This window comes from Cololabis saira, chromosome 15, assembly GCF_033807715.1.
Source record: "Cololabis saira isolate AMF1-May2022 chromosome 15, fColSai1.1, whole genome shotgun sequence".
NCBI classification, from domain to species: Eukaryota; Metazoa; Chordata; class Actinopteri; order Beloniformes; family Belonidae; genus Cololabis; species Cololabis saira.
Genome location: NC_084601.1, coordinates 23,575,325 through 23,631,600, shown reverse-complemented (window position 1 = coordinate 23,631,600; position 56,276 = coordinate 23,575,325). Strand labels below are relative to the sequence as shown.

The 56,276-nt window shown below is 42.8% G+C and overlaps 3 protein-coding genes across 7 annotated transcripts in view; 1 reads left to right on the top strand and 2 right to left on the bottom strand.

The window, feature by feature from the left end:
• The window catches only part of msto1 (misato mitochondrial distribution and morphology regulator 1), a 22,751-nt gene extending 6,905 nt beyond the window's left edge, over positions 1 to 15,846 (bottom strand). For both annotated transcript variants that reach the window (XM_061742015.1, XM_061742016.1), the window contains exons 1-9: positions 15,681 to 15,846; positions 10,708 to 10,837; positions 10,554 to 10,623; positions 10,402 to 10,477; positions 3,013 to 3,070; positions 2,748 to 2,919; positions 1,827 to 1,941; positions 936 to 1,070; positions 699 to 851 (exon numbers count right to left, since the gene is read on the bottom strand). In XM_061742015.1, the coding sequence (XP_061597999.1) occupies positions 699 to 851; positions 936 to 1,070; positions 1,827 to 1,941; positions 2,748 to 2,919; positions 3,013 to 3,070; positions 10,402 to 10,477; positions 10,554 to 10,623; positions 10,708 to 10,837; positions 15,681 to 15,764 (993 nt within the window). In that variant the 5' untranslated portion in view covers positions 15,765 to 15,846. The remainder of the gene's footprint in view (positions 1 to 698; positions 852 to 935; positions 1,071 to 1,826; positions 1,942 to 2,747; positions 2,920 to 3,012; positions 3,071 to 10,401; positions 10,478 to 10,553; positions 10,624 to 10,707; positions 10,838 to 15,680) is intronic.
• A 3,741-nt stretch (positions 15,847 to 19,587) lies between these two features.
• Positions 19,588 to 24,277, bottom strand: smim13 (small integral membrane protein 13). The gene is made up of 2 exons (XM_061742013.1): positions 23,868 to 24,277; positions 19,588 to 21,197 (listed from the first exon to the last, which is right to left on the bottom strand). Exons 1-2 carry the CDS (start codon positions 23,941 to 23,943, stop codon positions 21,007 to 21,009), a joined length of 267 nt encoding a protein of 88 aa, XP_061597997.1. The 5' UTR covers positions 23,944 to 24,277; the 3' UTR covers positions 19,588 to 21,006.
• A 6,621-nt stretch (positions 24,278 to 30,898) lies between these two features.
• Positions 30,899 to 50,146, top strand: LOC133461198 (endoribonuclease ZC3H12A-like). Of its 4 annotated transcripts, none has more exons than XM_061742012.1 (6): positions 30,899 to 30,937; positions 32,959 to 33,385; positions 38,384 to 38,523; positions 45,487 to 45,721; positions 47,120 to 47,220; positions 48,765 to 50,146. In XM_061742012.1, the coding sequence occupies exons 2-6, from the start codon at positions 33,042 to 33,044 to the stop codon at positions 49,661 to 49,663; spliced, it is 1,719 nt and encodes a 572-aa protein (XP_061597996.1). In that variant the 5' UTR covers positions 30,899 to 30,937; positions 32,959 to 33,041; the 3' UTR covers positions 49,664 to 50,146. The 4 variants fall into 4 exon arrangements, with proteins under 4 accessions (XP_061597996.1, XP_061597993.1, XP_061597995.1 ...); XM_061742009.1 differs by having other exon boundaries at positions 30,900 to 30,937; positions 32,910 to 33,385; XM_061742011.1 differs by lacking the exon at positions 30,899 to 30,937 and adding an exon at positions 30,964 to 31,126.
• The last annotated feature ends 6,130 nt before the right edge of the window (positions 50,147 to 56,276 follow it).

Genomic DNA, 56,276 nt, shown 5'->3' with positions numbered 1-56,276 from the left:
GTGTGGGTTTACATGACCCAGGAATTCCTGCTAACGTTAGCTTTTATTAGCTGTGACGGTCGTCTCCATCAATGATCCGTCAGCCGGGACAGCTATGTGCTGTTCTCCAACACCTGCAGCTCCGTTAGGACTCCAGACACACATGGATTATGTGGCTTCACTTAATCTGTCTGGAAAAATGTTATTCTTTAACTAATTCTTTAACTTTTTGAATTAAAGTTCTGAAACGACAATAAAGCAAAACAACAATCCAGACGAGCTTCTGCAGGGACGAGTTTTACCAGACGAGTTTTACTCATCCTTTTTTTTTTTTTTTTTTTTTTTTTTTAATCTGTATTTGGGTGATTTTCCAGACGTTTCTGAGAAACACGTAATCTACATCAGTATCTCCGCTGTATTTACAGTAAATCCATTTTTAAGAGGAAACTTAAATTCTATTTAAGACAGTAATTTCATCTGTTTGGTGTGTTTGTTTTAGATGACGGGTTTGTCTACTATCTTTTGTATGTATTGTTTTGGCTTTTATGTTTTGATTTTTGTTTTGTGTGCTTTTTAATTGTGATTGTACTGTATGTGCAGCGGACCCCAGGAGGACTAGCTGGCTGCTATGGTACCAGCTAACGGGGATCCTTAATTAATAAATCAATCCCAAGAAGCTGAAGTCAGAAACACCACGACGGTGCGACAGCAGGACTCACATCGTAGGAGAGGTGGGGGAACAGCGGGGGGGAGGTGGGCCGCCGGCCCAGCCCGCCGCGCAGGGTCAGCGGGCAGAACAGAGAGCTGTGATTGGCCATGTGGATGGTTCCCAGGGTGCAGTTCAGCAGGCGGTACAGGTCCTTCACCGGCGTCTGGGGGGGACGGAGAGAAGCCCTCGTAAAGAAACGCTGCCGTCATCGCCGTGACGATGCGGGGAAACCGGCAGGGCCACTCACCGAGTGCGGGTGACTGACGGGCGCCGCCCCCCACGTCAGGATGCCCCGCCCCCCGTACGAGTCCTGCAGCAGCTCGGTGAGCCGGGAGCCCAGGCCGGAGAAGCCGTCCGCCAGGTCACACAGCACCTGGAAACCCTGAGACGGAGAAGATGCTAGTTACTTAGTTTCAATTTATTGTCCTTTCGGAAATTCTTTTTGCATCTGTGGCAGTCAGAATACATGGTCAAAAACCAAAACAGAACAATATACAAGTAATTCAACATAGAACGATTAAGTGCAGTATAGTCCAACACTATACAATAACATAACACAATGATCCCAAAGTGCTTCACACCAAACCTACTGGATTATGAAATGAATAATGCATCTATAATTTATTTAGCAGAGCTATACTAGAGGGTATAAAAGATCTTTGTTTCTTCAAGTAAATCTGCAGCCCGTTGTTTGGTATTTTTGGAATTCCTGATGCCTCACTTGCACTAATTTCTTTACAAAAAGGATATTATATCTGAAACATCCTTACTAGCGAGATGTAATTTACTGTTGCATTGGAAATCTGCTAAATATCCTTCCATGTCCCGGTGGCTTAAAGACACCATGTTTTTCTTAAAACTGGAGAAAATTAAGTCTACGTTGAGAGGATGTACGGAGACGTTTTTTCACAAATGGCAACCCTTTATTTCTTGTTTTCCAAATGATGCCCCATGAGTGTGTGTCTGTTGTTGTTGTTGTTGTTGTTGGGGGGGGGGTTAGTTTGTTCATTCATTGTTCATTTTTCACAATTTACAAACAAAACATCAGATAACTGTCTTTCAGCAGATAAAATGTCCCAATGTAGGTGATGTAAGTGCCGGAGGTCTGGGAGAGAGAGACGGAGGAGGGAACACTCACCTGGAGATAATCACACTCCTCCACAAAGAAGTGCAGCCGGTCCTCCAGCTCCTCCAGCAGCGCCCCCTGCAGGAGGGTTTCCCCCTGGCCGAAGGCCTCCAGGCGGTGGGCCTCCCTGGAGACAAGCAGACCATTGACCCCAGCCCTCCTCTGCTCACTCACACTTTAAAGCAACATTAAAGCTCACACCAGCCGTCTGGACGGAAACTAGGCCTGTGTTGAAAATATCGATTTTCTGATTCTAAATCGATTCTCATATTAATTCCTAAAAATCGATTCATATGTCTAAAGATCGATTTTTTTTTTTCATCATTACAACTTTTGGTATTTATTTGTTTATGCCCAAAAAAGGAATGTTTTGCTGGACATGAGCATAACTAGTGCCATGTTTTTGCCTTTAAATATGTTTAAAGGTATGAAAACATATTTTCAGTTATAATTGCATACATTGTCTATATTTCTTTGCTTTATATACTGTCTTGGGGTTACATTTGCATAAAATGCTAAAAACAAATTTTCATAAATGGGACAAAATAAAACCGATTTCATCCGTCTCTGTTTCCTCCCTGGATCTGTTTGATAATTCTGATCCACACAATGTTTCTGAAAGCAGTTCTATCAGCATTCTGGGAGCTGATTTGTCCTTACAGCATCATTAGCTGCCAATACTTGCTGTTGAATCTCAATATAATACTAGTGTTAATATGTTGCAGAACTATACAGTCATATACTGTAATTCATGCAACAGCTGAAAAAACAGTTTTAATAACACTAACCCAAATCAATATCAGAATCGGATCGAATCAAAGCGTGATATCGATTCTGAATCTTAAGAAGTGGAATGGGATTGGTTCTTGACATTTGAATCGATCCCCAGCCCTAAGGGGACCGGGTCACGTTCAGGCGGTGTGGCGTCTTTACCCGTCGTGGTTGTACTGGTGGATGACGGAGATGGTCCGAGGGTGCAGGTGGATCCTCAGGAAGTCGGACCAGACCTTCACGCTGCCCTCCAGCCGGTAGCCCTTCTGGAGCCGCTGCAGACGGCTGTTCACCGTGTCCACCGCGTCCACCGCGTCCACGCTCAGCTGGCCCGCTGCGGGAGCAAAGCCCAGCTGCTTTCAGAGCTCTTACACGTAACCTCAGATCTCACGTGCACATCAGAGCAGTCTGATCAGCGCTTTCTTACCTGGTTCATGAGGACGGGAGCTGCAGGAGAAATCTGCCTCCGCGAGGATCCCCCCTTTCTGGAGACAAAGAGACATCAGAACTGAAAAGGAGCCATTTTCTGAATTTTTCCAAAAGCTGGTAGCTTTTTCTACTGGTCATGTGACGATACCGATAATTAAATATATAATGCAATATCGTAGACAAATAAAAACCAGACTAAAATGTAGATTACAAAATAAAGACTTTGCTAAAATGAGACAAAATGTTCTAACAAAGATCCTTAATCTCCATGTTTTCAGTAGTTTCCTCTGGTTTAGTTCTGCTGCTGGTGACCTCACATCCTCAATCCCAGTCGCTGCAGCGGGGAATCAGATCCAGAAGATGCAGCTGCAGGTTAGAGGCTGAATTATGGTTTTGCGTTAAATCAACGCAGAGCCTACGCTGTAGGGTACGCGGCTACACGGGAGTCTCTCCGTAGCCTACGCCGTAGCCTGACGTGCACCTCCCAAAAAATGTAACTTGGCTACAGCGTAGGCTACGGAGGGCCTCCCGCGTAGCCTCGTACCCTACAGCGTAGGTTTAACGCAGAACCATAATTCAGCCTTTAGAGGCTGATGCCATTAACGCAGAGCTCTAGGTCCACGACAATTAAAAACAAAGTTACACAGAGAAACGCGGGGATCTGCTCTGGGGCTGGAGAAGAAGAAGAAACAATCTTTGGATACACTTTCCTACAAAGACGTGGAAAAGAAACCGAATGTCTCGTCGAAAAAGAAAAAGATGGGGAGAAACACGGAAAAATAAATATGTTGTAAACTCAAATTAAAGCGTCTTCTGTATCTGGAATGAATGTATTCTTGAATCTATAAGGTAACAATAATATAATAATAAGATAACCTTGTTGGAATTGTGAAATGGGTTTGGCTAAATACGATCATTGACTAAAAACTAGACTAAAATGGTCCTGGACAATTCTGACTAAAATAAGACTAAAATGCTCAGACTTTTAGTCGACTGAAATTTTTTTTTTTTTTTTTTTTTTTTTTTAAACTTTGTTTATTAAGATTTTCAGGTTTTTATAAAGACAAGTACAAAAAACAAAGACAAAAAAACAAGATTGTGGTCAACCACTAGGTGGAGGCAGAACATGCATGAACTGTAATATAAAACATGGTATGTACGATAAATAAAATGATACCCTCAGCAAAATGTAAAGTCAAAAATAACAACAAAACAAACAACAAAGAAAGAGACAAGAAAAGGAAAATAAAAACAAAAACAAAACAGGTAGGCACTGACACACATGACGCATGGAGATCAGAAGAAATGAAGCATGGCGGTTTTGAAATTGGTAGACAGGATTAAACGATTATGGGACTGCAGACAACTGAATATTTTCTTTAATGTGCTTCTGGAAAGGGTTCCACAATCTGGAAAAGGTTTGAGCAGAGCCTCTCAAGGAATACTTTATTTTCTCTAGCTTCAAAAAATAGAGTAAATCCCTTATCCAGTGATTAAAGGTGGGTGGGTGTGCCTCCTTCCATTTAAATAAAATTAATCGTCTAGCGAGCAGAGTAGCGAAAGCAACGCAGTCAGCCTCTGCCTTTGAAAGAACGATTGTGTCAGGGGGAACGCCGAAGATGGCTATGGATGGGCACGGAGAAATTAATTTCTTAAGGCAATCAGAAATTGTTCTAAAAATGAGAGACCAAAATTCTTCAAGTTCAACACATGACCAGAACATGTGCGCATGAGTGGCAGGCATTAACTCGCAGCGATTGCAAGTTGAACTCACATCTGGAAAGAATTTTGACATCTCTAGTCTAGTCCAATGGGTCCGATGTACAATTTTGCATTGCATTAAGCCATGCCTGGCGCAGATAGATGACGTATGGACTCTCTGTAAGACGGACTGCCAGAGCTCCTCTGTAAAAACCTCACCAATGTCAGATTCCCAGTCTCCTTTTAAGGAGAGATAGGAGGAGTACTGCACCTGAGAAAGCCTGCTGTATAGAGTAGACATGAGACCTCTAAGAGTCGGTGGGCGCTCTAATAGGGCATCACACGGGTTGCATGGAGGCAAAGAAGGAAACTGCGGAAGCGTTTTGCGTAGAAAGTCTCGTACTTGCAAAAAACGAAAGAAATTTGTTTTGGGCAGACTGAATTTAGAGCAGAGTTGTTCAAAAGATGAAAAAACGTCATCTAAGTAAAGATCTTGAAAGGTCTTGATACCCAAATTCTGCCACACTGTGAAAGTATTATCGGATAAGGACGGTTTAAAAGCATGGTTGGAGTGAATAGGGGATTTGAGCGAAAATGATATCCAGCCAAAGTGTCGTCGTATCTGTGTCCAGATCCTCATAGTTGATTTCACTATTTTATTCTTAGTGACTCCTATGAGGGATGTAGTGACAGAGGAGTAAACCAAGGCCGGCAAAGATGAAGGCTGACATGACAGAGATTCGAGAGTGTACCATGAAGGAGCATCAGCACCAGGGTCTTCATACAACCAATGCACAATCGGACGGATATTAGATGCCCAGTAATATGCTAAAAAGTTTGGCGCAGCCATGCCTCCTTTACATTTTGGATGCTGCAAAACAGTTTTCCTAATTCGGGGGGCTCCGCCATTCCAAATGAAAGAGGAAATAATAGCATCGAGCCTGCGGAAAAATGATTTGGGGATGAATATAGGAACACATTGAAAGAGATACGTGAATTTAGGGAGAATATTCATCCGTACTGAGTTGATACGACCTGCAGCAGAGAGAGGTAAAGACCTCCAGCATTTAAGAGTAAGTTCCGTCTGAGCTATTAGGGGAAGGAAATTAGCAGAGAGGAGCTTAGAAAACTTTTCTGTAACACAAACACCTAGATACACAAACTTATCCGTGACCCTACAGGGTAGAGAAGTGAATGGGAACTGACGCGCAGCCTCGTTAATTGGAAATAACTCGCTCTTCTGCAAATTCAGTTTATGGCCCGAAAGAGCATGAAATTGTTCTAGGATGCTAAAAACATGAGGTAGAGAGTTGGCAGGGTCTGAGATGTACAGGAGCATATCATCAGCATAAAGTGAAACTTTCTGCTCCACACCCTCCCTACGGATACCCGCAATTAGTGCGTTATGACGAAGTGCTAGAGACAGGGGTTCGATGGCAAGAGCAAAAAGCAATGGCGAAAGGGGGCATCCCTGTCTCGTGCCGCGACCTACGCAAAAGTAACTAGAAGAAGTGTTGTTGGTGCGAACTGATGCGGCTGGAGATGTGTATAATAGCCGAATCCAAGACACAAACTTTTCGCCAAAGCCAAATCTTTCAAGGGTATAAAATAAGAACCTCCATCCTACCCTATCAAAAGCCTTTTCGGCATCTAAGGAAACTAACAATTCAGGGGTAGAGGAGGTTGAAGTGTTATAAATAATGTTGAACAGCCGTCTCACATTGTAAAAAGAAAATCTACCTTTAATGAAGCCGGACTGATCTGCGGATATGATGTTCGGTAGAACTCTCTCTAAGCGGTGGGCAAGAATCTTTGCAAGGATCTTCACATCAACATTTAATAAAGAAATTGGACGATAAGAACCGCAGCAGTGAGGGTCCTTGTTCTTCTTAAGGAGTAGGGAGATTTGGGCTTCACGTAGCGTCCTGGGTAAAATGTCAGCATCAAGGGATTCATTATACATGTTAAGAAGGAGAGGCGACAGCTTTATAGAAATTTTTTTTTAAAATTCGACGGGAAAACCATCAGGCCCGGGACTTTTGCCACTTTGCATAGCTGTGATCGCATCAATCACCTCTCTCAAAGTGATTGGACTGTCAAGAGCTGCAACAGTATCAGCTGCCACTACTGGTATAGGAATTTTTTCAAAAAACTTGTGCAAATCTTCGAGACTGGGGTTTTGCTCCGAAGTGTATAGTGAAACATAAAAGTTCCGGAAGGCGTTGTTTATTTCAAGAGGATCACGGGTTATGCCAGTGCTTGTGCTAATTTCTGGGATAAGACGTGAGGCAGACGATTGTCTGAGCTGGTGAGCTAGCAGTCTGCTCGGCTTTTCACCATATTCGTAAAAGTTGTGCCTGGACCTAATAAGCATGTCTTCTGCCTCTGTAGTAGAAAGGTTATCAAACTCTGACTTAAGAAGAAGTATCTCCTTATAGAGATCAGGCGATGGAGAGCGAACATGGTCAGTCTCCAGTTCCAGAATGCGGTCAGTGAGACTAGAAAGAGTGGAAGAGCGCTTACGCTTTTCAAATGCTACACGTGAGATCAATTGCCCTCTCATGTAAGCCTTGAATGTTTCCCATAAATTGCTATGATTAGTGTCAGAGGTTGCATTCGTTTTAATGAAAAAATCTATCTGCTCAAAAATAAATTCAACATGGTCAGCATCAGAAAGAAGGCGGGAGTTTAGTCTCCAAGGTGGGCGAGAGGCAGAATTGTTCATAAACTTGATGGTCAGTAAGAGGGGTGAGTGATCCGAGATTACCCTTGCTTGATAACTGCAGTCCTGAATGATTGGTAGTAGTTTATTGTCGACCAGAAAATAGTCTATGCGGGAAAACGAATGATGAACTGGGGAGAAGAATGAATATCCGCGGGTGTTTGGGTTGAGGCGTCGCCACACATCAGACATGCCATACTCGCTCAGAAACCTGTTAATTACATTCACAACTTTAGAGTTAGTGGTCATCCTATTGGAGGAGGAGTCCAGGCTATGAAGACAGCAATTAAAATCTCCGCCTACTATGAGATGATGTGTATCGATATTAGGAAAAGAGGAGAAAAACTTGACAAAAAATTCCTCGTCATTATAGTTGGGGCCATATACGTTTTCCAGAATCAGCGGAGTATTAAATAGTGTACCCGACACAATAACATAGCGCCCATTACGATCTGCTATTATATTTGATGAAATGAAAGGAATGGAACGGTGGATGAGAATGGCAACACCACGCGCCTTACTATTAAACAGTGAATGGAAGGATTGAGAGACCCAGCGTCTGCGTATTCTATTGTGACCCGACAAGTTCAAATGAGTTTCTTGGATGAATGCAATATGTACATTCAGGCTGTCGAGATGAGAGAGAACTCTGTTGAGCTTCGTGGGTTTACCCAAACCTCTAACATTCCAGCTAGCGAACGTAATAGATTTGCCTGCAGTCCCAAAAGTCAATCCGCCACTACTCGAGGCCATGCAATTGTGGAAATGAATTAGACAGTGACAACAGTTGCGTCTGGCACTCCATGCAATCTCTCTCCAAAGGCCTACACAAAAAGACGAAAAAGATACAAAAAACACACACCCCCACCCACCAACTGCACAACTCCCAGAACATGTGCAGCTATACCCCCTAGATAACCTAGACTATGTAGACTAACCTACTACTGTCCAAAAAGGTGAAAATATATAAAACATAAAAGCAAGCTGAGGTGGATGCCAGAACATCCATTAATTAAACAGACATTTGTCGAGATTAAGTGAAACCAAAAAGAAACAGCTTGCATGTCAAGGCTCTATTTGTTTGCAGAAAATTGAGGCAAACTTTTACAGTATAAAATAAACCAATCAAGACTGATAGCCTTGCCAATATACAAGAATCAAAATTAATCGAGGGAGGGAAAAGGAGAAAAAAAAAAAAAAAAAAAAAAAAATCTGCCGAATGACAACTAAATGACCAGTGTACACACATGGATGAAAGACAAACTACTGTATAACAGCGTGTAGCAAAACTAGAAATGAAAGCCTTAATGGTACATTAACAGAGTGAATAAAAGGAGGAGAAAAAAAAAAAGAGAGAAAAAAAAAAAAAAGTTTCCTCCGTCCTCCTCACCCCCCACCCTCCCGTTCCAGAGACCTCGACAAAAAGCGTGTGGAACAGTGCAACACACACCACTCCTGCATAAAGCTGACAGCTTAAACAATATGGTATCAAAGCAGTGTAGTATTAAATAAATGAAGAAATTGCTCATTGAAAAATTAGATGAACTCTGTGCTCGGATAGACGTGGGAAAACCCTCGCAAAATCAGTTCAATATGAGTCCAAATGAGCTACATCGGCTTTACCTTCAAAGTCATTATGCGCCAGTCAGCTGTATCAGCTAAATCCCTCCATCGCCAGCCTCAGCTCCGCCAGCCGCAGCTCCGCCAGCCGCAGCTCCGCCAGCCGCAGCGCCGGGCGCGCTGGAAATCACGAAGTTGAGGGCCAGCTGAGGATCAGTGAACGGCCGCTCGGACATCCCCGGTAAAGTGATGCGGAACCGCGCGGGGTAACGGAAGCCAAAGCGGGCGCCCTGGATGTCACGGAGCCGCCTCCTCACGTCTGCGAAAGCCGCCCGTCGTTTGGCCTCACTGGCAGTGAGATCGGGGAAGATGTGAACCGGCCGCCCGTTGTGGGAGAGAGATTTCACCTGTCGGGCTTGGCGGAGGATGAGCTCACGGATGTGGAAGTAGTGAACTCTGATGACAAACGGCCTGGGCGGCTGATCGGACCTCGGTTTAGCTTGCAGTGTCCTGTGGGCTCTGTCAAGTAAAGGCTTCTCCTCCAAGTGGAGCACTTTTTGCAGGAGGCTGGAGATAAATTCAGTGGGCGATGCGCCCTCAAGCTCCTCCGGGATGCCCACCAGCCTGATGTTGTTCCTCCGAGATCTGCTCTCAAGATCCTCACCTTTAGATTGGAGGTCTCTGACATCCGACTGGAGCTTAGTCACAAATGTTTCCAGAGTTGTCACCGAGTCGCTCGTTGTCGTCGCGGATCTTTCCACCTCCTTTAAGCGGTCATCTTGTGCGTCCACGGACCTCTGCAGGGCCGCCACCGAAGAACGTAAGTCCTTTCTGACAGCAGCAATATCTGTCTGTATACCATTAACAGCCACTTCTATTTTGGAGCAAATATCGCTTTTCAGAGAAGCCAGGGCACTGGTGAACGCGCTGGCTGTCAGCATGTCTTCTCCTGGCTCCGTCTCATCACCTGAAGTGGTAGCAGCGGCCGCAGCGGTAGCATTAGCAGCAGCACTGCGAGACGACTTTGAGATAGTGGATTTGCTGGACGGAGGCTTCATGTTTTGTTCTCAAAATCCGCCAGATAAAAGTTCGGTCGTTTAAGAACACACAGGTAGCACTTAGTGTGTGTTTGAGTCTGAAGTGGTCTGTTTAAATCGAAATTAAGAAATCACCTCACGGAGCTCGCTCAAAACGCGTCTACATCCTCTCACCGCAACAGCGCCCCCTAGTCGACTGAAACTTGACAGAACTAAAAGGAGTATGAACATGACTAAAACTAATAAAAACTAAAACAATAGCTCGACCCAAAGACTAGACTAAAACTGAAACTGAAACTGAAACAGGCTGACAGAAACAACACTAGTGTGGAGTTCCCATCTCTGCTGACACGCCCTCTGTACTCACGTCCAGTTTGTCCAGATCTTCCAGGAAGGGGTTTTTGGCTGCAGGACTTTCTTTGTGCGTCACGAGGCTTCCCTCCCTGAAGAAAATCAAGACATTTCCATTTTAATATCAAATACAGCTGGAAAGCAGCCACGTTTCATGCTGTTGTTTACCAGTTGACAGCAGGGGTGTCGTTTCCAGAGTCATACAGACTTCCTTCCTGCCTCAGAGTACAAAGACTTCCTGTTGGGACAGACCACACCCTTGTTTAGGAAACATGTCAGCCAACCGGTGGACAGATTACCCGCCCGCCCGGGCCACACAGACCTTTGAGATCCATGGCGATGAGGCGCGGCGTGTACGTGACGTGTCCGCCTGGAGTCTGTCCTTCACGAAACACCACATCACTCTGGATCTCCCCTGGCGGCGACTCGGGGTCGTACGATAAAGATGCATCCTGCAAACAAAGAGAAGGCAGTGGTTCAGAAGCACAAACGGTCAAAATGCTCCAGAAGCTGCAGACAGTTTCAGTGAGTTTGGCATCATGAGGCTGTGAACGTGCTCCACGTATCTGCTAACCAGAAGCTCCCCTGAAGGTTTCATTATAAAGAGTTTCACTGCAGAAAAACAATCTTCGGATTTTTTACAGAGTGCAATTGGATTTCAGACCAGAGGGCTTCTCGGTCCCTAGTGAGATCATGGAAACCTGATTCCTGAGGTTCACCTCTGGGAGAATGGTGATCACAGCCGGCCTGACTCCTCCTGCTGTCGCCACCAGAGGTGTTCTGGCTAGGCCTGTGTTGAGAAGATCGATTTTCCAATTCTAAATCAATTCTCAATTCCTAAAAATCGATTTGTATGTCTAAAGATCGTTTTTTTTTTCCATCATTACATTACAACTTTTGGTGTTTTTTTGTTTATGTCCAAAAAAGGAATGTTTTGTTGGACACGAGCATAACTGGTGCCATGTTTTTGCCTCTAAATATGTTTAAAAGGTATGAAAACATTAGTTTTCAGTTATAATTGCATAAATTGTCTATATTTCATTACTTTATATACTGTCTTGGGGTTACATTTGCATAAAATGCTAAAAACCTAATTCTCAAAAATCAAAAAACCGAAAAAGACAGAAAATGGAAAAATAAAACCGATTTCATACGTCTCTGTTTGCTGTCCTGGATCTGTTTGATAATTCTCACCCACACGATGTTTCTGAAAGCAGTTCTATCAGCATTCTGGGAGGTGATTGGTCCTTACAGCATCATTAGCTGCCAATACTTGCTGTTGAATCTCAATATAATACTAGTAGTAATATGTTGCATAACTACACAGTCATATAATGTAATTCATGCAACAGCTGAAAAAACTGCTTTAATAACACTAACCCAAATCAATATTGGAATCGAATCGAACCAAATCTTGATAATCGATTCTGAATCAAATCGATTCTTGACATTTGAATCGATCCCTAGCCCTGCCTTATATGACAGAGTTGAATGGCCGTCTTTGACGACGCGCCGTCTCATCCACTGGTACAGTTTTATCTATAAAGCTAATCCCACATTTATGCTACTACATTTCCAGAACCCACAGCAATTACTGCTTACATTCCAATGATTTATATCTGCTAAACTTGCCAAAGGTGCATTCAGAACCAGGTATACACTGTTTTAAGTTTCTGCACCTGCTGCCTGGAACTCCCTACAGAAGACACTAAATCTGAAGGATTTCATCACTGTTGGAAACTTTAAAAGCCGTGTGAAGGATCTTGCAGCAGCTACTTTTGACACTTGTTGTTTTAATGTAAATTCTTAACCTTGTGTTTTAACCTAGCACACATTTTTATTTATCTTGTTGAGTGTTGAGTATTTTATTAATTTATTTTATTGAGTGAGTTGGTGGTGTCTGTTTTTAATTGCTGCGCTTTTAATGTTTCTCTGGCTGCTGTCTTGGCCAAGCTTCCCTTGAAAAAGAGGTCATTGTATCTCAATGGGACCGACCTGGTTAATTAAAGGTTAAATAAAAATAAAGAAAAAAATATTTCCAAATGGGAAGTCCATGCTCTGATCGGAAGCTGCGACTCGGACGTCAGGGCTGGGGCAGAGCTGACACGAGGAGAGGCATCAAACAGGCCAAGGACCCTTTCAAGAGGAAAATGGAGGGATACCTGATGGACAATAATAATAATAATAATAATAGATGTGGAGGGCATCCAGGCCCTAACCAGCTACAAGACCACCCCGTCCAACGTCCTCCAGCAGCAACAGCACACTGGCAGAGGAGCTAAATAGCTGCTGGTCCTGGCAGCGTCCCGGGGGTGAAGCATGTGAAGACCAACTGGCAGGGATCATCACCAAGCTCTTCAACCTCCCCCTGACACATGCCACCACACCCACATGTCTGAAGGCCTCCATCATCGTTCTTATTCCCAAGACACATGCGCAGCCCATACCACTGTTCTCCAACCCACCGCGAATGCAAATGCTACTAAAAAAAGATTTAAATAAACTCCAGCTGGTTCTCCAGTGTCCAGATAACACCAGTATCAACAGCATGCACTTCTGTCTACATGGTTAAAAGTTGATGACAGAATGAATGCTGCACTTCTGTTTTCAATATGGATGGTTTTACAATCCAAAACTCCATTATATCAGTACAATCAGTTAAGACACAATCTAGAGTCATTAACATACGCTACTACACAGGAAACAAAGGGCCGGTTTTCACTTCCTAAGCCAAACACTAATTTATTGAAGCATACAGTAGAATATAGATCAATGAAATCATGGAATTCTTTACCACTATATGACTAAATTAACACAGAAATCAATATTCAAAAAGCAAAATAAGAAACACCTTGAAATATCATATGTATAGGATACCATACATACACTTATACAGATACATATACATACTGGACAGGGTGAGGTGTATTTTTGATCTGATTTTCATGGCCTAGATTATGTTTTACTGTATATTGGAATGTTTCATGTATTTTTTTTTTTTTTATTTAAGATAATGATTTACATGTACGGTAAAGTTTAATGTAGGTTTGTCATGTCATTTCATTTTTAACTGTATGTTTTAAATGTATTGTTTTTTTAATGTGGACCCCAGTAGGACTAGCTGTGTTTAAGGGCATAGCTAATGGGGATCCTTACAAATAAACAAATAAACCACATCCTAAAATATGCAGATGACGCCACCATAGTTGGACTCATCTGTAAAGAGGACCAGACAGCATACAAGGAAAAAGGTAGAGAAACTGTGTATAATCCAGGTGCCATAAAGTAAAAATCCTGTCCAGCAGTTGTTCCAACCGAATATGTCTGAAGGCAATGCTACAGCAATTTCTGCTGTTTGCAACAAGGGAATTGGTTGTTTTTTGCAGAGGTGTTTAATCCAGATTCCATAAAGTAAAAACCCTGCTGTGTTTCTGGATACGCCTGTAGATTTAGAACAGGTGTTTTCACTAAGGACCTACCATTTACCTGCAGAGGAGCTGGTTTAGTGATGGTTGGAACAACTGCTGGACAGGATTTTTACTTTATGGCACCTGGATTATACACCTCTGCAAAAAACCACCTGTCACTCAACATCTAAAAGACCAAAGGACTGGTCCTGGACTCCAGGAGACGGACAGGACAGGTTCTCCCACATGGAGAACAGGTCTGGGTGTTTGGACCCAGGCTCCACGGCTGAGGACAGGGGGTCATAAACACCCCATAAACACCCCCCCCCCCCCGGCATACACATCCTGCTCCCTCACAAACCTGAGCTCCAACAGCATCTCACTCAATCCAGCTCATTTTTGATTTACAAAAAAAAGATTTGTAGAACCATCTTTGAAAGCTACAAATGTTAATGTTTATTTGTTGCTGTTCTTCTCTGATATCTATTTTAAAAAATGTATTTACAACTATATATGTAAACCTTATTGGTCCTCCTTTTCTGGTTTAGTTTTGCTATTGTTTGTTTGCTTTTTTAATTGTATCAATGTTGGGTAACTTTATTTTTTGTTTTTTTGCTATTTGAAAATGTATTTATTACAATATATTTAAATACTGGTAACCTTATTGGTTTATTTTTTCTGTTTCTTTTTCTGGTTTTGTTTGACTTAATTTAGTTTTGTTTGTCAGTGGTTGTTGTAGGTTTGCTTGTTTTTTTTTCAGCAGGGAGGAAGAGACTGGACAAGGTGGTGAGGAAAGCCGGCTCTGTCCAGGGCTGCAGTCTGGACCGGGTGGAGGTGGTGGGGGAGAGGAGGATGGTGGCTAAGCTGTCCTCCATCATGGACAATGTCTCCCACCCCCTTCATGAGACTGTCAGAGCCCTGGAGAGCTCCATCAGTGACCGGCTTCGTCACCCACGATGCATCACTGAGAGGCATCGCAGGTCCTTCCTCCCCGCTGCCATCAGACTGTACAACCAGGCCTGCTCTCAGTAGCCAGTGGACAATAATATGACAATAAGATGTGCAATAATATAAGATGTGCAATATCTGCCAATCTGCCAGTCTACCTCACAACACTCCACCTGCTTTTTCTGCACCGTTTCTTCTTTCAACCAACTGTATATACTGTTCATATTCTGTGATTATACATATTTTGTATTTTTTTATTTCTGACTTTTCAGTCTTCTTACCCCTCCCCTGCATGTGTGTGCCAAGTGTACTGCTGACAACAAAATAAGTTTCCCCACTGAGGGAGAAAATAACAGATATCTTATCTTATATTGAAAGAGTTCTGGATAGCTTATTTTGGTATGTAGGACAGGCATTAATATAAGCACTATGCTTCTGCCTGTGCCTTTTCAGTCACTATTTTGTCGATAATGCTTGTAATGTTATGTGACTGAATAAAGAATTTCAAACAAAAAAAAAAAAAAAACAAATGTGGCAAGTTTGTGCACGTTGACACGAGAATGTCCAGAATTGTAGTGTTTACACCGGTTCGTGTGTAAACACATGTTGGCATGGACCCGTGGCTCGTGTGTGGATCCAGGTGACCCTACAGTCCCGTCTCTCAGCCTGCAGGTGTAACTTTAGCAGCTGAACCCTCAGAGATGTTCCATGTTATTGTTAAAGCCTGAATTATGGTTCCGCGTTAAATCGACGCAGAGAGTACGCCGTAGGGTACGGCGTATTTATACGCGGCGATGCGCAACGTAAGGTGTGCGTCTCCGCGTACGCTACGGCGTAGGCTCTGCGTTGGTGTAACGCGGAACCATAAATCAGCCTTACTAGTCATCAGGCTGCAGCACGCAGAGCTAGTCGCAGCTAGCGGGATCTGTGTCTCTCTCACCTGCAAATTCCACCAGTGGGTTCCGATGAAGTTGGAATAATGTCCGAGCTGCAGAGTGATGACTTCCCTGCACAGGTTACTCATCTTGTCGGCGTTCAAAGTGCAGAATATGCTTTAGAAATAAAAACTTGGGACATGATGAACGGACATGATGATGATAATACCGAAAACACAACGGGAGGAGGGGCGTTTTCTTTCTATTGGCTGCGAGACGCAGTGAGGCGGAACGTGATTGGAGGAGAGCGCTGCCACTCACCGTGGTAGTTTGGTTGCACCGTGCCGTTGATTCACGTGTGGATCAGCAACTAATTTAAAAAAAAAAATACTGAAACTTGCTGTGATACAAAAATGCTTACAAACAGAATCAAACTAAGAAAAGATTAAATAAAAGTTTGAAATAATTAACAAAATGAAGATAAAATGAAGAAAAACAAATAAGTACGCCACACCCGAAACTTGAATAAAACAAACTTGATGACTTTCAAATTTTAATACATAGTTTATTCACAATAGAGTTCTGAAAACATGATATGCTTAATGTGGGATATTTAAACATGTCAGTCGAAAATACTGAATTTAGTGATAACCAATTTCCATAAAATTTGGGACATGGGTTAAAAAAAGGTCTTACCAACAAATACCAAAAGGAACAACTGGAATTATTACTGGTGAACAGGTCAGTGCCGTGAACGGTTTAAAAATATCGTCTTAGAGATATCAAACCTCTGAAAAGTAAAGAAAATGTTCTTCAGTGTAAAATTCAAAGATTCTGATTCAGAAGTAGATTTCTGAATCCATTTGATGTCTCAACATGAGCAGAAACCAACACTCCCCAATCCCAGTTAATCCAAAAATGGGCAAATGAGTTGAACAGACAGTCCTGGAAACAAGTTAGTTGTTTTATTTCTTTGCTGGCTCACTGATACTCATTCTGTCCATTCTACCCTCATTTCTGATGTCACTACAAGCGCATTTGAAACAAAAGTCAGTCAGCCTAAAAAGGTCCTGGCCACCCTGGACAGTGGTGTGGAGCATAAACAACTGTACCATGTTACTGTAGATGCGATAAAAGCTCTCCAACAACCCAATTTCAGCACAGCTGGGACGCTGGGTCAAATGTAAATAAAAACAAAAAGCAATCATCTACAAAACTAGACCCAAATTTTATTCAAAACAGAAGAGAGGAAACATCAAATGTTTCTAATGAACCATCTTTAGAATAAAAAAAGGTAATTTTGAACCTGATGGCAGCACTTTGTCTAAAACAAGTCTTCATACTTTTTACATTCATGGATCTGATGTTGTCTCACACATTGTAAACCTAGTTTTCCTGAACTTTTATCTCCCTTAAGAGGATCTTTTTTTATGCCCAGTAACATGACTGACCTGCTGGTAATGAACTTGGTTAACTGTAAACGTCCCTTCAGAAGTTCACTTTTAGTACCTCCTTGTAACGACTAAATGTTCTTTGATCTGAAGATGTGTTGCTGCCTTCAAACTCAAAATGAGCTAAAGTCTTTGATGAAATGGTAAACTGACGTGAAACATTTGGCATGTTCTCTCTGTTGTGCTGTAAATTAAATCCCCGTGCCAGCTTTTATGGAGTGGAGATGGGACCCTCTGCAGGAACACTATGATTGATGTGGACTAACGAGTACAGACAGGTGGAGCCGTCATCTCTGATGTGACAACAAATCACTTTTGTGGTTTCTCTGCTCTTTCTCACATTTTTAAAATATCTACCATGATGAAAATACTCTGGGTTGTACTGGTTTATGCCACCTGCAACACACATTGAGCCCGTCACATTTAAATAAAACAGTATTTTTGTCTAACACGAAATTATATTATATATTTATCTGAAGCCATCACTTCCCTTGAAAATACTTGCGTATTAATACCACTCATGACCACACGCGGGCAGCATATCACAACAAAGCTCTTGTGTCTGTTCCTGGCGTAAGACTCAGGATAAAGAAGTGAATAAATGCTGTGGTTTGTGAAGAAAGCTTTCAAAGCCTTTTCTCCATCTCTCTGAATGGTGCTATGATGTTAGAAACTGACTCAGCCCACTTTAGATGAATCAAAAACTGGGTGCAGAAGACTATCAGCCGACCTGAACATGCCCACTTAACTCCAGTCATGGTTATCCGTGTTATCGTAAGTTCATTCTGATCAAAGTCTAAACAGGAGGAAGAGGAAGAGTATTAGGGCTATGCAGGAGAAAAAATATTTGAGAGGGGAAGATTTTTTTTTTATTGTGCACTTCGAGAAAAAAGTCGAAATGACGAGAGTAATGTTGAAATACAATTTCAAGAATATCGTTGAAACTTTGTGTATAAAGTTGAAATTTCTTGAATAAAGCCGGAATTTTGAAATTAAAGTTGAAATACATTTCGACTTTTTTCTCGAAATTGTACTTCAACATTATACTCAACATTTCGACTTTTTTCTCGACATTGTAATTCGACATTAATCTCAACATTTTGACTTTTTTCTTGACATTTCGACTTTTTTCTCGACATTTCAACTTTTTTCTCGACATTGTAATTCGACATTAATCTCAACATTTCGACTTTTTTCTCGACATTGTAATTCGACATTAATGTCAACATTTCGACTTTTTTCTCAACATTTTGACTTTTTTCTCGACATTTCAACTTTTTTCTCGACATTTCGACTTTTTTCTCGAAGTGCATAATGAAAAAAAAATCTTCCTCCTCTAAAATATTATTTGTATTTTTCTCCTGCCTGGCCCTAATACTCTTCCATAAAACCTCCTCATTTCACATGTTGCTGCTGTCACAACATCTGAAACAAGGACTATAAACAGGGGTGCAGTCGGTCCTCGAGGGCCGGTGCCCTGCAGGCTTTAGACATCTAAAACCTGCAGGACACCGGCCCTTCAGGACCGAGCCGCACAGCCCTGACCACAACCGCCTCGCCCACAGGGCTGGGCTGACGGGTCTCTAGCTGGGGTGGACTGAGGGCAACAGCAGGTGACTCGATGGTAGGGATGGGAATTGATTTTTCCGATTCTATTTTCAATTCTGTTTAACAATTTGATTCTTATTTGGAAAAATGGAGAACAAACAGGTCGATTAGCATCAACTTTGCCTATAATTTAACCTCTTCCCCTACCAAAAATCGGGGGCATCTACTGTGGCAAATGGGTGCAAGCCTTTCACCACAAACTTAGTCACTGCTCGGTGACATTAATCTATTCTGGCCTGGGTCATACTCATACTTCCCCCATGAAAGGAGAAGCTAGCGGTAGACTGAACCTAGTACTGCCAGCCTCTGAGACAGTCAGACTACGTCTCTCGTCATGGTCATCTAAATGTAATGCATGAGAAGGGATTCATTTAACATGAGAAGTTAGTTATAGCAGGTTTTACAATGAGGCAAATGGCGCTAACATGATAGGCAGTGTTAGTTTGTTAGTTACCTGCAGTTTTAACAGCAGAGGACTGGTTAACGTTGTCGCTGCTGCTAGGTTGAGAAGATTCACTCCGGACTCGGAACAGATCAAACACGCAACATTCATTAAAAGTTATTGCATGCTGTGTATGAAAATGCTTTTGCATGTTGCTAGTGTTTCCTCCCTTTGTTGAAATGTCCACATTGCAAGTATTGCAAGTCGCCCTGTTGTCATCCTTTTTGGTAAAATGTAACCAAACCTTTGAAAGTTTATGACGCTTTGTCGCCATGTTTTCCTTCTGGGCGCGAATGCGCACGTGCGTGGTGACGTCATTCGTGCCCACTGGAATCGATAAGGGAATCGTTTGCAAAAAAGACAAACGATTCCAAGGAATTGAAACACTGGGAACCGGTTCTCAACAGGAACCGGTTTTCGATTCCCATCCCTACCAGTGAGTTGAGCAAGTCTAGCATTACAGGTGACAAAACAACTCCCCTCATGCAGCGACAGAGCACAATCAACTTCCTGTTGGCTCATCGTCTGGCTACTCATCTTGAAAGGATCCTGAGATGATTGGAGGTGGATTTTTCTCAACCGGTGGGTCCAGCTGCTGATGATCTAGAAGGAGGTTGGAAGCCTTCAGCAAGAAGGATGAATCAATAATAATTAATAATCAACAAGGATGATTATGCTCTGTTAGGTCTTTATTTACAGTGAGCTGTTTGACACCATAAACTTTGACTGTCAATCAAAAGACCACACCCCTAACTACGCATACATTTGTGCCTTTTTTTGTTTTGTGTTACTAGATGAGGTTATAAATGCGTTTACTTCTACTGGAAGGAAACAAATGCATTTTATCACGGAGGTCAATGGAGACTTGCTCAGTTTTTTAACCCCAGTGGTCAGCAGAGGAACTGCACTCTTCTTCACCTCCTGGATTGAGTCAGCAACCCTGTAGCTGTAAGATTCAGCAACGTGGCCCTCTAGTGGGACAAGGTGGCATTACAAGCCGAGCCAACCAGCCCCGCTCTTTAGCGCTATATTCCCTTGTGTGGTCAGAAGTAATACTGCTACATAGAGATGCTTTAAAGAAAACACAAAAAATAAAATCACAGCTGATAGAAAAGCAGCAGGTTTGTAGGACCTGTACGATGAAGATAAGTGAATTACACAGAGACCACCTTAAACCGATGCTGCAGTGGACAAAAAACCCTGCAGCCGGATACACCGGGAGGTCATGTGACTAACAGTGGCTGCCGCTCAGGCACTGATACAGACGGAGGCACGGGGATCAGGAAAGGGTTCAGAGGTCACCCAGGAGTTTTACTGGTACAGGAGGTCAGCTGACGATGTGCACAGCTGCACCTGGCTTGAACCTCATATACATATATATATAAATATGTATATGTATGTATATGTTGGGGGAGAAGGACTTACTAGGGCTTGTTTAACAGAAGTGGAACAAAAGCAGTCACTCATCATTGACAGCCCCAGGGTCGGAGGACCTTACAGAACAAAACCAGACAGCACTGGACACTCCTTCATTGCACTCATTGGTGTTTTTCAGGAGAAAGCTTTCAGTTGTTACATCACTGCTTCAGTTTTGAGTTCATCCCCCGTCTGGAGGCCACCTTTGTTTATAAGTTACCCATCTGCGCTGGGCGGGGTCCTCACCTCGACTAAAAACACACCATTACAGCCTGAGAGCTGTTTCTCTTGAGGACCACTGAACATATAGAAGCAGACAAACACGGGACATAAAGATTGGACAGCATGGTTTCAGAGATGGCTTTTCCCTTTGACCCAGGAGGTCTGCCTGGTCAGTGTAAAGTGTCCTGGTGAGGAAGAGAAGGGTTCGTCATCCTCGTGTCGTGTGGCGTCGGTGGGGCGTCACGTTTTTGTCTATGTGGTGCTCTCTGGAGACGGGACTCTTTGGCGAGCGCTCCGGCTTCGGCTCCGCGTCGTGACGCCGGCCGTGCGTTCGCTCTTGGGTTCGGACGGTTGGGTTTCGGCCTGCGGAGTTCCGGCGTCCCCGATGAGCTCGCGCAGGAACTTGAACTTGGACAGGAAGAGCTGCCAGACGACATACCACCCTGGGAAGAAGAAGAAGAAGAAGAAGAAGAGGAAAATTGAAACCACAAACACACTCCGACTTCACAAGTACCGACTCCGTATGTGGACAGCTGAACAGAACAGATCCATCACTAACGTCCTCCCTCCTCCAGATCAACACTTCAAAGTATCTTCTGACACAGACGCCGGGTTATTGGACCACATTCTGAGAAAATCAAAGTCACTAATCTTTGAAACATTTGGAATATTTCGCTCAAGAGACCGTAGAACAAGAATTAAAAACGCCCCCTGTGACGTCACACACCAGATTCCTGAAGAGTGCCTTTGAAGCCTTTGTCCGCCTGGTATGGGTAAGTCCTGCCGGAAAGATCCTAACATGATTCTTCAGTAGATGGACCCATCCCAGAGGAGCAGCCGAGCTGCCCGTGAATATTTAAAACAAAACTTCTCTTTTCAAACCCTGTTTGGTGGCAACATCAGAAATAAAGCGTGCTCTGAGCTAAGCTTTATCCTCGGACCCTGGTCATCTGAGCTCATCACTGGTTAGATTTGCTGTCAATCATCAGCCCACACCCCAACTTTATAAAATCTTATCTAAGGAGTATACAAAAAAAATCAGTGAAAACATGTCGTGGATATGAAACGTAGTTATGGCGACCAGAACTGTTTTTTGTAGTAGTCTATAAATATATTTTTGTCTGCTGGAAAGTGCATGGCTCCACCTCCATAACCAGCTACTGCAATAAAACCGCAAACGTGGTTAAAAAAAGTGTACTTTTTTACTGTATTCATGTGGTATTTACACCGAATTATGTCACAGCCACTTCATTAAAACCTCAAGAAATCGATTAAACTTTTAAAAACTGTACAATCCGTGTTCTCTAAGATGTTAGTTAGCTGTAGTTTAGTCAGGTTACAGAAACAGTGCAGCGTGTTTTCAGACCGTGGAGATGGTCCAGACCTGCTGGTAGAGGTTATTTCAATTCAATAATAGATGCTATTTATATAGCGTCTACCACAAAAGAAGTTGTCTCTAGGATCTTTCCATAGACCAGAACATGACCCAGAGCAATTATTACATAAAAATAAACACTGGCAGGTAAAAAAAAAATCCATTGCTGTTCCGGAGCAGTTACAGAGTCGTTACGGAGCAGTTATGGAGCAGCTACGGAGTAGTTCCAGAGCAGTTACGGAACAGTTAGGGAGCATACATGGAGAGGTTACGGAGAGATTACGGAGCAGTTACAGATTACGGAGCAGACACAGTTACAAATAAGTTAGGGAGAGGTTACGGAGCAGTTACGGAGATGTTAGAGAGCATACATGGAGAGGTTACGGAGCTGTTACAGATTACGGCGCAGATACAGAGCAGTTACGAAGAAGTTAGGGAGAGGTTACGGAGCAGTTACGGAGATGTTACGGAGCAGTTAGACAGCAGTTACGGAGCAGTTAGACAGCAGTTAGAGAGAGGTTACGCAGCAGTTACAGAGCTGTTACGGAGCAGTTGCTGAGCAGTTACAGAGAGGTTACGGAGCAGTTACAGATTACAGAGCCGTTACGGAGCAGTTACAGATTACAGAGCAGTTACGGAGCAGTTACAGATTACAGAGCAGTTACGGAGCCGTTACAGATAACAGAGCAGTTACGGAGCCGTTGCGGAGCAGTTACAGATTACGGAGCAGTTATGGAGCTGTTACAGAGCAGTTACAGATTACGGAGCAGTTACGGCGCCGTTATGGCAGTTACAGAGCTGTTATCAGAATCAGAAAGGGGGTTTATTGCCAAGTTTCTCAACACACACAAGGAATTTGTTGTGGTGATTGGTGCAATACAGTAAAATTAAAGTAAAATTAAAAATAAAAATAAAAAATAGAAATACGGAGCAGTTACGCAGCTGTTACGGAGCAGTTACGCAGCTGTTACGGAGCTGTTACGGAGCAGTTACGCAGCAGTTACGCAGCTGTTACGGAGCAGTTACGGAGCAGTTACGCAGCTGTTACGCAGCTGTTACAGAGCAGTTACGCAGCTGTTACGGAGCTGTTACGGAGCAGTTACGCAGCTCTTACGGAGCAGTTACGCAGCTGTTACGGAGCAGTTACGCAGCTGTTACGGAGCAGTTACACAGCAGTTACGCAGCTGTTACGGAGCAGTTACGCAGCTGTTACGCAGCTGTTACAGAGCAGTTACGCAGCTGTTACGGAGCTGTTACGGAGCAGTTACGCAGCTCTTACGGAGCAGTTACGCAGCTGTTACGGAGCAGTTACGCAGCTGTTACGGAGCAGTTACGCAGCTGTTACGGAGCAGTTACGCAGCTGTTACAGAGCAGTAACGCAGCTGTTACGGAGCAGTTACGCAGCTGTTACAGAGCAGTTACGCAGCTGTTACGGAGCTGTTACGGAGCAGTTACGCAGCTGTTACGGAGCAGTTACGCAGCTGTTACGGAGCAGTTACGCAGCTGTTACGGAGCAGTTACGCAGCTGTTACGGAGCAGTTACGCAGCTGTTACAGAGCTGTTACGGAGCTGTTACGCAGCTGTTACAGAGCTGTTACAGATTACGGAGCAGTTACGGAGGAGTTACGAATAGTTACGCTGCAGTTACAGATTATAGAGCAGTTAGACAGCAGTTACGGAGGAGTTAGAGATTACAGAGCAGTTATGGAGCTGTTACGGAGTAGTTCCAGAGACTCACCACACAGCATGAAGAGCAGCGCGAAGAACAGCGCGGCCACGATGACCAGCAGCGTGAGGCCGAGGCTCTGCCACATGTCCGCGGCCCAGGTCTCTCCACGCACCGGTCCGGCTGGGGCCCTGCTGGGGTCCGGCTGGGGGGCTGATCCTGCGGGGACACCAGCTAACCCAGGCGGCGGAGCATCGCAGACCTTCACCGGCCTGTTATCCGGGGCGAGCAGCGACCCTGCGGGCTCTCCTGCGGGCTCTCCTGCGGGCTCTCCGCGGGACCAGCGCGGCCGGGCGGGGCGGAGGACGGGGCCGGCGGCGGGAACTGGTCGGAGCCGGTCGGAGCAGGCTGGAGTCCCGCTGGTGGACGCTACATTGCTGACGGAGTCGGAGACTCGGGGCAGAACCGTTACCGGGTCAGGACAACAACACTGGCGTCAGCAGTATTCAGACTGAGGCTGCGCGGGCCGCAGGGACTTGTGGGTAATGTAGTTTAATTCCCGCCGCAGACGTCGCGTCTAGTGGGTCATTGTGGGGTCATTACTGTTTACTGAAGCATACAAAACTGACCTGCTGTACTCTACTGCCCTTATTTTTTAACAACTTGTGCTTTTTATTATTTCACCTCTTTTCTTATAATTTGATTTCATTTTATTTGTTATCTAAATTAAATACTTTTTGAAAACCGTGCAAAGTTATGGATATGCCCTGAATGCAGTTACGTAGAATTCTCAAATCGGTTTGATTCACCGCACGAATTGTTACAGATTACTTTGTAATTCTGTATTTGACCCGGTCTTTGTACATTTTGACCGTATAGAAACGTAATTCTTGCCATTTAAGAATGAGATGTGTACCTGTGGTACTCTACTGCCCTTACTTTTTAACTACTTGTGCTTTTTATTATTTTACCTCTTTTCTTATCATTTTATTTGTTATTTACTGTTTAATTGTTTCTTGCCAATTTTAATGTTGATGTAAAGCACTTTGAATTACCTTGTGTTGAATTGTACTATACAAATAAACTTGCCTTGCCTTGTAACTTCCATCCATTCATTTAATTTACCTGTTTCTATTCGGAGTTTGGAGATCTGCTGGAGCGTCATTCTCTTTGCTAACTTCTTAAATATTTTGATTTAAACATTTGATACTACAACTACATAAAATTGCCATATTGCTGACAAATATTCACATGTCATAAAATAATATTAATGTTATTAAAAATTAGCCTTAACCACATAAAAAAAACACTTAATGGGTGGAAACTGAGACATTTTACCATATCATATATCAAATTACAGGTTTTAGAACAATATATACGCCCATCTTCCAACATAACCTAAAATCTCTTCTCGAGAAGGACTTGCATCTTTCAGCAAGACGATGTTTAACTACATGCTGCATCCTTTACAAAAACACAGCTTCGTAGTAGACGAGTCCAGGTGCTGAACTGTTCTTCCTGAAGTCCAGACCTTTAACCAGCTGAACATTTGGTTAAAAATATTTTTCATGAAAGGAAAATACAACACAAGCCAGTAATGGGTTGATAAATCAGGTCTGAAACAGACAGGCAGAAACTTTAAAACTCCCATAAAATGATCTGTTTCTGTTTGCATCTATTCTTCTAATAGAGAGCACAAAGCTGAGCTCTCCAGCATTGACTCTCCAGTGTTGCTGTTCATAAGTAGATTTATTGTACATTTTGCTTTGTATATTGTTGAAAAGTAAAAATCAGTGAGAACATGCGTAATAATGACTGCCAGTTTCTAATGTGTAGTTTTTGCAGATGTTCTTCCAGCAGGAAGGTGGACAACCTTCACCAGACCCTTGTGGTTGCCAAGGAGCTACCACCGGCTTACTGGTCTGAATCAAATCCAAAACTACAGAAAACTGCAGTTTCTCTACTGGACCAGGGAGGTACGGCACCGCAATATATCTTTTGTGCCTGTTCTCTTCTTACATACTGACCTCTGGATCCGGATCCAGACCTGCAGTTCCTCTACTGACCACCAGGGTCTGGATCCATTGGTGACCTCCATGTTAAAATGTCCATACATAAAATGTCTCCATAGATTTCACATCCATAACAACACACACACACACACACACACACACACACACACACACACACACACACACACACACACACACACACACACACACACACACACACACACACACACACACACACACACACACACCAGAGGTGTCAAGTAACGAAGTACAAATACTTTGTTACCTTACTTACTGTAAGTAGAAATTTTGGTTATCTATACTTCACTGGAGTAATTATTTTTCAGACCACTTTTTACTTTTACTCCTTACATTTTCATGCAATTATCTGTACTTTTTACTCCTTACATTTTAAAAACAGCCGTGTTACTCTATTTCATTTCGGCCTTTAAAAAAAAACTATCCAGTTAAATTGCTCCATCTGGATAGAGTGAATTTGGTTGTGGTTGTTTCAGATGTTCTTGTCCAGTTTTGTTCTTACATCCGTTCCCTCAGATTTCTGCAACTAAACTTGGATGTACATTCCAATAAAGGTTAGGATAAATGATAACATGCCTCTGAAGTTTGACTTTTTGCACCATTACAATACTTATAGGGAACTAGTCATCATATCTCCTGCTCTCTGAAACACATGTTAATGCTCAATAGTACACATATATGGTTCTTTAATATATTTGCATTATACTAAGATGCATTCATTTTCAATGGCTTTTGTCCTTAATGGATTTTTTCCCCCTACATTACTTTTACTTTTATACTTTAATTAGTTTTAAAACCAGTACTTTTATACTTTTACTTGAGTAAAAAACTTGAGTTGATACTTCAACTTCTACAGGAGTATTTTTAAACTCTAGTCTATACTTCTACCTGAGTAATGAATGTGAATACTTTTGACACCTCTGACACACACACACACACATACATACACTGTTCTTGGAAATGAGTGCATAATTAGGGCCTGGTCTTTTTGTTGTGGAAAAACCAGCTAAACGTCTTTAACAAGTTCTTTCCAACTAGGTCAATAACTGGACTGAAACTGAGGGTCCAAGTTACCTGGAATAAGACGAGAGATGATCCAGATGTTTAATTAAACAGTTGCATGCAATTTTAAAGCGTAGAGGATGATTCATTCTAGTAGACAAAACATTGGTGTTCCCAACGCTAATCTTTGTCTGGGCAGGGTAGCAGTCTGCACATTTAGTCGGCCAAGGCTATACCCTGCTGCTCTCAGCAGTTTGGGCTTCATCAAGTATGGGAAATACTTTTTTACAATCACACTTTGGAATGATGGGTGTCTATACTTAATGACTACCTGTCAGCACTTTTTGCTGAACAGCACTTTGTTGACACTGAGCTGCAGCTGCTCAACCACATTTATCTAAAAACACTTCACACTTCATTAGTCAAGTTATACCAGTTCTATGTAGCTGCCTAGGACTGTAATAACTTGGTGCTGTGCGGTAAGACGGTGACAATGTTTCAACAACACTCTTCAGAAACATTTGGGTCACATCACAGGGGGTTTTCTAGTGTCTGCAGCCTTTACGGAAGGACGGATGATGTTTACATCCAACACTTCAGATCCAACACTTCAGATTCATGCTGAGAAACACAGGCAGCATCTCCTCTGTGTTTATGTCATATACTTGTGCATACCTGTGATGAGTTGTACTTTCTCTATTGAAGCAACCGCAGTATTTGCATATTATCTGACGCTACAGGCAGAGCCACATTCATTTTACGATGTTATTTCAACGTCCTGCCCAGACAGTCTCAGCAAGACTTTGTTCCCCCTGTTCGCGGTCTGTAGAACTGATTTTGAGTAAAAGATGAAAAAATGTTAGTGTTTAAGATCTAATTAGGGACAATAAAAAGTTCCCTTCTCCTACTTCTCAGGTCTGCCCCTTCCTTTTCTGTTTGCAGGCCAGAGCTTCAGGAGCTGCATGCTACCCTGCAGTCCCCGTCCCCCACCTCAGTGTCTGCTGCCTACATCTGCTTGTATAGTCATCCCTGTACTGCACCAGTTAGCCATTGTGTCTGTGTCTCTCCTTTCTCTGTTCTTCATTCTCTCTGTCTGTTTTCTTTTTTCCTGCTCTGTCCAGCTGGTCTTCAGCAGGAGGGTCCCCCTTAAGGCTGAGATATACTTGCTGTTGGTGCTTGCGTTCGCGTCCGTTCGCGTCCGTTCGAGTGCACCACCAACCGCAACGTTGCTTGCATAGTACGCGAGGAGAGCGCGTCGTACTGGCGGTAACCGATTGGGGGCAGGAAGCAGAGCAACAGTTGGAAAAGTGATTAAATATTTAGTAGTAGAGGTAGTAGCAGTAGCAGATTAGAACAACAAACAAGTTAACATGACAATATTGGATGATGTAGGAGATTATAACATTGCTTTGGTTACGATCTCGGCAAAGGAAACGGTGCCAGCGAGTATCTGACCGGGACCAGCTGGTATCTGACCGGGACCAGCTGGTATCTGACCGGGACCAGCTGGTATCAGACCGGGAACCGCTGGTATCTGACCGGGACCAGCTGGTATCTGACCGGGACCAGCTGGTATCTGACCGGGACCAGCTGGTATCTGACCGGGACCAGCTGGTATCTGACCGGGACCAGCTGGTATCTGACCGGGACCAGCTGGTATCTGACCGGGACCAGCTGGTATCTGACCGGGACCAGCTGGTATCAGACCGGGACCAGCTGGTATCAGACCGGGACCAGCTGGTATCTGACCGGGACCAGCTGGTATCTGACCGGGACCAGCTGGTATCTGACCGGGACCAGCTGGTACCTGACCGGGACCAGCTGGTATCAGACCGGGACCAGCGCCACTCGCGGCCAGAGCGAGAACTGCAGGTCGCTACGCGTTCAGTGTCTTTTTGAGAACGTGCACGTCGACGCGTCAAATGAACGCAGGATACACGTGGCGGCCATGATGCGTACGCGGTCTGAACAACAAGTATATCTCCAGTCTTATGATCCAGGTCCTGATCCAGGTTTCTTCCTCTTAAAGGTACTTTAAAGTGCAGCAGCCGCCTCTGAATCCTCCATGAAAAAACAAATCATCAAAGTTCAGAACCTGAAAAACATTTTAAGACACCTACAAATGGCTTCAAATTTTTTAGTGAAGATTTCCTGGATGAGAGGGTGATATTTTTGCTACCTCAACCTGTGGGTACAAATACTGCGTCCAATTTGAGAATCCCTTCGTTCAATTTTTTCTCCCCAAAAAGCACAGTATGACACATTGAAAATATGTATTCTCAGCCTGCAGGTTTGTGAGGACCCATCTAGATTTAAAGAGGGTTACTTGAAAACAGAATGGGTTTACGCTACAAATGAGTCCAATATTGTTTCAGTATTATGGGCCCCAAATAGGTCAAATACTGTATATTGGGCCCTCATAATACCAGTGAACTACAGTAAATGGCCATGGAGGCAAATGTGGAGCTCCCAGTAACATACTCTATGCTCCACACATTAGAAAATTAACCAGTTGGGCTCCACCTAAAAACCATATGAAAACCCTATCTTAGTCAGTATGGGAAAATAAAGGCAGGGGTACCATGGGCGCCGTGGCCAAATGCTTCTGGGACCCATTTTGTGGTCCAGTTTCATCTCATATGGGTCCAACATAGAAATACTGGCTGGGTTGTAGTAACTGAGGAATACCACAAGGCTCTGTATGAGGACATGTGCTCCTCTAACTCTACATGCTCCCCCTCAGTGTAATCTGGTGGTAATTAATACGAATGTCAACTTATATGTAGATGACACTCTTGTGGTCCCAATCAGTATTCTGAGAGATTTTTCTTTTTAATTATTGAGATATGGGCATCATTGACTCTGAACCAAAGACAAAAAAGGGTCATTAAGACCAAAAATAGATTAATGGGTGGGAAGAGCAGACCTGGAAGCCAGCATGCCCACTAATGGTACCTTATACTTGAGTTCAGATGTCGCTGCTGAAACATTTGAAATAAACATTGCCAGAGCCCTCTTAGGCATAAAAACCTTTGTACAAATTGTTGTTTCCACATTTTTAATGAGTTTCATTCATTCATTAATTAATTCCAGACATGCCAAAACCCTTGTTTTGGCATGTCTGGAATAAAAGATTAACCATGACCGTAAAGATGTTTTTGTCTACTCGAATCGAAAGAATGAATCATCTTTTATGTCTTAAAATCATTATGCTTCATTTATTTAATTGTCATTCTGCATCGAGATGCCTGATGTATGTTCTGAACCTTTTGCGTGCAACTGTTTAATTAAATCTACTGAAATCTGGATCATCTCTCAAGTATTCTTGCTAACTTAGACACTCAGTTTCAGTCCAGTTATTCACTTAGTTGTAAAAAACACATTAAAGAGCAACAACATGTATGCACATGCATCACAATACACATAACACACAAATCATGTTTAACATGTCTGAAAAGGGGTAGGAAGAGGTAAAACATATCTAATCCTTCTTCAGTAGTCAGTATAATTACAGTTTACATTCATCCGGTTTTCCTGGCCCTAATACTCTTCCATACTAATAGCCCAGTCAGGAATTGGTTAATAAGCAGAATAAAACACATTCAAAAGTTATTATAAGCCAGGCTTAAAACTTGACACATTAAAAAAAAAGGGGGGGGGGGGGGGGGGGTAATTACAGCAGGGGTCCCTGCTCTGTTTTTCTCTCATCCAAGGGGACCCTGGGCTAAAAAAGGTTGAAGACCCCTGCTTTAAAACAACATCAACGACAAAAAACTTAAGGCTGATTTATGGTCCCGCGTTACACCAACGCAGAGCCTACGGTGCGCGTCGCCGCGTACCTTACGGCGTAGGCTCTGCGTCGATTTAACGCAGAACCATAATTCAGATTTTAACAAAAAAAAACTCTTTAAACTGCGATAAGAAGGGGATCTTTGACGCATCCCCCTCCGTCCTCGTTAAGCAGGTCTATGATTGGAACCCGGCATGTGGCGTCACGCCTTGCTGAGTCAAAAAGGGAAAAGAAAAGAAACACTTCCGTGATCGCGGATCGCGCTGCAGGAGGGAGAGGCGCACCTGAGATCCGCGCAGGTGAGTTTCCGCCCAGCTCCCGTCCTTCTCCCAGGGAGCTCCGCATGCTTTCCTTCCTACTTCCCCCTTTTCTTTCGCGTCTTTTTGAAGGTTTAAATGTCCAGTTTTAGTTTTCAAATGACGTTACGGATCATTGTGGAACCTGAAACTGAGCAGAGGAAAGGTTTGCCGTCTACCGTCTTCAGAAATGTAAGCGCCAAAGTTTTTTTCTTGATTTTACACCAAAGAAAGTGACGTTTTCCTGTGATTGGAAACGGTTTTAGGGCGTTTAACGGTTTATAAATGTAATAAAGGGATTATTATCCTGTATCGTTTATGTTGACGCTCAGAGGATGGTAATGAAGCTGTAAATTATCAGCCTGCAAGTTTGCGCTGAAATGTGAAGTAAAGGTATAAAATCGGATCAAAATTGTGACTTCTTTCATCATATTAGAAGAGTTTGTGAACCGGAACAAAATGATCAATTAATCAAAAATACATCAATAAAAAAAACATAAATATGCAGTAAATCTTATCAAAGTTTAAATGATTTCCTTGCTTATTTTTCACTTCCTTTATCAGGATTCAAACAGAAATGTAATAATGTATTAGGTGTAATATTGCTGTAACACTTGAATTTGCACATTCATTGGATATAATTCCAGATGTTCATATGAATATTATTGGTTATTATTATGTTGGAATGTCTGTTAAGGACTATTTCACCGGTATAAAGTAGAAACAACTACCACAGCAGTCACTGTTTAATTCATGTTTTCCCAGGACTGTCACTAAGTTAGGAGCACTGGGTGTTAAAATGGGGGAAAAAATCGAGATAAAGAGAAAAAAATCACGTTTTCTTAAACGGTTTGATTTTTCTTGTAATAATAATAATAATAATAATAATAATAATAATAATAATAATAATAATAATAATAATAATAATAATAATAATAAAATAGATACACTTATGGATTCATTCAAGTACAACACATTAAGCTTCACTGCTTTTCCTAGCTGGTTGAATTAGAGGATCATAATACAAGTTTCATATCAATTGTGTAAAACCAATGTTCAGCTTTAATGCAGCACCCGCTCACTAGAGCACATTTAACACTACGACCAACACAGGGGCTTGTCCCAGCAGCGGCCGAGACAGTCCCTGTTAGGCCTGTTTTGAAAAAAATCGATTTTCCAATTCTAAATCGATTCTCATATTAATTCCTAAAAATCAATTCGTATGTCTAAAGACCGATTTTTTTTTTTCATCATTACATTACAACTTTTTGTATTTTTTTGTTTATGCCCAAAAAAGGAATGTTTTGTTGGACACAAGAATAACTGGTGCCATGTTTTTGCCTATAAATATGTTTAAAGGTTTGAAAATATTAAAGTTTTCAGTTATAATTGCATAAATTGTCTATATTTCATTACTTTATACTGTCTTGGGGTTACATTTGCATAAAATGCTAAAAACCAAATTCTCAAAAGTTAAAAACCGAAAATGGAAAAAAATAAAACGGAATGTGGGAAAAAATAAAACCGATTTCATCCATCTCTGTTTGCTGCCCTGGATCTGTTTGGTAATTCTGACCCACACAATGTTTCTGAAAGCAGTTATATCAGCATTCTGGGAGGTGATTGGTCCTTACAGCATCATTAGCTGCCAATACTTGCTGTTGAATCTCAATATAATACTATTAATATGTTGCAGAACTACACAGTCATATCATTCATGCAACAGCTCAAAAAACAGTTTTAATAACACTAACCCAAATCAATATCGATAGGATCGGATCAAATCTTGATGATCGATTCTGAATCTGAAGAATCGTAATGGAATCGATTCTTGACATTTGAATCGATCCCCAGCCCTGGCATACAGGGAGTATGTGCCATTTGAGGCAGGATCTCATGTCCAACTTTGAGAGTTGGACATTATGCTTGAGGTTCTCTCTGCTCAAATTCCTACATTTGTGTATTTTCCATGCAGGTGAATCATGCCTGAGACACCATGAAAGCAGATGTTTGTTTGTCTACAGCTGTGCAGCCGTGTACCGATCCCACCATCACACGCCTCACCACCTCTGCATGGGCCCCCAGCCCCCGTCGCCCCTGTGTGACGATGCACGCCAGCAAAGCCGACCCGTCTGCGGACCCCGGGCTCTCAGAGACCCAGCTGGACTTCTACCACAAGCTGGGCTACTCCACGGCTCAGGTGCAATCCATCCAGCAGAAGTTTGGGCCCGGCACCGACAAGGACAAGGTTCTCGGGGAGCTGGTTCGGAACGGGGCCAGCCGGGAGCCTCAGCCGTGGCCCGTGACCACCCTGTCAGCACTGGTTCCCAGAGGGGACAGCCCCGGCGACGGTGCCGCACTGCTGTCCATCACGGACTTTCCTGGTCTGGGCAGCGAGGGCGGAGACGCTCTGCGAGCCGTCGTGATTGACGGGAGCAACGTGGCCATGAGGTAAAAAACCTCAGTCTCTGATTAAGCATTAATCTGAGCTAGGGTTGTTCGATTAATCGATTTTAAATCGTAATCGCGATTATGTAATTAGAACGATGTTAAAACGTGAAACTCGTAAAATCGATTTTTCACTTTTTTTTTTTTTTTTTTTTTTTTTTACCTTGTCTGCACACATATTAATGATTGATACCATATTAATGATTGATGGAAATACCTCTCAATACCTGCGACAAGTGCCCCATCGGAGAGGCTCATTAGTGTAGGAGTAACATGTTAATTAAATGTTGGAACATGCCACCGGGCATCCCTCAAGGCAGATGCGGAGACCGGCTCGTGTTCCTTGCAAAAAACTTGCAAATGTGAATAGCAAATGTAATGACTGACATTACACACCTTTACCTCCTTCATGGGTTGCATTATTATTTAGCATGCAAAGACCCAGTTTAGTTTAATTAGAAAATGTCTTGTTTTATTTAATTGGAAATATAACTTACTGTATGTTTGCAAGTGCTGATTTGCTGATTTTTTTTTTTCAGAGATAAAACTTTATATTTTATTATATTTTTAAAAACTTTTTTTCAACTTATTTTACAGAGTTTTGCACTTTATTCATTCATTTTTGGTTTAATAAGAGCAAAGTTTGCGCTTAAAGCCCAATGGGGCAAATGTTCAATAAAAAAACAGCCTATTTGAAATCATTTCTTTGCCTTTTGTTAATTCACAAAATAATCGTAATCGTAATCGTAATCGAAAATCGGATTTTGAGAGAAAAAAATTGAGATTTTATTTTTGGGCAAAATCGAACAGCCCTAATCTGAGCAGAACGTTTCCCCCAAATATCTGCAGAAATTTTCTAAGTATGGGCAGCTTTTTCCCGTTTTAATAACTTTGGTGCTGCAGTGGTATTCTGTTCTGTGAGATTTGAAAAAAGAGAATGATAAATATCCCTGATCTCCTTTTATCTATTTGACCTTTTGCATTCATCAGTTTAATTTGATAATCAACAACTCTTTGTTCAAGTAGGAATGCACAAATCTTCCTTTGCTGACCACCAGGGTCTGGATCCAGACCTGCAGTTCCTCTACTGACCACCAGGGTCTGGATCCAGACCTGCAGTTCCTCTACTGACCACCAGGGTCTGGAGTTAATCTCCATTGACCTCCATGTTAAAATGTCCAACTTTTCAGCCAACATGAACATATTTACATTTGAATCAGCTTCCTGCTGGGGGTGACTGCTGGCAGTGGTGGACAGTAACGGAGTAAATTTACTTGAGTACTGTACTTAAGTACATATCCAGAGGATTTGTACTTTACTTGAGTATTAGATTTCTTTGGTACTTATTACTCTTACTTGAATACATTTCCAAGACAAATATTTTTACTTTTACTCGAGTAAATTTCTAGGAAGGCTGAAAAGTACTCGTTACTTTCAGGTCTGCTCTTTTTTCTTCTTCCCTAAAATCCTATTGGACACAAGCTGTTTTTGTCAAAGGAGGAGACCTATCACAGTGCACGCTCTCCACTGGGATGTACGTACAGCGGAAATACGTCAAGCCTCCTCAAAACGATACCGCCAAAGTAGCCTGCGTTTGTCAAGACAGAGCCGCACCAAGTGAAGACAGAGCCACAACAATGGCTACGCCTGCGTCAGGAGAAGAAAGACAATCCGCTGAGTCGTCTGAGTCTGATAATGAGCCGGACTCGGAGCAGGGACTTTCACAAAATCCTTGGCCGTATCTTAACTCAATGTTTGAGTTCGACCAAGTAAAAAACGAGGGCAGAGACAAACCACAGACATTTATTTTCAAATGTTTATTGTGTCTGCCGAAGCAGCACTACCTCTCTGCTTTCAACAACTCAACATCGAATTCTCAGAAACAAGAGTTAAAAGATCCTTAAATTAATTTAGAAAAAATATAGTAATTTACTGATGTGGAAAATAAGAAATTTACTCTTACTTTTACTCTTAGTTTTACTTAAAGTAAATTTAAAAGCATTTACTTTTGGATACTTAAGTACCTTTAAAAGCAAGTACTTTTCTACTCTTACTCGAGTAATATTTTGACTGAGCTACTTTTACTTGTAAACGGAGTAAATTTTGACCAGTAGTATTTGTACTCTTACTCAAGTACTGGGGTCGAGTACTCTGTCCACCTCTGACTGCTGGTAACCAAATGCAGTTGCAGCTCACAGACAGGCAGCAGGTAAAAATCCTCCATTGAAACGTGAATTTTGAACTCTTACGTCAGTTTTACCAACACGCCCAACCGTGGTGTCCTCCCCAGATTCTTCCACATCTTCCACTTCAGAGGCTTCCTGAGTGAAAAGACAAGCGGGTGTAACTGTTATGAGTCATACTGGCCCTTAGGCTGCACCCTATTTTTCCCCGTCGTTCAGCCTCTCACATGTCGACAAGCGCATTTAGTCTGAGATGTTAGACATGTGCGTGTGTGTGTGTGTGTGTAGAATGCACACACCCCTCTATGGTTTGCATTTCGAGGCTGTCATACAGGTTCAGGCATGTTATAAACTACCTTCTCATATACAAATGAAGGCACGCTGATAAGGAACGGCCTGTTTCCACTTCACTTCAGTGTTTTTTACGTGGGCCTCTTTCACACGTGTCTTTCAAAAAGCCCACGGAGGCTTTGAGCACTGACGGCAGTGAAATTTTCTTGCTGGGCTCCGGAGCGGACAGCACAGAGACGCTATGCCATGTCTTTGGGTTTATTGTTTATTGTTTATTGTTTATTAAGATCCCCATTAGCTGTCACCCATGGTAACAGCTAGTCTTCCTGGGGTCTACACATAAAATACATATAAATGTAACATATATAAAATTTGTACATTACTACGTGAATAAAACTGAATGAGCTTGGACTATACTAAGCACTCCAAAATCCCGACCCACCCATCCACCTCCCACCACACAACCCCATCCTACTCCGTACATGCACAAAACAATGAAAATAATGTACATGCACAAAACATTGAAAATAAAATCAAAATAAGACAATGTCAGGTGTTACAAGAACACTGTTCTAAAAATCATCACTAGGTACAATTAGAGATAACACACAATCAAAGCTTGGTTTAGACTATTAGAACATGTTTAGAAGTCAAGACAGATTGAAATTAAACATGGTATCCATGAGATCAAAACAAAACGAGAATTCTACATGTTATGAAATCAAAAACCCTAGTAAAAACCTAACTGACTGCTAATTGTTTACTTTAATGGTATTCAGCCAACATACTTTTTTTAAGATGTTTTTTAAAAACCATTACAGAAGTAGTGTGTCTTAAGCAATCCGGCAGCTTATTCCATAAAGAAATAGAACGATATAGAACAGTTTTTTGCATAGAGCATGATCTTGCAGCTGGTAGTACAAAAATACCCATGGTTACCTGCCTTGTGTAATGATCATGAACTTCATCAGCGTGGCACATCTTAGAATATAAACATCGGGGCTTAGATGTAATACACATTTTACGAAAGAAAATGAGCTGATTGGATGACAGCCTGTCTTCTACTTTCAACCTTGGTTTGAGGATTACCATGACCTGGATTAGCGCAGTGAAATTACTCCAGATTCCAGTTTGAAATAACATAATTGTTGTTTTCTTCCACCCACATAGTAGCCACAATTTCCTCCACTTTCAGCTTAAAAAAAATGTGTTGCAGACCTAAAATGCAAAAGACAGATGTATATTAACAAATAAATTAAAATTGACAGGAAAATACATTGAGGTTCATGTCGTCTGCAAAGTACGGAAGAGTATTAGGGCCATGCAGGAGAAAAAATATAAATATTTGAGAAGGGAGGTTTTTTTTTTATTATGCACTTCGAGAAAAAAGTCGAAATGACGAGAAAAAAGTCGAAATGTCGAGATTAATGTTGAAGTACAATTTCGAGAAAAAAGTCGAAATTTCCTCAATAAAGTCGAAATTTCGCCTTTTTTCTTAAGGCTGAATTATGGTTCTGCGTCAAAACGACGCCGTGCCTACGGCGTGTGGTTTTTGTACACGCAGAGGACACGCCGTCACATGCGCCGTCAGTGACGTGCACCTCCCGAAAATTGTAACTACGCGTCGAGGAGACGCAGACCACACGCAGACAGAGAGGGCTGTGATTGGTTCGTTTGAAAGCGAAGCATTTCCGGTTTCCGGTTTGAATCAGTAGTGAACTTCCAGGGCTCTTTTCTTCGTTTATATGTGATTTTTTTTGTTTTTGTTTTTTGCACAATAGTTGTCCTTATCTCTTTGATTTACTGTGACTGGAAAAAGTCGGATAAACCATTCAGAAAAAGATCGCTAACTAGTGGCCGCGGGGGGTACTGCACCGCGACCAAATGGAGAGACGGAGAAGTCCGAACGATTCGTGACGGTGTCACGGGTGCGCCGTGTGCTCTGCGTGTGTGTGACGCAGAAGCATACTCAGCCCTTTAACATTTAAACTTTATTCACGAAATTTTGACTTTATTCTTGAAATTGTATTTCAGCATTATTCTCGACATTTCGACTTTTTTCTCAACATTTAAATTTTTTTCTTGAAATTGTACTTCAACATTAATCTCGACATTTCGACTTTTTTCTCGACATTTCGACTTTTTCTTGAAGTGCATAATGAAAAAAAAATCTTCCTCCTCTAAAATATTATTCTTATTTTTCTCCTGCCTAGCCCTAATACTCTTCCATAGCAAAGACATAGACATTAAATAAATGTATGAATTTAGTATTTTTCCCATACAATCTCACCGTCTTCTGATTCAGGGTTGTGTATGAAGCAGGATTTGAGCTGAGACACGTGTATTTAACCAGTTAGACATATGGATTCTTCCTCCTTGTGACCTCAATTTACATGATTAAAGTATTGAAAAGGTGTAATAACAGCTGTGATAAAACCTCGGGGGGTATTACCGTCAATCCCAGAGTCACACCCTGAACTCAGAGAGTGTGTCATTTATTTTACTGCTTTTCCATTCACTCCCTCAGCCACGGAAACAAGGAAGTTTTCTCCTGTCTGGGAATCCAGCTGGCTGTGGATTTCTTCCTGAACAGAGGCCACACCGACGTCACGGTTTTTGTTCCGTCATGGAGGAAGGAGCAGCCCAGACCGGACGTTCCCATCACAGGTATGAGCTCGGGACTTCCTGTCAGTGTTGTGCAAGTTCATACTTCTTATGAACTAGTTCAAATTTTAGTTAACATAAATTAAAAATGAACAGTTCACGTTCATAGTTCACCATTTTCATTTTAAACTAGTTCAAATTCAGTTAATTTCAATATTTTTAGGTGAGAAGTACGAATGAAACGCCCTCTTATCCTGAAACTGTTCCCTATATACAATCATGTTTTGTCCTAGTGGCTTTTCAACTTTACTCAGAGGCTGTAAATCTCCAACAATGTAGTCCATTATCAGTTTGTCTACCTGTTGCTGGGAAATCAACCCCCTGAAGGTGCAGCAGTGGGACTGGGGTCGTTTGGGGCTGTTGGGTCTTCTTGGTCTTTCCTGATGACTTTTTTTGATTGTCAAGGACATGCAGATATTTTTTCACACTGGACAGATGCTTTAAATCCACATGACATTTCAAATGTGAAGTTGACGAGGCAGACGGTGGGACTTGTTTTCTCAACGCAGGTGGACGTAATTTGCACAGAAAGGTTAGATTTTTACCGTCTACCTCCATTTGGGAGACATGTGTAAAATTCCCGCAGATAATGATAAGGATCATCATCTGACGGATCGCTGACGCTGCGTCTGCATCGTCTCTCTCTTCACTGGTCATGTAAAGACTGCACCGGGCTCGGACCACCGTTGCCATGGAGCTGGTGCCCGTTGCTATGCTAGTGTGCACTGCATTGTGGGTAATGTAGTGTGAAGTCGTCGTCTCGTCGAGTATTTTAAATGTGCGCTTGTGAAATGAGAAGGAGGATTATTCCGTAATAAATGGACCTAAACAGTGAAACTGAAACATAATGAAAATAATCTGAACAGTTCAAATTCCAGTTCATAATCTGCAGATCTGAACAAGTTCACATTCAAGTTCTTTATTTGCAAATATGTTGCGTTCAGTTCAACGTTCTCACAGTTATGAACTTGTTCAATGAACGCGTTCATTTGAACGTGTTCATGCACAACACTGCTTCCTGTGTGGTCAAAGGGTGTCTGCTTCCTTCTGTGACTGACAGAGCAGGCCACACTGACCACATCCTAATCTCTTATCCATCTTTCCTTTACTCTCCGCACCTCTTCTCATTATCACACCTGGAGCTGAACTGCACTCTGGGTCCTCCGTTAACAGGAACTGTCAGCAGCAGTGGTCTCAAAGATGGAGGAGGTGTGCTGAGACTATAACGGAGAACATCTGGAACTCTTGTGGCACTTTCGCACTAGGACTTACTTGGCCCGACTCGGCTCGGTGCGGTACGGCACGGTTCCACACGTGTGTTTTCGCATTGCCAGGGGAGAAGTGGGCAGGTTGTGGTGAAGCTGCTGTGACGTACTCGATTGCGCAACCGCTTTGTTCATGTCGGCGCTGATCAGAAATCAGCTGGAGCCGGGAGCGGCTGAGAGTAAAACAGCCCGTCTACATCGCTTTTTTAATTTTTTCTCGACAGCCACCAGGTTTATGAACATCACCAAACAGATGTTTTGCGCTTTATAATAAAATCGCTGCGAGCCGCGAGTCCCCTCGCGCTGACTCCCGCTTCCTGATTCAAACGTCTGACGTCCCCGCCTCCCGACCAATCGGTGGCGAGGAGGTGGTGACGTCAGAAATAGTCCCTGCTCAGCCCGCTTTCAGAACCTCACTGAAATGGTTACAGAAAAAAGTATCGACTTGGAGCGGCTCTACTCGTCTCAGCCCTAGTGCGAAAGCGCAAAACGGGTAGAACCGAGCTGAGGTGGTACCAGTGCAAAAGCGCCATTGGAGGCTGGAGGGCTATAACAACCTGACAGAGCGCCGTCATTCTTACGTTGTATATGACATGGCTTGTGGTGCTATTAATTGTTCTACGAGAAAACTGAGGCCACGTTTACACATAGCCAGGTATTTACAAAAACGGATATTTCCCCCTCTACGTTTTGAAAAATATCCTCGTTTACACGAACCCGCATAAATACGCTGTTAAGGTGCTATGAGCAGCCAAACCTACAGGGGGCAGTGTAACGAGAAGCATAAAGTCATACTAGCCAATCAGAATCCTGGAAAAAACGTCAACAAATGACACGTGTGAAGCCTGAAAAATATGGTTCCGCGTTAAATCGATGGCGTAGCCTACGTACGGTGTGCGTCGCCGCGTACCCTACGCCGTAGGCTCTGCGTTGGTGTAACGCTGAACCATAAATCAGCCTGGACTGCCAGTTACTTCCAAGACGGAACGAGAGTCTTTCGTTTGGAGTGACAGAGAAGTGGAGTTACTTTTAAGTCCGACTTTAGAATATAAAACAGGTAAAATACAAGAAAATATTGACGGTGGCCAAACAAATTGTAAACACAGGTCGCACAAATGATGCTGGTGACGTTTCTGTTGCATAATGTGACGTTCTGAAGCCTAAATCTCCGTTTCCCTCCGTTTACAAGCAAAGGTGAAAACAGAGTTTTTAAAAATCTCCACTTTGGTCGGAGTTTTCAGAAATGATCTTTTTTGGTGAATTTGAGCTTCGTTTTCGTGTAAACGAAAGGCCAAAACGCATGAAAACGCCACCGTTTTTGCTCCTTGTAAACAGGGCCTGAGTGTCACACTCCACTCTGCTGTTCTCCTGCTTTGGTGGAAAATTCCACTCAGTCACCTTCTGGCCGCACCTGGTGCCACCAGCTGCATCTCATTCCCCAGCCACTTTATAATCAGCTCCGGTTCGTTCACTCACTGTCAGATTGTCTTAGCTTCATGCCTGAACTTCCAGCATTCACCTGTGGACTGACTTCCTGGTACCGACTCGGCTTGCCTTTGATCTTCTCTTCTTGTCGCTGCCCCGGTAAACACTACTGCCTTCTGTTCCTGAACACGAGACTAGTCTGAGTTTTCCGGATTTGTTTGCTTCGCTGCCTGTCCCTTGGCTCTCCACCCTGACTGTTATCATCTTCGAGCCTGTCTGCCCCCTTGGTCCAGTGGGAACTTAGTCGCCTGCCACCCAGGAGAACCGGGTGGGAATCCTGCCTTCTACCTGACTTTTCAAGCTAGTATCAGTACTGCTGCAAGGACTGGTAATAATGACCTGAGCCTGTTTGGCTGCTTACCTGCTTTGAGTATCAATAAAGATCACTGTTACTGCTATCTGAGAGTAGAGGGTCTGCATTGACGTCACTTCCCCACTGCACCACGGCCCCTTACTCGCACTGAGTGGCAAAACATCAGCAAAAATGGCTGCAACTAGTGGAGAAGACGGGATAACAGCCGATTATCGGCTTAAATTAAAGGCAGTTGAACTTGACAGTGACATGTACAGTTACCCGAAGAACCAGTTTTCCATGTACATTAATATTTGTTTCCTGATATCTATATGTACTTAATGTCTACGCCGGGGAAATACACAAAGCAAAGCTTGAAGGCATACAAAATCCTACTTAGGCAGGATTTGTTGGCGAAATTCCAAAAAATCCAACATTACCTGGTACAAAATGGGAACTGCAAATCCACGTTTCGGTGCCTGGAATCCAGTTATTTCTGCGACTTGCAGCGATCCATTTGTCCCTCTTAAACTTATTTTCAGCAGTTTGTAAAACGATAACTCAGATTTCTTGCTAAATCTATGAGTACAGTCGATCCCACAACAGCTCTTTCCCATTTTAGATGTTTTCCAGTTGCTCAAACTGAAAGTCTACGCTGCCACTCAGTCTTTCTGCCACTCAGTCTTTCTGCCACTTAGTGGGCGAAACCCGCTGTGAAGTCCCATCTGTGACGTCATGCGCATTCCCCCTGTTGTGTTGCATTTGGGTCCTGCCACATCCTTGACACTGGGACCAGTTCTGTGTTGGTCTGGAAGGGTTCAGGGGTGAAGCTAGGGAAGCAGCTAGAAGCAAAGATATCCACAGCCAGCTGAAGGACAATCCCCTGACCTATTGACTTCTGTCTCTTGCGGCAGCTGGATCTTTTCGTCTAGTGATCCTCGGACCACTTCAAAACCAAGCAACCTTATTTCTGTTGTCAAGACCAAAATGATGTTTGAGACGAGTGCTGCTTGAGCTGAAACAAGGACTGGAGGAGCTCTGGTGGAGCAACGGAGGGACCCTGGATGAGCTGATGTCTGTGGGGTCCCTGGGCTGAGCTCGGTCCCAGCAGCCTGAAAGTGTGGAGAGGAACAACCTGGAGGGTGGTGCAGGGGGTTAGCTTAGGGCCAATCCCAATGTTCACCCTACTCACTACCACTTCACCCTCAAAATGAAGCCACAAGGGGTAGGGCTTTGTAATCTTCCCTAGGGATTGGGACACCACTTGCTACGTCACTGCGTGGTTTACGTTCGGGTACGTAAGCTGTCCTGGGCATTTCACGGATTTTTGTGAGATCAGGTTGAAAACGTTGCAGCTTCACATTAAAGGAGACCTATTATGGCATTTAATGTATATTTTAAACAGGCCTTGAATGTCTTAAAAACAATCTAAAGCTTGTTTTTTTTCTACATAAATCAGAAATTCAGCCTGTGGGCCATGTCTCTAGTTTTACCGCTTCTAACCTCCTTCTCTATGAGGGATTCTGAGCGGAGGGGAGGCTATGATAATGAGGCTCTGTGCTGATTGGCTGCCTGAATGACGTGTAGCAGGGGAGGGAACAAAGCCTCTCCGGCCAGAGCAGCCAGCTGCGTACACAAAGCGTGTCCCATGCGAGCGAGCTTCAGTGACAAAATCAATTCCATTTGCTTTATTTTTTTTGTATTGGACTGTCCTAACTGGCCGCGAGTTAAACGGTTTCAGTGTGGACAGAGAGCGTCGATGCGTACCCTACGCCGTAGGCTCTGCGTTGGTGTAACGCAGAACCATAAATCAGCCTTTAGTTACCTGAAGAGGGAACGGGTCACCTCGTCTTCACAGTTATTCACACAGGAAGATTTAATTAAATTCTAAATGGGTGCACCACAGTTATTTACTCCGATTCCTAATCATTTCATTTCTTGTGTTACAAGACAAATGAATCATGTTAACTGTAAAGAAATCACAACACTGAATGTTCATAAATGGCAACTTTATTGTTAAAAAAAATAAAATAACATAAGTTGTATATAAATAACATGTATGCACTATTGCTGGCTCAAGGAAGGACTGTGCATGTCGTCTGAAGGTTTCGTTGAACAGCTTCAGGTGCATTGCTTGGAAGATCTGAAACTATAAAACAGAAGAAAAATGTATTACGGTACTAATAGAGCTCCGTAACACGGGGTAACACCGGAGCTAAGCTAAATACTTAGCCCATGCAAAGATCATACTTGTAGACAAATATAAATAACATAAAAAAATAACGTCACTTACCGCTGACTCGTGTGCAGTTGCCGGGTCTGTTCTGTTGGTACTGATCCTTTTATGAGGGTAAATGTTGACGCAAAACCTAATTTTAACTGTCCCTCGTTGTTCAAACAGCCACCGCTTCCAAACAATGGCGGAGCTCCAGCCGGCAGAGTTAGTTGTGGGCGTGGTTTCAGCAGCGGAGGAGACCTATGGAAATCTGCACCTGTTGTGACGTAACGACAGGCGCAGATTCTGAACGGCTCGTAGAAGTCACATGACACTGGAAGGATCCTCCGGGCGGCTGGACAGACACTGCAGAATTTGGTTGCTTTCCTCCTTTCCTGAGTTGGCAGGGTGAGGGGAGACCACTTTATATATGTTAAAGCAAGAAAAAATGTGTTTTTCATAATAGGTCCCCTTTAAGCCTGATTTATGGTTCCGCGTTAAATCGGCGCAGAGCCTACAGCGTAGGGTGCACCGTACGCCGCGCGTCGCCGCAGTACCCTATGCCGTAGGCTCTGTGTTGGTGTAACGTGGAACCATAAATCAGCCTTTATTCTGGCGAGATCTGAAAAAACTTCGCAACAACGACCAAGCGAGTGATTATGTACATTCACTGAGTGAATATTATGAAAGTAAAATATATATTTCTCGCTATAAATGTGATCAAAATGCATTTTTATGCAGAAACTAACTCAAAATATTGATTTTATTTACTGAAAAATGAGAAATGTCCGCCATGTTTTTTGTTTGATTCAGTATGCACGTGACGTAAAGCATTCTGAGAAATTTTCTCTGGCCCTCCGTCGGCGAGTCAGCATCTGAAATCCCTCACTCTGAAGGACTAGATTCATACCCCCTACCCCTCGTTATGCACACTACCCCTATATGCAAAGAAGAATTGGGACACCACTACTTTCACGAGAACGTGCAAAATTTAGGGGTAGGGCTGAAAGTAGGGCTAGGGGGGGGATTGGGACTGGCCCTTAGTTGCAGCTTTTGTCCAGAGATGAAGGTAAATGCTGCTTAACTAAACTTTGTTCTCAGAACCTTCCAGGCCGACTGTGAGCCGGACGCAGTGGTGTTAGGTCTTTATTTACAACTCTGAACTCAAGTCAGACCATGCATCTGTGGCATGATTTGATTCTTACAGAACGTTGTGACACTCAGAAGCTGGAAACCCCACACAGATTTTGCACACTTTTTTTTCCGTGGCTGTAAGAAAAGCATCTTATCTGATGAAAATGATCAGACTACATTTTCTGTGTCACCAGCTTGTGGCTTTCTGCTGCTTGGTGACACATTTGAAAGCAGATATGGCTTTTTTGCATGATGCATGTGGAGAGATTGTTGATTAAACTATAAGCAGGTCAAATCTGTCTGCTGGGAAAGACCCGAAGTAAAATACAGCTGCAGCTTTCTGGAAATGAAAGAGAATGAAGTTTGACATTTGATTATGCTGGTTTGGTTTCCAGCAGTTATGATCAGTATCTTGATTGACACTGTATCAGGTGGTGGGTCGTGTTTCACCTACAGAGAATCTCATCAACTCAATTTAACTTAATTCAAATTTACTCAGCAATTTTGTTAGAAAAGCTCACTTTGTCAATGCTACATTTTGGTGCTAACCCTTTGATTGTGTGTTTGCTAAACAGACCAGCACATCCTGCGAGACCTGGAGAAGAAGAAGATTCTGGTGTTCACGCCGTCCCGACGCGTTGCAGGCAAGCGTGTGGTCTGCAACGACGACTGCTTCATCGTCAAACATGCGTTCGAGTCCGACGGCATCATGGTGTCCAACGACATGTACCGGGACCTGCAGGGAGAGAAACCCAAGTGGAAGCGCTTCATCGAGGAGAGGCTGCTCATGTACTCTTTCGTCAATAACAAGTGAGTCCCGCCTTCATGGTTTGCCACTTCCGTCCGTGAAGGGAAAATATTCTGCTTTTCCTGACTTTCAAAAGTTGAAAATAGTCTAAAATAGTCACATAACCAGTTTTCAGGCTATCTTCAGGCTATCCTCATTTTGAGTTGTGCTCAAGGTGGAGGTGGGACTGCATCAAGAATCAGCCATTAGCCCCTTCTTGTTTGCTGTGGGTATGGACAGGCTGACAGATGAGGTTAGACAGGAACCTCCATGGACTGTGATGTTTGCCGATGACAATGCGATCTACAGGACTGTCTCAGAAAATTAGAATATTGTGATTTTCTGTAATGCAATTACAAAAAAAAAAAATAAGTCATACATTCTGGATTCATTACAAATCAACTGAAATATTGCAAGCCTTTTATTATTTTAATATTGCTGATCATGGTTTACACCTTAAGAAAACTCAAATATCCTATTTCCAAAAATTTGAATATTCTGGGAATCTTAATCTTAAACTGTAAGCCATAATCAGCAATATTAAAATAATAAAACGCTTGCAATATTTCAGTTGATTTGTAATGAATCCAGAATGTATGACATTTTTGTTTTTTTAATTGCATTACAGAAAATAAAGAACTTTATCACAATATTCTAATTTTCTGAGACAGTCCTGTATACTGAGAGCAGGGAGCAGGTGGAGGAAAACCTAGACAGGTGAAGGTATGCGCTGCGAAGAAGAGCTACGGAGAGGGTGAACAAGAGGTGAAGACGCTTGTTAAGCAGGTTGGAACGAGTAGAGGAATGATGTATAAAAATAGTGAACCACCAAGAATGAAAGAAGAGGTTTACAAGAGGGTGGTGAGACCAGCGATGTCGGTCCAGAGACCGGGGTACTGAGGAAAAGACGGGAGGTAGAGAGATTAAAATGTTGAGGTTCTCTCTGAGACCGAGGAGGAGGGACAGGGTCAGGAGGGACGACATCAGAGGGACAACACATGTTGGATGATGTCAGACAGACCAGACTGAGATGGTCTGGACCTGAACAGAGGACGGACCGTGAACACAACGGTAGTTACGTTACTTGGTGTGAAAGGAGAGGATGCAGAGGACGGGGTTAGATGGAGACGGGTGATTCGCTGTGACGACCCCTGAGGGGAACAGCTGAAAGGAACAAAAGAAGTAGAGGAGTAACATGTGGCAACATGGCAGGCAGAAACTGGCAGCTTGGTTTATGGAGTTAACAGCAACAGCAGAGTCAGTGGGGAGCAGTGGGAGGAAGAGGATAGACGTCACTGGAACACAGAAAATACCAGATTTACTCGACAAAACCTCACAAATACCAGACTTCAGTAAATGAAGGAAAGGGAATGAGACGGTTCAGTTCTTTGGGCTGCAGTTTGAATTTTCCTCTGATGCAGGTTTATGCCTCCTGATGATCCCCTGGGACGCAACGGGCCGACTCTGGAGAACTTCCTGCGAAAGTATCCCAAAACACGGAAAAAACAGCCGTGTCCTTACGGTGAGAGAACGTGTAAGACTCTTGTGTGATGTCTTTATTATACGTAATTGTTATTGATAGGAAATACTGTGACGTATCGGTCCATTCTTCGTTTGAGAAGTTACAAAATATGGTCATGCGCACAAATTGGTACATCCCCTTTATTTTCATGTTTCTTTGTGTAAAATCCTTTTAAAAAGCATCTGATTATAGTGGGTCATTGTAGTCGACATATACAACCCCAGAAGAGCAACAACATATATATTCCGTTGATTTATAAAAAAATAAAGCCAAAACAATCCTGGGGGGAAGGCTAAGTACCCCGTATGGCTTCCCTGGGATCTAGCAGGTGTGTAGACCTCTATAAAAGCAGATGTTTTGACAGTTTGCTGGTCTGCGTTGTTCAGGTGTGTTTTAACACAATGTCAAAAGGAAAAGAAATCAGCAATGGTCTTAGAGAAGTAATTGTTGCTGTACATCCACCCGGAAAGGGTTATAGAATAACTTCCAAACTATTTGGAGTTCAGTGTTGTGCATATGAAAAGATTATTTACAAGTGGCAAACATTTTATGGCATTTTTCCACTAGCACCTACTCAGCTCTACTCATCTCAGCTCGGCTCGACTCAACTCGGCCTGGTTTCTTCTCCATAACAATTCAGCACCTGGAGAAGTAGGAGGGTTGGAGCAAAGCTGCTGTGACGTATTTGAATGCGTATCTAAACGAAGAAGACAACAACACTAAAGATGTAGAACTTGGAGGAGATGATACTGTATGTGCTGCTGGGTCTGTGGCTTGTGTTCGATATCAAGTTAAAAAAAGGGAGTGAGAGAAACTTCAAGCGGCGACGCTTTCAAATTTTTTTTACTTTGTCTCGGCGCTGCTGAAAAGTCAGCTGGAGCCGCGAGCAGCTATGAAGTGACAGAGCTCCTGGTAGATCTGGTCGTTGCTTATCGCCCGTCTAGATCCCTTTTTAATTCTCTCCTCAGCCACCAGGTTTATGAACATCTGCACCTCAGAGTTGGATCAGAAACAGACTTTTGCGCTGCCATTGCCTGTCGAATAAAATGAGCAAGAAGCCGCCATCAGTCGCTCTTTCGCTGATGTCACATTCTGACTCAGACGTCTGACTCCAACCCCCCGACCAATCGGTGGCCTGTAGTGAGATGATGTCAGATACAGCCGACTCAGCCGCTTAGAACCTCGGCAGAGTAGTTACAGAAAAGTATCTACTCGGCACGTTAGACCCCTAGTGGAAAAGAACCAAACTGAAGTGAGTCGAGTCGGGCTGAGTAGGTACTAGTGGAAAAGCGCCATTAGACACCTGTGTATTTCTAGTTCCCGCACATCTACCCAAAGATCCACCTGTACAATTGTCGGAGAAATACAAAAATAAAACAAACGAAACAATAAAAAACAAACAAACTAAGAATGAACCCAAATGACCACAACCATGTGAGAGTGATAAAATCATTGTACTTTATTCTTTGGCTTCATGTATGTCCAGTGAACTGCTAAGCTGCTAACGAGTGCTACTCAAGAGTCCTGCTGGTTTCTTGTTTCAGGGAAGAAATGTACGTATGGGAACAAATGTAAGTTCCACCATCCTGAACGAGCCAAGCAGTCGAATCCTGCGGTGACCATGGAGCTGCGGGAGAGTGTGAAGCACCCGCCGGGCTCTCAGAAACCAGCCTCTTCCCGCTCCAGCCCCGGACCTGGACCCGGGCTCAGCCTAGAGGACATGGCAAAGAAACTGGCTCTGGGAGACCAGATGGACTCCTTACAGAGAAACGAACCCGTGTCCCAGGGGAAAGCAAGTCACCGTTCCAGCAAGAAGGCCTCATTGAAGAAGGAGAAGGCCAGCCAACACTCGGGTCGCACTTGGATGCAGCATGGCGGGTCTCAGGAGCAGCTGGATTCTGGGATCGGCTCCTCCCTAGGGGATGGGGCCTGGAGTCTCCAGGATCAGCAGTATGGAGCATCCTACTGCCACCAGCAGCAGAACCGCCCGCCGGGAAATGTGCCCTGCAGCTGCTGCTCTTACGGGCCCCCCTTCTGGGGCGCCATGCCGCCCTACCAGCCCCACAGCAGCAGCCCGCTGAGCAGCTACAGCACCGACATCAGCCCCTACGGGCCTCCTCGCTACCCCGGCTGCTGCTCATACCCCGGGTACGGGCAGTCCCCAGACCTCAAGCACAGCCGAACGCACCCCCGCCACCAGCGGCCCTTCTGGTCCGACCCGTGCGCCGCTCAGCCTCCGGGGCCCCGCAGCCTGCAGGATGAGCCTCCTCCGGGCAGGAGTCCCGGCCGGCCGGAGAGGGACGTCGTCCGGAAGAAGCTCCTGGCTATCTTCAGCGCCCAGCTGGTGGACACGGCCATGGAAATGTTTCCTCAGCTGCTGGACCCCCAGAAGCTGGTGGCTGAGATCCTCATGCTGCAGAGTCAGAACCAGTCGCTGCGATGACTGCGGCCCCCCCTGATCCCTGCCGTTTAGACGGCCTTGAAGACCAACATGAGTTTGTGTGTTTTTGTATTGTGGTATCCACCAGGCTTCAAACTGCGTCTCAGTGAACCTTAAAGACGCATTTGGCGGTTGATGCAAATTGTATCTTTATTTAAAGCCAAAAAGAACAAGTGGATTTTAATGCCACTTAGTTGGATTGATAATGTACGCCTGACGGTCAGATACTGTTTATTGACCTGCGTTTTATTATCAGCATGTACTATGCACTTAGTATATGAAAACTGAATATACAAATGTTTTTTGTGCCACATTGGCACCACTTTTGTGTTGAAATAAAAGCAAAACTCTGAGTGAACTGTCCTCGCAAAGCTTGATGTCACTGATTTACTTTATTTAATGTATGTTTGCATTTGTTTGTGTTGACAAGCAGCCTCATCAGAGCTGGAAACACGGAGATCCAGTTTTAACAGTGACACCATTAAAAGGACATAGACAGACAACCGGTGTGTGTGGCTGAATATCTACAGTGTAAAGCACTTTGGGGCTGTAGGAGTAAAGCAGAAAGCGCTATACAAGTGTAAGCGATTTACCAAATGAACGAACGACAGCTGATTCGTCTCTTTGAATTTTGACTTTAAGATGTAATATAAAAACAAGCTGATCAGTGTGAAGATCTGGATTAGGTGGAGAAGTGAACATCATGCACTGTAATATTACTGGACAGGAGATCTGTGATGTCGTCCACAGGTCTTCTGAAGAGTGGTTTGGGTGTACCTCTATTTCCTCTTATTTACGAGTAAATGGGCGGAGCAAAAAGGCCCTTAAAGCCAACTGGAACACATCCACCTAATGTCAATCAAAACTGTAACCACTCTTTTCAGTGGATCAACGCCAGAGGAGCTGCGGTGCAGCCAGAGAGCGTTGGCAGCAGATTATCCTGTTTGAGGAGTCATTTTAGTGGTGAAATCAGAAATGGCCGCTGCGTTCAGCCAACAGCGTGGTTGACACAGTCTACTGACCACGTCGTTTAGCTTCTTAGCATCATACTGACTGATGAGGACATGATGGTGGCTACCGTATTTTCGCGACCATAAGGCGCAACTTTTTTTTTTTTTTAAATGTGCCGGGCGCCTTAAGAAACGGTGCGCCGTGTCTATTACCTGAATTACGGTAATGTCAGGTCGGCCACCATGAGAAGGTAAAAAGAGAAGGGGGCGGGTGAAGCTGAATGAGACCATCCACTGAGCTGTTTAATGCGAAACAGATGATGAAGACTTTTAAGGATTTGCTTGATGTGTAAAGTGAAATAAAATACAATCAAACTAAGTTTTGCTCCGCTCTATTTAAATAAGCACACTTGTGTGTGAGTGTTCTGCAGCGCCGGCCGGTCGGAACCGTCCACATTCCCCGGTTAAAGCAGCGGCTGCAGCAGCGCGGTGATGGTCGCTGCTGCAGCCGACTTCCTGGTTCCCCAAGCGGGTCCGATGACCTGGTTCCTGGCCGCTTTAAGAGCAGAGATTTCTGGGGTCTGTCTCAGGTCAGATCAGCTTCACTTTCCGAGATTTGCAGCCAAATCTGTCGGTTACAAACCCGGTACCGGATCCCGACATGCGCGTGTGTGTATTCGCGGCCCGACACACAGATTCTCATGTAGGCTATGTGGTGCTGGACTGGCGCAGCTGATGGACAGAAACTTATGGTGATTTTTAAAAGAAAAACTTTGCATAAGAGGTTTCCAGCCGGAGTCATTATAAGGGTGAATGAAAAGGGGTGGCTGGATGAAGGGATGATGATGATCAAGAAGCTGAGACAGGTCTGGAAATTCGGACTGGCGTAGCTGAATTAACGGAGCTCCTGTCGGATACAAACCCCGGTACCGGCTCCCCGACAGCGCGTGTGTGTGAGCGGGTCCAGCGCGAGGGTCCCGGGACGCGGGACCCGGGACCGCCGCGGTACCAGCGCGGGGGGGGGGGCGGACCGGGACCCGGGACCCGGGACCCGGGACCCGGGACCCGGTCCAGCGCGAGGGAGCAAACGGGGAGCGGGACCCGGGACCGCCGCTGTCGGGATTTTTAAAAGAAAAGCGTTCCCTAAAGAGACTTTTCCAGCCAGAGTGAAATGAAAAGGGCTGGATGGATGAGGAGATGATCAGTGGCTGAGACAGGTTTGTGCAGCAACCCGGTGGTTTTTTTAAATTCTTTAATGCAGAAACAGAATATGAACCTTTGAAGGGTTTGATTGATGTGAAAAGTGAAATAAAATATCAAACTAAGTTTTGCTTCTGCTGTATTTTTAGCGCGTGTGTGTTTTGCAACGCGTGTCTGTGCAGCTCCGTCTCCGTAGACGGCGCCTTTTGGGTCGGTGCGCCGTATGTGTGTTTTAAAACCAAAAATGACACACAAAACTGAGGGTGCGCCTTTCCACACAGTGCGCCATATGGTCGCGAAAATACGGTACATAAATGTAATTATCATGATTTAAAGTTTTATTGGATTTTTGCCACATATAAGTGAAGGTTTAATTGTGGATAAGTTATTTAAGATAAGTATTTGAGGGTTCACTGGAATATTCTGTACTGTTATCGAGGATAATGCAGTTGCAACCTGTTGCCAGAAGTTTGCAACAGGTTGTCATTCCCAGACCATGTGCATGAAGGTTCCTGGTTTATTCTGAGAGCATCATGTACATAAAGAGCTAACCAGGATCTTCATATGGTAAAGCTTGCAAGGTGTTAAATAAGTTCTGTGTACAAATTGATAATGAATAAGCTGATTAACTGGGTTTCTGGAAGATATATTAGTCCATACATCATTCCAGTTGAAAACAATAAAAACAATCAAGCAAAGGTACAGATTGAGGGTGTAAACATTGAAAGAGTACATTAAACTAAATTTCTTGGGGTAATTATAGATGACATAGTGGAATTCCAAACTGCACAATTCATGTATAAAGCTACTTATTACCATCTCACTTACAGGAAATGTTTAATGACAGAGAGGGGAGGTATAATTTAAGGGGTAGTCTAAATTTTAAGACTTGCAGAACACGAACAACAATGAAAAGATTTTCTATATCAGTCAGTGGAGTTAAACTAATGGAGAATGGATTCAGAATTAAAACAATGTCCAAACAATACCCCAGTTTAAAAACAAATATAAAAACAGTATTTTCACAAGGTACAAAGAGGAAGGGGTTTAGTGGCTTTTAGGGGCCTGCAGATAACTATTGGGTGATATATATATATATATATATATATATATATATATATATATATATATATATATATATATATATATATATATATATATATATATATATATATATATACATATATATGTGTGTGTGTAAGTAGATATATACATAGATATAGAGCAGATGCAGTTAATAGAGACAGTATAGTGTAAATAAGTATATTTATATAAATATTTATATGGGCATGTCAAATATATAGAAATATTCAACTATGTGTATGTATGTATAGGTATGTGTGTGTATAATTACAGTATATAATTGTATAATTACAGTATATAATAATAATATTAATACTGTTATTTAGCAGTGTGACTGAGTACAGTGTGTGAGTATTTCTAAATACAGGTTAAATGATTAGTGAATGGGGGTAGGATTAAATAAGTTTAGACTTCTTCCTACTCCTTTTTTGCACATGTAAATTAAGATATCAAGTTTTAAAGGATGAAATTCTTTGTTTTGTTGTTTTGTTTTCTTAAACTTCTCTTGAAGTGTTGTTTTTTACATAATAAAATAAATCAAATCAAATAAAAAAAAAAGATTTGGGTCCCAGTCAGGTATATTCCTTCTCCATATTGCATCTAGGGCTAAAGGTTTATATGACATTTTCAAAATATATTGATATATAGTTGTGACCACACCCCTTGTTTTTAACTTGTCTATTAGCTCATACAGGGAATGTTCAGATAACTTTACATCATTAGGTACACCTCGCGCCTTAAGTGCAACCATAATTTGCAAGTAGAAAAAAAAGATGTGTTCTGTAAATTAAAACTAAACCCTGATCTCTCCATTGTGGGAATTGGATGGGTCTACCCCCAATTCGTAGACTAAAATGATTAAAGATCGGAGTGTTTAAATGCCACTGAGTTGTAATGTTACATAGCTTTTCCACAGAATACCAAATTGAGATCAAGTGAGATATAATTCAACCAAATTGTGATTTGCACATTTTAATTGGTAAATTAGATAATAACACCTCTCTTAGAGACCATGGATGCACTATGTTTTCTTTTAATAAACGCCACGAGACATTGGCTGTAGGATTAAACCACGTACTGAGTGGGCAAAGGGAAAAGCCCAGGAATAGAATTAAAAAATTGGCAATGACAACCCTCCGTCCCTTCTATTTTGCTGGAGAGCAGGAGTTTTTAATCGAGGCCTCTTGCCTTTCCAGATAATTTTGTTAATATCTTTCTGTAATTTTCCCCAACTTCCCGCTGGGGGAGCAAGTGGTATCATCGAACTTATAAAATTAACTCTAGGTAGCACATTCATCTTTATAATAGCTATACGAGCCTGTAGTGAGTTTGGTAAATTCATCCATCTGTCCAAATCATATGTAATTTTCTTAAAGGCATCTACGAAATTGTTCTTAATGATAGCCTCCAGAGAAGCATATATTTAAATTCCAAGATAAGTAAAATGATGCACTAAAGGTAATGCGAGGGTCAAGTTAGCCGCCACACCAGCATTATTTAGTGGTGATGGTAGAAGTGCTGATTTCTGCCAGTTAATCTTAAAGCCAGATATTCTACCAAATCTTTCAAAAATAGTAAGCAATGGAGGGATAGAATTAGTTATATCCTCAAAAAATATCATCAGCATATAAAGAAATAGAATGTTGGGTATTATGAATCGTGACAGGACAAATATTGTCAGCTTGGCGCACTGCTTGAGCCAATGGCTCAAGTGATAAGGCAAATAAAAGCGGACTTAAAGGTCAACCTTGTCTTGAGGACCTAGAAACAACAAACAAAGAAGAGCAATTTTTGCCTGTCAAAACCATTGCGGAGGGATTAGTATACACTACCATGATCATTGACATAAACCCCTCTCCCAATCCCATTTTCTCTAATGCAGACCACAGACAGGACCACTCTAAGCAGTCTAAGCAGCTTTCATTGCATCTAAAGACAACACTGCTGCTGGATTACTGTTCCCTACTGAGTCCACAATATGTAACAGCCGTCTAACATTGTTACAGGCTAGGCATTGGTATTGTCACAATCAGTTGGGTCCTTATCTTTTTTTAATAATAGAGATATTAAAGAAATAATATTCCTAGAAAAGGAAATGAATTCAGGTGGAATCCCGTCACTTCCAGGAGACTTTCCTGCTTGCATTTCTCTCACAGATTGTTTTAATTCTCCTAATGATATAGGTTCAGCCAACTTCTTCGCCTCTTTTTCAGATAAACAGGGTAGTTCTAGCTTATTTAGAAATGCATCACAGGTAGATTTATTATATACTACTTCTGATTTATAAAGCTCAGCATAAAATGATTGAAATACAATGTTGATTTGATTAGGTTCTTTTTTTAATTTTTTTTTTACCTTGTCTGCACACATATTTATGGTTAATACCATGCTGGTAAAAATCTATGGCATATATATGTGCATTGTTAATATTTTTAATATATATACATATATATACGCATACATACGCATACACATACATATACATACACATACAAACCCAGTGGTTTTTTTTTTTTTTGGAGGGGCGGGGGGGTGACATCCGCTGCTAAATCAGAAAGCAAGAACACATGGAGGCCTCACGTCGAGCACTGGAAATCTGCAACAAAAACCACAAACAAAACACGAAACCAACACGGAAGCGACCAAAACACAAGCGGCAACTGTCCCAAATCTCGAGATCCAATCACAATCTGAGCTAAGCTACCGCGATTAACTAACCCCAAAAACTACAGAGCAAGCATGCAGGTGAACAAGCCAATGTGTATGTCTATGTGTGTGTGTGCGTGCCTGTATGTATATGTCTGTGTGGCTATGTGTGTGTGTGTGTGTGTGTGTGTGTATGTATATATCAGTGTGGCTATGTGTGTGTGTGTGTGTGTGTGTGTGTGTGTGTGTGTGTGTGTGTGTGTGTGTGTGTGTGGCTATGCGTGTGTGTGTATATATCTGTGTGGCTATGTGTGTGTGTATGTGTGTGTGTATATGTCCGTGTGGCTATGTGTGTGTGTGTATATATCTGCGTGGCTATGTGTGTGTATGTGTATGTATGTATGTATGTATGTATGTATGTATGTATGTATGTATGTATGTATGTATGTATGTATGTATGTATGTATGTATGTATGTATGTATGTATGTATGTATGTATGTATGTATGTATGTGGGCGCCGCGTCAAACTTCAACGTTAAACAGGAAACTCAAATATCCTAAAAAAAAAAAATTATAATATTCTGGGAATCTTAATCTTAAACTGTAAACCATAATCAGCAATATTAAAATAATAAAAGGCTTGCAATATTTCAGTTGATTTGTAATGAATCCAGAATGCATGACATTTTTATTTTTTTTTTAATTGCATAACAGAAAATAAAGAACTTTATCACAA

Excerpts from the sequence above, each read along its gene's own strand:
- smim13 (XM_061742013.1), bottom strand. The coding sequence starts at position 23,943 with ATGTGGCAGAGCCTCGGCCTCACGCTGCTGGTCATCGTGGCCGCGCTG. Across the intron at positions 21,198-23,867 it reads GCTGCTCTTCATGCTGTGTG|GGTGGTATGTCGTCTGGCAG; the intron begins GTGAGTCTCTGG and ends TCTTCTTCCCAG.
- LOC133461198 (XM_061742009.1), top strand. The coding sequence starts at position 32,931 with ATGAAAGCAGATGTTTGTTTGTCTACAGCTGTGCAGCCGTGTACCGAT. Across the intron at positions 45,722-47,119 it reads TACTCTTTCGTCAATAACAA|GTTTATGCCTCCTGATGATC; the intron begins GTGAGTCCCGCC and ends CCTCTGATGCAG. Across the intron at positions 47,221-48,764 it reads AAAACAGCCGTGTCCTTACG|GGAAGAAATGTACGTATGGG; the intron begins GTGAGAGAACGT and ends TTCTTGTTTCAG.